The sequence below is a fragment of the Staurois parvus genome, unplaced genomic scaffold, assembly GCF_062004578.1.
Source record: "Staurois parvus isolate SC_StPar_1 unplaced genomic scaffold, SC_StPar_1.0 ptg000165l, whole genome shotgun sequence".
NCBI classification, from domain to species: Eukaryota; Metazoa; Chordata; class Amphibia; order Anura; family Ranidae; genus Staurois; species Staurois parvus.
The window spans coordinates 3,539,412-3,611,500 of record NW_028317961.1 but is presented as its reverse complement, the minus strand read 5'-3'; the positions used below and the strand labels follow the sequence as shown (position 1 = coordinate 3,611,500).

General features: G+C 43.5%; 1 pseudogene; it reads right to left on the bottom strand.

Moving 5' to 3' along the window:
• Window positions 1-26,144: 26,144 nt before the first annotated feature.
• Window positions 26,145-71,440, bottom strand: LOC149462839 (uncharacterized; annotated as a pseudogene).
• Window positions 71,441-72,089: the final 649 nt, after the last annotated feature.

Here is a 72,089-nt window from a genome sequence, read left to right as displayed (position 1 = left end):
CAAGATATTCTGGATTAAATTCTATAGCTTTATATACTCCACGACTCAGACCAACGTCAAAAAATCCCCCTGACAAGTCTTATTCAGCCTTCCCATAGAGGAGGTGCCGAAACATACCAACAAATTGATTTCCTTCATATTTTTAGCTGCTAGGATAGCAAACGCTAGATCATGGAGGTCTTCGTCTATCCCAGGGATGTCAAACTGGCGGCCCTCCAGCTGTTGCGCAACTACAAGTCCCATCATACCTCTGCCTTTGGGAGTCATGCTTGAAACTATCAATTTTGCAATGGGACTTGACTTGAGACTTGAAGTTTGTCAACAGCTTGAGGGCCGCCAGTTTGACACCTGTGATTCTGTTCACACTCAAAGCTATCAGGAATAATATTGAAGGAAAAATTATCAGCCACATTGAATGACAAAATGTTTTTTTTTTTAATCTGAGACCCTATATATGGTTATATAAAATATGGTTACACTATATATCAGGAGAACAGTGAATAGCATAGTAAGCTGGAATAGCACTAGCAGGGCAGATGAAGAGGTGGGACACCACTTCACAAACTTTCCTTACCTTCTTTTCTTTTACTTTCCTTCTTTTTCCCTTGTATCTCTTCTCTTAACCAATTGCCTCATTTGGGGAGGGTGTTGGAGGCAGATACCCAAGCTAGAACCAAAATCCCTCCCAGTTTCTATCATGATCCATAACTTACCCTTGGTGCATGTAGCAGCCTAGCCACTAGTAGATTAATATGCAGAAGCATCTGCTGAACGTCTAGATATGAAATATGACATACCTGCATGGGACAGTTAAGGAGATATAATTTTCTGCTCTCCTGTAGATTTCAGCTAGGGGGTGTAATATATCAGGCGACTTGTATTAAAGTGACCGATCTGAATATATGCCTGGTCTCCTTGTGAGTCTTTCATATTCCAAGATATGAAATCATAGGGGAAAGTGGATTTTGAATGTGATGTCTTTTTTTACGGCTGTCAGGGATCCCGGGTCCTCGGCGGCGCGCGCATGCGCAGACCGCCGATCCGTCCCAGCCGGCGAGCGCAGAATCCTCGGCGATCGCGGCGGCCGCGCATGCGCAGTAGCGATCGCGGCCGCACCAATGGGAGAGCAGGGCGCCCTATTTAAAGCTGCCTGTGCATCTCCAAATTGCCGCAAGGTCTCGTTCCTGTTCCTGTAAGTACGCTCCTTGTTGCCAAACTCTGCCTGTCCTGTTTATGCTGACCTTCTCCTGCTCTGACCCCGGCTCGTCCCTGACCATCCTTCTGCCTGACCTCCTGCACCGCGCTGCCCGCTACCTGCTGAACCTGGCTTGTGACCCCGACCATTCTCCGCTTACTCCCCCCGTACCACGCTGCCTGCACAATACCGACCCGGCTAGTCTGACCTCGCCTACTCCTGATAGCTGCCCATCCATCCCGCTCGGATCGGGATCTGTCATCCCATCCATCCCGCTCGGATCGGGATCTGTCATCCCCTTCACAGCAGGCTCTACCCGGGCACATACCCTCAGCGGGACCCCTCTGCCACCGCCGGGGGTGCCCAGGGACGTGACCTGGTTTCAGTCTTGCACCAAGTCCATCCCCACCATCAGGGGCCCTGGTGAAAAGGCAGACTGGGACTTAGACTCCGCGTCCTGGGAAACCCCGTGCCGTGGACCACTAGAGATCCCGTTGGGCGGAGCCTGACAGTACCTTGCGGCCATGACTGAGCCTGGAAGGGGAACTTCCCCTCTGGACGACATCTGTCGACAGATGGAGACCCTTACGCTGGGAATTAGGGGCCTACAGGAAGGTTATACGGTATTGGAAAGACGCACGCAGTCCTTAGCTACCCCTACCAGGGGGTCTGGGGAACCCATTAGGAAGACTCCGGGGTTGTTACCCGCACCAGAACCCCGTGTCCCCACACCGGAACGTTTTTCCGGAGACCGAAGTAGATTCAGGGCCTTTCGTAACTCCTGTCAGTTATACTTTGATCTCCAGCCTCAGACCTTTTCCTCCGAATCAGTGAGGGTAGGGTTCATTATTTCCCTACTACAGGGGGGACCCCAAGACTGGGCCCACCGTCTCCGAGAGAAGCGAGACCCACTATTGCAGTCAGTGACGGTATTTTTTGAGGCTATGGCCCTCTTGTATGACGACCCGCTGCGCACCGCAACGGCCGAGAAGGCCCTATATACACTCAGGCAGGGTCACCGGACAGTGGAGGACTATGCCGCCGAATTCAGGCGTTGGCATAGTGACTGCCAATGGAACGAGGCGGCTCTGCACCACCAGTTCCGCGTAGGGTTAGCTGAACCCCTGAAGGACGAATTGGCCCGAATAGACATACCTAGCACTTTGGAGGCCTTGATAGCTTTGACTATTCGAATTGACCGCCGGTTACGGGAGCACAGGCAGGGAAGATGCAACCAAGGACAAGGATCAACTGGAACACCCCCTCAGGCCTCTACCCAGTTACAGCCGGCAGGCCAGAATCAGGTTGCCATGGATTCACCCGAGACCGGGCCATCGGGAAGGATCCGACCGACACTTACGCCTGAGGAACGCCAGAGGCGTCTTGCCAACCATCTCTGCCTCTACTGTGGGGGAACAGGCCATGTGGTACGTACCTGTCCAGCCAAGAGGGGTAAGTGTTCCGCTGTTTTCTCTACAGTCACTTCTAACAGTGTGGGCAATACTAGTTATCTGGCGGTACCTGTGTCACTTCAGCTGCCGGGGAGAACAGTGGTGACCACGGCTATTGTGGATTCTGGGGCGTGTAGTTGCTTCATAGATTTAGACTTTGCAGTTCAGCAACAAATTCCCCTACAAACCAAGGAGGTGGGATTGAATATTTTTCTAGCAGATGGTTCACGTATTAAGTCAGGGGTGGTGGACCACGAGACCCCACCTATCCGTACTACCATATCGACCCATCATGAAGAACTCCTTCGGTTGGACGCCATAGCATCCCCACTATTTCCAATTATTTTGGGGCTCCCGTGGTTACGAGCCCATAATCCCCAGGTGGACTGGAAGGCGGGTTCTATGCAGTTCCTCTCCCCATACTGCCAGCAGCATTGCCTCCCTAAGATCTCCCCGATTCCACCGACTTTGTTGTGTCTAGAGACAGATGCAGAGCTGGCGCAAGTCATTCCGTCAGTTTACCATAATTTTCTGGACGTGTTTAGCAAGCGGGGGGCGGACATTCTCCCTCCGCACCGAGCTTATGACTGCCCAATTGATCTCCTCCCGGGGTCGGAAATCCCATTTGGGCGGATATTCCCCTTATCCGAGCGGGAGTTAGGGGTACTAAAGGAGTATATAGATGAAAACCTCCATAAGGGGTTTATTAGACCCTCCACGTCACCAGCCGGGGCGGGCATTTTCTTTGTGGAGAAAAAAGACAAGTCCCTCCGGCCCTGCGTAGATTACCGGGACTTGAATAAGGTCACAGTAAAAAACCGTTACCCGCTACCACTCGTCCCCGAGCTGTTTCAGAGGCTGAAATCAGCATCTGTCTTCACTAAACTAGACTTGAGAGGTGCCTATAATTTAGTTCGTATCAGAGAGGGGGACGAGTGGAAGACAGCATTCCGTACCAGATTCGGACACTTTGAATACTTGGTTATGCCCTTCGGCCTATGCAACGCCCCTGCCACCTTCCAACATTTCATAAACGATGTGTTCAGAGACTAACTAGATATCTTCGTCATTGTATACCTGGACGATATCCTTGTCTTTTCCCCAACCTTGGAGGACCATAGAGGTCACGTGAGGCGCGTGTTAGAACGGCTCCGCCAACACAGCTTATATGCCAAGGCAGACAAGTGCTGCTTTGAACAGAGTAGCATTTAGTTTCTGGGTCTAACCATCTCTCCCACGGGAATAGCCATGGATCCTCAAAAGGTTTCGGCCATTTTAGATTGGCCAGCCCCCGCCGCTAAGAAAGCGGTCCAACGCTTCATCGGCTTCGCGAATTTCTATAGAAAGTTCATTAAGAACTTTTCGGGCCTAGTGTCCCCAATCACCCAGCTGACCAGGCAGGGGGTTCGCTTCCAATGGACACCCGAGGCACAGAGGGCTTTCGAAGCCTTGAAGGAATTGTTTACGGTGGCTCCTATTCTGAGCCACCCTGATTCGTCCTTGCCATATATCTTGGAGGTGGACGCATCCGAGAATGCGGTCGGGGCGATCCTGTCCCAGAGGAAGGGCATCAAAGAACTCATGCACCCAGTGGCTTTCTTCTCCAGGAAACTGACTCCTGTGGAAAGGAATTATGATATCGGGGATCGGGAGCTCTTGGCGATTAAGGTGGCACTAGAGGAATGGAGATACTTGTTAGAAGGGGCGGTACACCCAATATTGATTTTTACGGATCATAAGAACCTAGAGTATCTGAGGACAGCTAAACGTCTGAGGCCACGTCAAGCCAGGTGGGCGCTGTTCTTTTCACGGTTCTTTTTCCATATAACCTATAGGCCAGGGTCTAAGAACACAAAACCAGACGCGCTCTCCCGCATGTTTGGGGATCCCGAAGAGAACCCCAAGCCAGACACTATCCTGTCCCCAGGAAATTTCTTAGTTCTCCAATCGGAGCTCCATTCTCAACTGCAGACCGCGTCCATAGGAATGCAAGGTCCACCTGGGGTTCCCTTACTAAATAGGGAAGGACTTTTTTGGAAGAAGGATCAGATTGTGGTCCCTGAGGAGGCCCGTACATTGGTATTAGGATACTGCCACGATCACCCGCTGGCCGGGCACTTCGGGGTACGTAAGACCTTGGAGCTGCTGCAGCGTACTTTCTGGTGGCCTAATATGGCCAGGGAGTGCGAAACCTACATTAAGACCTGTCCCGTGTGTCAGAGAAACAAACCCACTAGGAATAAAGCTTGGGGTCTCTTGCGCCCATTACCCATTCCCGACAGGCCATGGACCATGATTTCCATTGACTTTATCGTGGAACTTCCACCTTCTCAGGACCACACAGCAATCTTCGTGATTGTGGACCGCCTGTCCAAGATGGCCCATTTTGTACCCTTAAAGGACACACCTACGGCCCTTGAAACAGCACGTGTGTTTATTAAGGAAGTAGTAAGACTCCACGGAATTCCCAGGGACATTGTATCTGACAGAGGGGTTCAGTTTACGTCCAGGTTCTGGAAAGCTCTATGTGAAACCCTGGGGATTAAGTTATCGTTCTCTTCTGCTTATCACCCACAGACCAATGGCCAGACGGAGCGTACAAACCAGACCCTAGAGCAGTACCTCAGGTGCTATACCACCTTCCTCCAAGATGACTGGGTTACTCTCCTGCCGCTTGCGGAATTCGCATATAATAATGCAAGTCACTCTGCTACTAGACAGTCCCCGTTTTTCGCAAACTATGGGTTCCACCCTGTATTCCTGCCAGATCTAATCCCAGAGGTCGCAGTCCCAGCCACGCAGGATATGTTGACCTTTCTGTCAACCAATAGCAAGGTATTGCAGGAAGCAATGGCAAAGGCCCAGGATGACAACAAGAGGGCGTTTGATAGGAAGAGAAGAGGGGAATTGAGTTTGCGGCCAGAGGACCAGGTTTGGTTGTCCACCGCAAATTTAAAAATGTCCTGCCCTTCAAAGAAATTGGCTCCCAAGTTCTTGGGGCCTTTCCGGGTCAAACGTAAGGTCAACGAGGTGGCATACGAACTGGCACTGCCCGAATCTATGAAGGTTCATCCGGTCTTCCATGTGTCCCTGTTGAAACCGGCAACTCCAGACCCCTTCCCGGATCGAAGGTCTAAGCCACCGGAGGCAGTAGACGTGGATGGGGAGGAGGAATTTGAAGTTGAAGCTATCTTAGATTGCAGGAAGAGGGGAGGCCAAACTCAGTTTCTGGTTAAATGGAAAGGATATGGGGCGGAGGAAAATTCATGGGAGCCGGCCCAAAATGTGCACGCCCCAAGGCTTGTGCGGGAATTTTTTCGGAACCAGCCGTTGAGTAGGGGTCGGTTGGGCATCCGGAGGTTGCCCGTAGGGGGGGGGCAATGTCAGGGATCCCGGGTCCTCGGCGGCGCGCGCATGCGCAGACCGCCGATCCGTCCCAGCCGGCGAGCGCAGAATCCTCGGCGATCGCGGCGGCCGCGCATGCGCAGTAGCGATCGCGGCCGCACCAATGGGAGAGCAGGGCGCCCTATTTAAAGCTGCCTGTGCATCTCCAAATTGCCGCAAGGTCTCATTCCTGTTCCTGTAAGTACGCTCCTTGTTGCCAAACTCTGCCTGTCCTGTTTATGCTGACCTTCTTCTGCTCTGACCCCGGCTCGTCCCTGACCATCCTTCTGCCTGACCTCCTGCACCGCGCTGCCCGCTACCTGCTGAACCTGGCTTGTGACCCCGACCATTCTCCGCTTACTCCCCCCGTACCACGCTGCCTGCACAATACCGACCCGGCTAGTCTGACCTCGCCTACTCCTGATAGCTGCCCATCCATCCCGCTCGGATCGGGATCTGTCATCCCATCCATCCCGCTCGGATCGGGATCTGTCATCCCCTTCACAGCAGGCTCTACCCGGGCACATACCCTCAGCGGGACCCCTCTGCCACCGCCGGGGGTGCCCAGGGACGCGACCTGGTTTCAGTCTTGCACCAAGTCCATCCCCACCATCAGGGGCCCTGGTGAAAAGGCAGACTGGGACTTAGACTCCGCGTCCTGGGAAACCCCGTGCCGTGGACCACTAGAGATCCCGTTGGGCGGAGCCTGACAACGGCTTACCTGGAATGTCTTTGAAGCTCAGTGAAGGACTTGGTTTATGGCATTACTATATCTCAGATTGAGAAGCTAACAGACACCCCGGCACCGCTAGTGGGATTTATAACCATTAAGCTCTCCCACTCAGCCTGTGATCGCTGGCATGATCCAGACCACATTCCTGAGGGAGGGGGGAAATTGTAGGGAGGCTGGTTTGGGAGTAGAAATGATACAAGATGGAGGATCCTTAGCAAGATGGGTGACTGCGTCCATCTCTGTATGCACAATTGCTACAGGCTGGAGCAGTTTTTTTTAAATTTTTTTTTTTTGATCAACTTTATTGCCATCACAAGGGATGATCAACATGCCTTTTGATAACATGTGCAGTGACAGATACTCCTTATGGAGTGGTGGGAAAGGAGCCTGTAAAAGTGATAAGGTGGCTGTAGAACCGCTTTGATCACTGTTACAGGAAAGCCCATCTCTGGCTGCACATTTTGGTATGATGATCAATGGCTGCAACTGCAGTCATGATCTTGGTATCACCACTTCCTGATGAGGATGTATTTATACATATGGCAGTCAGGAAGTGGTTAAGCAGGCTTTCAGGAGGCATCGTTACTTATTAACTTTCTCTGTTAATGTCAATGGTAGTATGCCATAACTGCACCATGTCTACAGCATTTACCGTGCGTTAGTGAAGCAGTGGAGGTTCCTGTCTTCCAGAATGCACTGGGAAATAAAAGAGCTCTAGTACAGAGCATCTCCAGGCACTTTCTGTTTGTACAGAGCAGCCCTGTGGTCAAACCATTTGCCTCTGTGTGTGGGCAAAACACCAAGCCAGCCAGCACTGTCAGGCAGCAGAAGCATTGAGCATTATTTCCAGTGGCAAAGCTTTTTGTGTCTGCAAAGTGCCTGTACCAGCAAGAGTCAGTGCCAGCAAGCGACCTTGCTACCAAGTGTTGGTACATGGAAGACACAGTGCCAGCAAGTGTCATAATGGCTCGCATTAATGTATCAGTAGCCATAGAAGAGGTGGGCAGTGCACAGATTCAATACCTGATATTGAGACAAATACTGTATCAACTATGAAATCCACTGACTGCAAATCACATGACAGGGGGCCTTCATGGGGTAGTTGTCTTCAGAAATGGCAATAAAGAGAATACTTAGACATGAATTACCACAAAGTCAAAAAAAGATGTTCTTCTGGTAACACAGGACACCTCATATCAGTTGTGGCTCACATCAGTTGAGGTCTAAAACTCTCAAGAAGGTCATCAAACAAGGGCACTTTCATGTGGGTATAATCAGAGAACTTCTGAGGGTACTCCTGCATTTTGTGGTAAAGAGTATGGCAATGCCCCTTTGAAATTCTCTGGGAGACTATGGAATGCACCCAACACTGGCACGACACCCTGCTCTTTTTCTGCTGGGCCATTCTCTCCATGATCATTTTGAGGTGGACCAAGCAAAGTGTAAAAGAGATCAACGTATATGAATTCATCTTGCAGCAGATTCACAAAAATGTCTGCTATCACTAACCACATCTCAAAGATGATCATTTAGTCTATATCACTTCCCCTTTAATCACTTCCCCCAGGAAAAACAGCACATTCATGGGCAGATCATTTTGTCTATATTACTTCCCCCAGGTAAAAACAGCACATTCATGGGCAGATCATTTTGTCTATATTACTTCCCCCAGGTAAAAACAGCACATTCATGGGCAGATCATTTCGTCTATATTACTTCCCCCAGGTAAAAACAACACATTCATGGGCAGATCATTTCCTCTATATTACTTCCCCCAGGTAAAAACAACACATTCATGGGCAGATCATTTCGTCTATATCACTTCCCCTTTAATCACTTCCCCCAGGAAACAAAAACACATTCATGGGCAGATCATTTCCTCTATATCACTTCCCCTTTAATCACTTCCCCCAGGAAACAAAAACACATTCATGGGCAGATCATTTCCTCTATATCACTTCCCCTTTAATCACTTCCCCCAGGAAACAAAAACACATTCATGGGCAGATCATTTCCTCTATATCACTTCCCCTTTAATCACTTCCCCCAGGAAACAAAAACACATTCATGGGCAGATAATTTCCTCTGTATCACTTCCGCCAGGTAAAAACAACACATTCATGGGCAGATCATTTCGTCTATATCACTTCCCCAATGTAAAAACAACACATTCATGGGCAGATCATTTTGTCTATATCACTTCCCCTGGGAAACACAACACATTCATGGGCAGATCATTTCCTCCATATCACTTCCCCTTTAATCACTTTCCCCAGGAAAAACAACATATTCATGGGCAGATCATTTCCTCTGTATCACTTCCCCTTTAATCACTTCCCCCAGGAAAAATAACACATTCATGGTCAGATCATTTCCTGTATATCACTTCCCCTTTGAGCACTTCCCCCAGGAAAAATAACACATTCATGGGCAGATCATTTCCTGTACATCACTTCCCCTTTAATCACTTCCCCCAGGAAAAATAACACATTCATGGGCAGATCATTTCCTGTACATCACTTCCCCTTTAATCACTTCCCCCAGGAAAAATAACACATTCATGGTCAGATCATTTCCTCTATATCACTTCCCCTTTGAGCACTTCCCCCAGGAAAAATAACACATTCATGGGCAGATCATTTCCTGTACATCACTTCCCCTTTAATCACTTCCCCCAGGAAAAACAACACATTCATGGGCAGATCATTTCCTCTATATCACTTCCCCTTTAAGCACTTACTCCTAGAAAAACAACACATTCAGGGACGCTTAACAAACTTTCTTAATGCTTTTTCTATGCTTCAAAAACATAAAAAAGCATAAAAAAACACATCATAAATGCTATAGGTGTGTTAATGAGCATTGCTTCATTCTTTAAAATCAACACGTGTGAATGAGCCCCAAAAGTGACTCTATGGGATAGATTTACTAAGTCCCTGTTCACACTGATGCGATTTGTCATGAGATATGACGGTTCAAATCACATGACAAATCGTATGCAATGATCAGGAATGGGATTGTTCTAATTGGTGCAACTCCAACTTTGTTGAAGTGGCACCAATTAGAAAAGTTTTCCTACTTTTCCTGATTTGGGGTGCGACTTGCATAGACATCTATGCCTAAAGTCACACAGATGTCTATGAAATCGGACCCCCGGTCACACTGCTATGTGACTTTCAGATTGTGCAACTTCAAGTGAAGTTGCTCAATTTCAAAGTCCAGTGTGAACCAGGGCTAAAACTGGTTCACTCAGAATTTGGTGCACCTGTGCATAGTAGCCAATTAGCTTCTAACCTCAGCTTGTTCAGTTAAGCTTTGGCGATAAAACCTGAAAGCTATTTGGATTCTATGCTGAAGTGCACCAAATTTTGCACTCTCCAGTTTTAGTAAATAAAACCCCTGTATTCACCTTTAAACGTTCAAACATTAACATCCTACCGTACGCAGACTCCAACAAGAAGCATGCTATTAAAACACCTAAAAAAACAATAATAAAAGTCAGCAGCTACAAAAACTGTAATACAGACACTTACCTGTCCCTTGGTCCAGCGCTGTCCTCACCACCGCTGGCTTCATCGGCCATCTTCTCTCCCTGGCACTGGCATCTTCAGTGTGGGCACCCAGCTGTGACAGTGTGAGAAGCGCTGCTCTTTGTGAATTGCCCCATAGTCTTCTGGGACCTGTCACAGGTCCCAGAAGACTACTGGGGATGGAGGCGAGGAGGACAACTTCCACTTTCAGTTGCAGCAGAAGTGGGATCGGGTATCTGTCAAATTCGGGTACCCGCTCCCCAAAGGTGCCAATCCTTAAGGTCTGATGACAGACATTGTCCTTGTTGGACACTTTGGACAAGAGTATTTATCATTTGCCAGGGACGAAGTCATGAAAATCCAGCCACTAGTAAAAAAATGAGAGACTATATCAGAATATTTCTGGCTAATAAAGGTAACAATATGTATCCTGTGATGCCTGCTCTTAGTAAGGACTAAAAATTTCAAAACAGATTACAGCTTAATTCCAAAGCAATCCAGTCTCATAAGATAGTGTATCTGAGCAGACATAATTTGTTGTGTATTTTAGTCTTACTTTAAAATTCCGCTTTCTATTGCCAACTAATCAGCAGTGGAAAATTAGCAGTTTTATGCTTTTACTTAAGTCATTAATAGTGCTGGAGAAAGCTGCATAGATTCTGGAAGAGAGTTGGAGCTCTTGACACAGCCTGGACACCGCAGATAATTATTCAGCTTGGCTGCATCCAGAGCGAATTTTGTGTATCGTTAATCCAGACACTGGCTAACTCAATGAAAACATGTCACTTTGTTTAATTCATGAAGTGCTGTTTGAGCAAGCCCTGTTTTCTTACTGATATATTCCATATAATGATAAATAAAATACGTGTTATTGCTTAGGTTTTTCTTCATAGGTCACAATACCATTTCAGTGATTTCTCTGCTTTTGTGTTTATGGATGATGTTAGGTTTGTCTTACTATTACTACCTTACAGCAGGTTAATAAAGCCTTCTTACATTTGTGTATGTGGCTTATATAAGAAGACATGTTTATTTTACACGACTGTTCCATATTATTTTGTTTTTAAAAAAATATATATAATGAAACAAAAGCAGTACACTTTGTCCAGACTGCAAAGTCTCAGCGTGCCAGGCATGACAATATGCCATTAATGATACAAAAAATATAAAGTTGTAGCAAAACCAATGGCAAGAAAAATCTGCATTCATTTATATCACCAAAGCGTAACGTAAAGGCCATGGGTGGGTTTAAACAAACATTCACTTTGCCTATCCCAGTGCAAAGCAACAAACATTCTTAAATCCCCTCTCCTCCCTAGTATAGACTTACCTTTCCTTCATTTCCCCACTGTCCCATTCAGCAACCAAAGAAAATATTTGGCACCCCTGTGCAGGGTTTTTTTTCCCAGAAAATAGGTGCAGGGGTCAACCATGACCTCTCTAAACCCCCCTCTCACCCACCCGCCCCCTTTCAAACTGCATCAAATAGTGGGTATTAGACATTTTTGTGCATTTTGTTTTGTTACAAATCAAAATTCGGACAAATTTTCCGGTATGTATCCAAATTCCAAATTCCAATAGTAACAAATGTAAACAAATGTGATATAACAAAACGAAATTCAGCCGAAATTTGAATCAATTCAAATTCGAAAACAAATTTGAAAACAAAATTTGAAAACCTATTCAAATTTAAAAACAAAAATAGAATAAAATAGAACAGAATATAAAGAAATAGAAAATAAAAAAATAGAATAGAAAACAATAGAGGAAAATTAGAACAGAATAGAAAATAAAAGAATAGAACAGAATACAGTAGAAAATAATAGAGTAAAACAGAAGAAACTAGAATATAAAGGAATAAAAAAGAATAGAATCCATTAGAATAGAATAGAAAAGATTAGAATAGAACATCAAAGAATATAATAGAAAAGAATAGAAAAGATTAGAATAGAAAATTAAAAAATAGAATAGAAAATAACAGAATCAATTAAAATAGAATAGAAAAGCTTAGAATAGAAAATCAAAGAATAGAATAGAAAATTATAAAGTAAAGCACAGCAAAATAGAACAGAAAATAAAGGAACAGAATAGAATCAATTAGAATAGAATATTATAGAATAGAATAGAAAAGATTAGAATAGAATAGAAAATCAAATATCGAATAGAATAGAAAAGAATAGAAAAAATTAGAATAGAGAATCAAAGACAAGAATAGTATAGAAAAACAGAATATAATAAAATAGAAATACTAAAACTGCCTTCTGAATTAAAAATTTTTGAATAGAATGAATTTGAATTCGAACAGAATACATTAGAATAGAATATAAAATGATAGAAAAGAATAGAATAGATTAGAAAAGACTAAAATACTTTACAAAAAATTGTGAGCCACGCTATGGTGACATGAGTAGTGATCAACAGAGGCACTATGAAAATTCTGTTGACATTTCCAATATGGTCACACAACACTTTATAACGCCTATATATCATCAAAAACACACATGAATTGTGGATTATGGATTGTAACATTAGAATTATTATCAAATCTGTTAGAATAGTTTTCGAATACGTTGAAAGTATTTTTGAAGCCATTAGAATTGATTTAGAGTCCATTAAAAAAAAAAATTCGAATTTCAAATTCACTCGAATTCGAATAAACAAAACAAATTCCGAAAAAACAAGTTAAACTAATTTAACTAATCGAACAAAACAAAATTAGTTAAATAACTAATTGAAACGTAACGAAACAAAACTAATTTTGTGGTCAAATTTCACTAATAGTGGGAGAGTCTTAAAGGGGCATTAAATACCAGGAGTACATTATGTACACAGTACAGAGTTCAGAGGGGTTACACCTAGAGTTCAGGGGTTTGCTGCATACAGAGTGCAGAGTTCAGGGGTGCGCTGCATACAGAGTGCAGAGTTCAGGGGTGCGCTGCATACAGAGTGCAGAGTTTAGCCTTCTTCCAAAGCTGCTTACCTCTCCATCCCCCATCCACATCTCACTTTCACGCCTCTTCAGCTCCCCTCCACTGCCCCAATCTCCACCCTCCCCACCTCCCCCTTAAAAGCTCCACCATCTTCCACATACCTTACTTTTGTTGGTGTAGTAAGCTGAAGCACGCAGCCTGCTCTAGTACCTCCCCGCACACTGTTGGTGGGTCTGCCTCTCTTACTTGCAGGGAGATAATCTAATGGGGGTGTTGGTATCTGCACTGCATCCCAGACACCTGCATCTCTCTGGACAGAGTGCATAGTTCAGGGGTGCACTACACACAGAGTGCAGAGTTCAGGGGTGCACTACACACAGAGTGCAGAGTTCAGGGGTGCACTGCAAACAGAGCAGGGGCGGACTGACCATTTGGAAACTCGGGCACTGCCCGAGGGCCCGGGGTCAATAGGGGGCCCCATGAGATGCCCTTGGTATCTTTTTCATAGGCTTTTTTGAGTTTGGGCAAGGACACAGGGGCCCCATGATCCCCTATTGCCCAGGGGCTCTATGAGTTGTCAGTCCGCCCCTGATACAGAGTGCAGAGTTCAGGGGTGCGCTGCATAATAAATATATATATTTATTGAAATATATTGAATATGGCCAAAATTTTAGCATTTCAAATATATGTCGATATTTGGGAAGAATATTTTTAATTATATATTTAAATATATATTTTTCTTCCATATGGGAAATCAGCTTTGTGGATAGGAGGCAGGATGAGTGAGCTGTTTCCAGAAGCAGCTTTCAGTTTGGTGAGCAGGCTGAGTCTGCTGTGAGAATGAGCTACGCCTGGGCTATCACTGTGTTCTCCCTGGATGGACATCACTTCCAGGTGGAATATGCCCAGCAGGTCATAAAGAACGGCTTCATGGCAGTGAGGATGACTCAGTGTTCCCAGTGGAGGAAAACCAGCGGCCTAGGTGGCAGAGCACCCTAGGTGGCTGCCTAGTTCACCTAGCGGTAGCGCTGGCCCTACATATGATCCTCTCTGGGTGACAGCCCTGGGCCAACCACCTCTGTCAAACAGATAGTTCATACCCTTGATTAACCTAAGACGCTAGTGGATGTAGCTTACACTAAGACTGAACAGAGCAGCAGGGGAGAGAAAGATAAGTATGATCATACTGCTGTGTTAAAGTGGACCTGCAGACTCTTCACCCACTTTCCATTAAACTACTCTCCCCCTTCCTCTTTCACACAGTCACAGAATCTTTTTTCATACTATTTTAAATGCCCTGCTGACCTCCAATTCTGGATTCTTGCCTAGGTGAGAATGATAAATTCTCCACTGTCTACAGGGTTCTAGTATACTTATAGCACTCACCTCAGGAGGCTTCATGGCAATCCATTGCATAAGTGCAAGTGCCATTGCATGTCATAAGGATGCCAACGGTCTCTTTCTGTTTCTTGAAGCTGGCCTCCTGATGATGCACTGCGGTGCATGTATGTCATCAGGGAGTTGGCTGCAAGAACCAGGAAGAGACAGCTGGATTTGGATGATGTCAAACAAGAAGATGGCAGTGCAGGACCTGTTCTGCATCAGCATAGCAGCAAGTCATTCCAGAATGTAGTTGGATTTGCTAGGCGCATCACTGTTTTTTATGGATAATCCAGCAAAAAAGGTGGGGGGGGGGTTAAAAAAAGACATGTGAGGGATGAAATTTCTCTACAACTCCTTGGCACCAATGGTATTCCATTATGCAGCCTCTTGGCGGCTGGGTCTTAATGCCAAGAGGCCGCATATTTGTGTAACCAATGTAAACAAACGTGCAGAGAGTGTGCCCGCACCCTGGGGTTGAGTTCAAGTAAACTTTTTCATGGGTTCACTTTAAGTTAACCACCCCTGAAAGATTTCTAGATAAATGCCATTTTGGTTCTTGTTTGATATCTTGTAAACATTTCAAAGATGTTAACAAGATAATTAACATGAGGACATTACCTGATGTTTCTCCAACTTTACTTTGCATTTCACTTAACCAGAATACATAGTGCTTTTGTATATATTCTCTCAATAAGTCCAGTGCACAACTGGATGAATAGGAGGTGTCATTTATCCCCCTCACTTCCCCCTACCTTCCCTATTAGTGTTATGGGTGTACGAAGTATTAAATGTGTATTGAAAAGCATGTATGTATATATGCAGCAAAAAAACATAAAACATCCAAAAATGTATATGTTTAACAAACATAAAGAATTTAATAAGTGCAACCAAAGCTTGTAATCTAAACTAAACTAAAATATTCTCTTCTATTCTATGGATAAGCAAAATTGGGCGTTTTAACTTTGCCAAAATTTTAGTCCTTGGGCTAAAACAAAACTATATGTTATCAAGGTCTAACATGGGTTTGTTTATAAATGAAAGAATTCCAGATATGAATTATTTTGTATAGTTACATTGGTCCAGCTTTGACTAATGTAACTATGTATATACCATACCTGTGAGCAGGGCTGCTGTTAGAAACCATGGTGCCCCATACAGCGAACCTGACAGCCCCCCCCCCCCCTTCCTAAAAAAAACAAAAACCAGTTTACTATGCTTCCGTTATGAATGAACAAAGTGAGTGATAGGTACTGCTCGCTCACTGTGTTCATTCAGGAATGGAAGAGGCTGATAAATGTGACATATTTACTATTATTACTACAGGAACTTATATAGCGCTGTCAATTTATGCAGCGCTTTACAATTATATATTGTACATTCACATCAGTCCCTGCTCTCAAGGGGTGTACAATCTAAAGTTCCTAACCTACATTCATACATACACATACTAGGGCCAATTTAGACAGGATCCAATTAACCTACCAGCATGTCTTTGAAGAGTGGGAGGAAACTGGAGTACCCAGAGGATACCCACGCAGGCACAGGGAGAATATGCAAACTCCAGTCAGGTGGTGCTATGGTTGGGATTTGAACCAATGATCCTAGTACTGCCAGGCAGAAGTGTTAACCATTCAGCCACTGTACTTACATATATACGGTACCCTCCCCCACCCCACACCATCCTGAGGGATCCTATTGTGTGCTTGCAGCTGCCGAGGGGAAGGAGAAGAGGGGGACCGTTAGCAATGCAGGAGGGGCCTGGGCATCAGGGAAGAACGTATGGTATACGGGGAGGGTCATGGGTGTGTTGGGGAGGCGATTACTGGAACCGATCCCCTGTATGGCTTTCTCTGCAGCAGCTGAAAGCCAGTGGGAGGGGGAAGAGAAGAGCCAGCTTTCAGTTACTGCAGAGAGAACCGTACAGGGGATCGGATCCAGTAATTGCCCCCCCCAACACACTGAGCACCCTCCCTTCCCACGTCTGATTCACTCAGCTGCCTGGGCCCCCCTGCTGGCCTGGGCCCTGTACAGGAGGACTGGTGGTACCTCCTTATCCACGGCCCTAGGATAAAAAGGCAAAAAAGTGAGCTCTAAGGGTGAGCTGCTGTAACACCGAAAAGTACCAATAACCCTCTGAATTCAACTGATATAATGAGGTGCAGCGCTGCCTGTGAGATCCTTCTAGAAGCTGTAGTAGGCACAAGGGTGGACTGACCATTTGGAAACTCGGGCACTGCCTGAGGGCCTAGGGTCAGTAGGGGGCCCCATGAGATGCCCCTGGTACCTTTTTCATAGGCTTTTTTGAGTTTGGGCAAGGACACGGGGGCCCAATGATCCCCTATTGCCCGGGGGCCCCATGAGTTGTCAGTCCACCCCTGAGTAGGCACCTCTACTAAAGTGATCTCCACATCACACTCACCTCCTCATCCAATCATAGAATACTTTGCATTAACTGAGAAAATGCATAGTGGAGCCTGTGCATGAAGCCTGTGCTGAGCAGGAAACTTCCTGTGATTACAATAGTACAAGAAAGTGGCAACCACCCCAATCTATAACTGCCCTATACAGCAAGGTACATACGGAAGGGCAATGCACAGCAAAAACAAACAAACAAAAGATTGCCCTGCACACTTTCCAACCAGCCTGCAAAACAACAGAATTAGCCCTGTCCAACAGTTTGCTTTAAAAACAGAGGGTTTTGTTTGTACACATTTGCAAATATATGCATAAGCCACAGAGATCCCTGTGGCTTATGCATATATTTGCAAATGTGTCCTAACTAAATTTCCAGAGCCTCCATAGTAGGAGCACATATAAGAATGGATAGATTAGGGGAAGATGTGCCTGAAGGTTGCCCACTCCTCCTTAACCACTTTAAGTCTGAACACTTTTACTTTTACCCCCTTCCTGTCTACGCCAATTTTCTGCTTTCAGCGCTGTTACACTTTAAATGACAATTGCACAGTCATGCAACACTACCCACATGAAATTTCCATCATTTTTTTTGAGACAGGTAAAACTTTTTTTGGTAGTATTTATTCACCACTGGGATTTTTATTTTTTTGCTATATAAATGTAAAAAAAAACAAAAATGTTGAAAAAAAGTGTTTTGCTTATAAAAATTTGCAAATAAATAATCTTTTTTCATAAATCTAGGTCAAAATAACCCAAATCAGTATATAGAAAAAAAAATTACATTTTTTTCAAAAATGTTTTTAACAATAACATTTTGCAAATAAATAATCTTTCTTCATAAATCTTGGCCAAAATTTATTCATCCATCGTTTTGGTAAAAAAAAAAATAACCCAACTCAGTTTATAAAAAAATAATTATCATTTTTCAAATTCTTTTTTTACATTTTTATTTTATATTATTATTTATGTATTTATGTTTTGGATTTTTTTTACATACTGTCACCCTAGCAGTACAGTGTCACCATAGTGTACTACTTGTAGGGGGTGATGAAGATTTTATTTTTTTTTACACTGAAGGCTGTAAAAGCTATCATTCCTCCTTCTCTCTGGCTGCATTCCCGCAGCCATTGAGAAATACTGTGAGAGCTTTAATTGGTCACAGCTTGTCACATGGTACAAGGCTGTTGTGAATGGCCTTGTACCATGCAACCTCTGTGATCATTCACAGAATTCACATGTAGTAAACTATGATGTCTTGTTTACTACTCTTCATGTGATCACTGATTGGCCAATCACTGATCACATGAATTGGAACCTCACGCAGTGTACCCGTACATCGATTCACCGGAGACAGCGAGCAGAGATCGCAGGGCTGCACGCTCCCAGGGAGCATGCACAGGCAATGGATGTGGGGGGACGTTTAGAAATGTCCCCCTGCATTGGCAACTCTCCCATCCGGCTGTTTATTGGCATGAGCAGGACAGGAAGAGATTAAAGGCACAGGGACGCACAAGATGCCCAGCAAAAGCACAATGGCAGCAAAGGCATCCCGGCCCCCAAATCACTCAACTGAACCCTCCTGTGTTCACAATGCAGCAAGCCAATGGAGATCACTGTTGTAGATGGTGTCTACTACACTGATTTCCAGCTTCCAGAGGGATCCCACTGGTATTGTGTTAGCATAGTCACATTGCTCCAAGCTGGACCAATGTAACTATGTAAAAATATCCATACTTGGAATTCTTCTCTAAATATAGGTTTATAAATAAAGAAACAGACACTAACCTAACACTATCCCTAAATATAGGTTTCCAAAAAAGTTAGCAATCCTAATGCTAACCCTAACCCTATGTTTTATCAACAAAGTAATATGGTTGTCATGTCTGCGCTTTATCAACAAAGCCATGTCCCACAGTGACAAGACAATCATGGTGGTCACAAATCTTGTTCCTCTATCACAGTAAGAAACATTCCCTCTTCCTGTAGTATTATGCAGGCCATAGATGGGTCGAAAATCGGCCGAAAAAAAAATTGGCAGATTTTTGCACCGTTAATGGATTAATTGGTCGGACGTCTTTCTGGATGTTGGCACTTTTTTTTATTGGTAAAGTTGGAAAAAAATCGGCCGATTTTGCCGATCGGCTGATTTTCGCGGCAATGATGGCCAAATCGGCCGATCTTTTTACTGATAAAAAATCTGTGCATGAGCCATGGCCTGCAAGAAGAAGGAAAAGAAGAAAAGAAGAAAAAGAAGAGGAATAAGAATTCCAGTCCGCTATTATATTTGACATGAAAAAGTATTGTGGTTACAACAGTGTATCTATTTGTATCCGAATAAAAACATCTGTATCTGAAATGGATACAAATGGATACATTGTTGCAACCGCAATACTTTTTCATGTCAAATATAATAGCGGAGCTCTCTGCAGGGACAGAAGTAATTAAATGCCGGCCGTAGACGGGACGAAAATCAGCCGATTTTTTTTACCGTCGGTGGTAACGTCGGCCTATTGAACGACCGATTTTTCTTTATTTAAAAAAAAACAGACGGTTTTTAACCCATCTATGGCCTGCATTAACCTGCCTTAAAGTTTTTAACAGTATGTTGCAAAATCTTTACATGCAACAAAGTAACCTATGCATATACAGTATATGCTCATTACTGCTGCTTTATAGCCCCTGACTGGTAAAAGAGATACTTGAAGAGGAACTTCCCCCCTTCTTAGAAATTATAATAATGGCCCCTTTAGAAATGTTTAATAATGGCAATCTACAAACATATTCTTATACATAATTGCAGGCTTTTTATTCTTTGCATATCTTATTTTTCTTTTCCTCCCCAAAGTTCTCACAGAGGCCATTTTCACTAAAAAAATAATAATTAATTTTTACTTTCTGGAACTCTGGGTTTGCCTTGTGGAACATCTGACAGTGCACATCATCTGAGGGAGAAGGCATTGGTAATGAAGTCCTCGTAGGATACATCTGTGAGGCGCTAGCTACATACCAGCGCTTCACTCAACCAGAAACAGCAAAAAATGCTTTTGTAAGCAAAAGTTTGTTTAGCTAATGAATGTAAAATTAATTCAAATCAGCATGCAGAGTTGTATGCTGATGTGATTTTTAATGAAAGGATAAAAAGGTTCCCTTTAAAACCAATCTCTGAGGCAAAGCTCCATCCCACCCCTATGCCAATTTATGAGCTCTTTAACCACTTCCCTACAGGGCACTTTTACCCCCTTCCTGCCCAGGCCAATTTTCAGCTTTCAGTGCTGTCGCACTTTGAATGACAATTGCGCAGTCATGCAATATTGTACCCATGTGACATTTTTATAATTTTTTTCTACACAAATAGAGCTTTCTTTTGGTGGCATTTACTCACCTCTGGATGTTTTCTTTTCTGCGCTATAAATAAAAAAAAAGAGCAACAAATTTGAAAAAAAAAATTCTTTGTTTCTATTATTAAATTTTGCAATCAGGTAATTTTTCTCCTTCCCTGATGTGCATTGATGAGGCTGCACTGATAGGCAGCACTGATGGGCACTGATAGGTAGTACTGATGAGCACTGATAGGCAGCACTGATGGGCACTGATAAGGTGGCATGGATAAGAAGCACTGATGGGCACTGATGAGGTGGCACTGATAGCCAGCACTGATAGGCAGCAATAGGTAGCACTGATGAGCTGGCACTGATGAGGCGGCACACATATGCAGCAATGATGGACACTGATAGGTGGCACTGATGGGCACTAATGGGCAGTACTGCTGGTCACTGATGGGTGGCACTGACTGGCGACACTGCTGGGCACTGACTGGCAGCACTGCTGGGCACTGATGGGTGGCACTGGTGGGCAGCACTGATGGGTGGCACTGATGTTGGGCACTGCTGGGCACTGATAGGGGCACTGATAGGGGCATTGCTAGGCACAGGTGGGTGACACTGCTGGGCACCGATGTGTGGAACTGCTTGGCACTTGTAGGTGGCACTGCTGGGCATTGGTGGGTGGCACTGCTGGGCACTGGTGGGGGGCACTGCTGGGCACTGGTGGGGGGCACTGATCATCAGAGCACTGATCATCAGTGCCCTGATGATCAGTGTCAATCTGTTCTCTGACAATTGCTGGTTATCGGCAGTACTTTCCTCAGCTGTGAAGCGTGAAGTGCAGCCAATAACCGGCAACTGCATTTACCCGGTGATCTACTGTGTCATTGGACATAGCTGATCACGTGTTAAAAGGCCGCTGTGATTGGCCTTTTACAACATCACATGATCAGCTGTGTCCTTAGGATCCCTGGGTGCACGCCGTTCATATGATGCCCTCCCAGTACTGGGCAACCGCGCTGTAGCTGTTAACGGCTATATTACGGTTGCCAAGTAGTTAAATAAAAATTATCGTCTGAAGATTCTGTTTATTTACTTAACTCTACCATATACAGGTGAAACTCGAAAAATTAGAATATCGTGCAAAATTTCATTTATTTCAGTAATGCAACTTAAAAGGTGAAACTATTATATGAGATAGACTCATTACATGCAAAGCAAGATAGTTCAAGCCGTGATTTGTCATAATTGTGATGATTATGGCTTACAGCTCATGAAAACCCCAAATCCACAATCTCAGAAAATTAGAATATTGTGAAAAGGTGCAATATTCTAGGCTCAAAGTGTCCCACTCTAATCAACTAATTAAGCCATAACACCTGCAAAGGGTTCCTGAGCCTGGTTCAGTAGGAATCAAAATCATGGGAAAGACTGCTGACCTGACAGTTGTGCAGAAAACCATAATTGACACCCTCTATAAGGAGGGAAAGCCTCAAAAGGTAATTGAAAAAAAGTTGGATGTTCCCAAAGTGCTGTATCAAAGCAGATTAATAGAAAGTTATGTGCAAGGGAAAAGTGTGGAAGAAAAAGGTGCACAAGCAGCAGGGATGACCGCAGCCTGGAAAGGATTGTCAGAAAAAGGCCATTCAAAAGTGTTGGGGACTTTCACAAGGAGTAGACTGAGGCTGGAGTCAGTGCATCAAGAGCCACCACACACAGACGGATCCTGGATATGGGCTTCCAATGTCGTATTCCTCTTGTCAAACCTCTCCTGGACAACAAACAATGTCAGAAGCGTCTTACCTGGGCTAAAGAAAAACAGACCTGGTCTGTTGCTCGCTGGTCCAAAGTCCTCTTTTCTGATGAGAGCAACTTTTGCATCTCATTTGGAAACCAAGGACCCAGAGTATGGAGAAATAATGGAGAGGCACACACTGCAAGGTGCTTGAAGTCCAGTGTGAAATTTCCACAGTCTGTGTTGATTTGGGGAGCCATGTCATCTGCTGGTGTTGGTCCGCTGTGCTTCATTAAGTCCAGGGTCAACGCAGCCATCTACCAGGAGATTTTGGAGCACTTCATGCTTCCTTCCGCAGACAAGCTTTATGGGGATGCTGACTTCATTTTCCAGCAGGACTTGGCACCTGCCCACACTGCCAAAAGCACCAAAACCTGGTTCAATGACCGTGGGATTACTGTGCTTGATTGGCCAGCAAACTCGTCTGACCTGAACCCCATAGAGAATCTATGGGACATTGCCAAGAGAAAGATGAGAGACATGAGACCGAAGAGCTGAAGGCTGCTATTGAAGCATCCTGGTCTTCCATAACACCTCAGCAGTGCCACAGACTGATAGCTTCCATGCCACACTGCATTGAGGCAGTAATTGCTGCAAAAGGGGCCCAAACCAAGTACTGAGTACATATGCATGCTTATACTTTTCAGAGGTCTGATATTGTTCTATGTACAAGCCTTGTTTTATTGATTGCATGTAATATTCTAATTTTCTGAGATTGTGGATTTGGGGTTTTCATGAGCTGTAAGCCATAATCATCACAATTATGACAAATCACGGCTTGAACTATCTGACTTTGCATGTAATGAGTCCATCTCATATATTAGTTTCACCTTTTAAGTTGCATTACTGAAATAAATGAACTTTTGCACGATTTAAAATTTTTCGAGTTTCACCTGTAGGTCCATTGCTATTCCTGAAATGATGCTCAAGTGATATAGTTCTGCAGTCTGTCACATACTCATGACATCATCAAGCTGTGCAGTCTTCTGGGTACCTGAGGACTGTGTTTCTGTACAGTTGATAGGAAGCGTTCAGGTCATTCATGCTGTGATGTAGCCACCAAAGGTAGACCCTCTTGTTCTGAAGTGAAGAAGATAGAAGACTCAGTGCTCCACGTGTCTTGTAAGTAAAAGAGGCCTTTTTAGCATGAGTTTTTTATAAAGTAAAATGGCCATCAGTTAGAGGGGCAGAGTGTGTGCTTGTGTATGTGTGTGTGTGTGTGTGTGTGGGGGGGGGGGGGGGGGGGATACTGCCTGGAGCCAAGCTTCAAAGTATTTGTATGGGCAAAAAAAGATCCCCTGGGGTGTAGAAGCCATCTGTCCAGGAACCAGATCATTTTCACCAACATTAATACCTTAAGATAGCAATACCAGTGGAGTGTACCTGCGGGTCCAGCGCTTTCTTCAACTTTCCTCAACCCTTTAAAATCAATGACAGCATGCAGTCTTTTGTCATAGTTGTCAATGAGGCTCCAAATTCTTGCAGGTGGTATTGATGCCCATTCATCTTAGTAAAATGCCTGCAGATCATGCAAAGTCTTTGGTCGTCTTGCATGAACCAAACGTTTGAGATCTCCCCAGAGTGGCTCGATGATATTGAGGTCAGGAGACTGTGATGGCCACTCCAGAACATTCACCTTTTTTTGCTGTAACCACTGAAGGGTCAACTTGGTCTTGTGGTTAAGGTCATTGTCGTGCTGAAAAGTCCAAAACCGTCCCATACCAACTTTGTCTTGTACTTAAGGTCATTGCCATACTGGAAAATTCAAAAGCGTTCCCTGCACAGCTTTTGTGCAAAAGAATGCAAATTGTCTGCTAGTATTTTCTCATAACATGCTGCATCGATCTTGCCATCACTTTTCACAAGATTCCACATGCCATTAGAGCTCCCTCCCCCCACAACATGGTGGGCCACCACCCTGCTCCACAGTGGGGATGGTATTTATGTTGCTATAGACCTTGTTGACCCCTCTCCAAACATAACGCTTATGGTTGTGACCATAAAGCTCTATTTTGGTCTCATCGCTCCAGATTACAGTGTACCAGAAGCTGTGAGGCATGTGAAGGTGTTGTCGGGCATATTGTAACGGGGCATTGGCACAGTAAATTCCTCTTTCTAGCAACTCAGCCATGCAGCTCATTTTTGTTCCAGTATCGTCGTATTTTCCTGAGGTTACCTGTGGGGTTTTCTTTGTATCCCGAACAATTCTTCTGGCTGTTGTGGTTGCAATCTTTCTCCCTGAATTTTTAACTTCTTAACAAGTGTTTGAACAGTACTGACTGGCAGATTCAAGGCTTTAGAAAGCTTTTTATATAATTTTCCATTTTTATAAGGTTCCATTACCTTGTTACAGTTCTTTTCTGCTCCCCATGGCTCAGTATCTAGCCTGATCAGCGCATCCATGTGAGAGCTAACAAACTAATTGATTATTTATTCACAGGCACTAACTGCAATTTAAAAAACCACATATGTGGGAAATTAACCACTTTGACCTGTGTATATCACCTTTTGTGCCTGTACCAAAGCCAAACATTCCAGGGTATGGAAACATTTAATCAGGGCCAGTTGGGTGATTTCTGTTATCATTATGATTTAAAAAGGAACCAAACAACTATGTGCTAATAAACAGCTTCATATGATCACTATCCTTAAGTAAAATACAGTTTTTTGGTATGATCAGTCATATTTTCAATATCAATGCCAAAATTTCATGATTTCTGCCAGGGCATGCAAACTTTTGTACACAACTGTAGCTGGCCAGCCTCCTAGCCTCAGCCAGTAGGTATGATGTGCTGCAAGCCCCAGTTTAGTCAAATTGATTCTTTCAGCCTAATCAATAACTATTTTATAATGATAGCAGATGTGTGTTTCAGAAGCATATAATGTTCAAAAAGAGAACAGTAATTGTCCATTGGATATTATCTTACAACAAACTGCAGACAATAAAAATCAAAGCTATTCTCTGTCGCTTGGCTCTGAATACCTTAATACACTTTAAAAGATTTACTCACATTTGCCAGCTAGCGACAAATAAAAGCATTTTGGTTACAGATGTTTTTTGAATAGAAGGATGCATTCTATGCTATTGATAACATGTTGATTACCTTTGAAAGTGTAACAGCTCACAGTAGCTAATGACAATTCCCAGGTCATTTGGAAATCTAAGCCTTACAGAAAGCATGGCAAAAAAAGCATTTATCGATGACACACTTCATTTATGATCTGAAGCTTCACAAGTGCCAAAAACGAGCCACAATATTAGCTCATCATTGACTCAAGTAATACTTTATATTTTTATTTAAAAAAAAAAAAAAGATATAGAAGAAAAGTTGAAGTAATTCAAAGACTTCCTGTCTGATAACCTCATCCCTAATGCAGAGACAGTTCCAGATGTTTCCATGGTGATGTGTTTTAGCAGAGGACTCTGAGTAACTTCTGTTAATGGATGTTAACACCTTAGAGGCCAAATATATTACTCTGATAACATAAAGGGATTTAAGGATACGAAACAAAGCAACAAATAAACAGAAAGCGAGCAATATCCAAGGTAGACCTGTTGGATCTGGGAAACGCGAGATGAGTTTCATTTCAGGAACATATAGGGCACTATAGAGCATACTCTATATACTATAGAGCATTTAGAAGAAAGTATACAATGTTTTCGGTGGATACATATTTAAAGTGTAAGACCACTTTTGCTGAAAAAAAAAAATAATCCAATGGGAATGCAGGCCGCACATACTCCCTCCCCCAAATACTACTTTCTATAAATAAATAATGACACAAAACGCTTTGTTGGCATAAAATTTTGGCCGCGGTACTTTTATTGGTGTAAATAAATTAATATTCAAATAATATATAATATCTTTAAGTTTTTTTATTAATTTTATATACTACTGAACGTTAACATCCAAAACTGAATTGCTCAGTCATTAAGGACTCGAGCATAGCATGAATAAAATGCAACACAATCTCCACTAGCCGGACTTGTATTACAAGCCTAGCCTACCCCAAAAGCACGGGCAGCTCAACACAATTTTGTAATCCCACATTGAAAATATCCAGTCCTATGTCCAATAAGTGGATATAGTCTGACCGGTAAAGACCACTAAATCCGCCTTCAAGATCCACATGTCGATAAGAAAAACCATTAATAAATGGCATACATTTTTCCATTGACTTATTCAGTCTTCTCCTAATGTTCTCTAATGCTTTAAATTGTGGGTGCAACAACCATAACAGATGTGGAACTATTTCAGAAAAAACTAATGTAGTAAGCTGAAAAGGTGTATATCCTGCTTTATCATAAATAGCAATTCCAAAGTTTTAACTTCATCTATGGTGTTTCCCCCAAGATGAAAAATAACCATGTCAGGCAAAGGCCAAATTTCAAATAACTTAGAAAGATGAGGAAATAAATTGACCCACTTCAAACCCCTAACACCTTTCCAATAAATCTGAAAATGCTCCGGATCCAAGGACAAGTTTCTTGCCGAAAATACAAATGAATGTCCAACTATCCAAACGCATCTGTTACTATTAGAGATGAGCGAATCGAACATGACGAAGTGGAATTCGTTCCGAAGATTTGGAAAAATTCGATTTGCGACGAATCCGAAGATTAGCAAACTTCGGATGCACGAATCGAATTTTCCCAAAAATGGCGGCGACATGTGTGGCGACAGGAGAAAATGGACAGAGAAGATGGGGCGGGGATCTCTGGGAAGGCGCGCAGACAAGGCGCGCTGACCCATAATGCATTCATGAGTCATGAATCATGACATGTGATCGCATTAGCCAATCAGCAGCCAGCCAGCACTGTGTAATGGTGGAGCTATAAATCGCGGCCATCTTAGAATTCTCCATTAGCCTCCGGTCATTCAAGAGAGACAGACCTGTCTGTAATAAGGGACAGAGTTAGGGCCACAGAGACTTTAGGGCCACAGAATCGTTACTCAGGGACACAGAATCGTTACTCAGGGACACAGAATCGTTACTCAGGGACACAGAATCGTTACTCAGGGACACAGAATCATTACTCAGAGCCACAGCTATCAAAGAATCGAAAATTTAAAGTGACATACACCCTTTTTTTTTTTGGTGGCTGTCGTGCACAGTTGGTGCTGCAGTTTGCCGATTGTGCAAAATAAACTGACTTTCTGCTTCACAATCACTATTGTACGTTCAAAGAGTTAAATCCATTTACACGCCGGCTGGCGGTAATATTTTTTGGGTGATTAGTGCATTCCAGTGACACAAACGTACAGTTTCCAGCCAACGGCAAGCTGCAATTGACCGATTGTGTACAATAAACTGACTTTCTGCTTCACAACCACTATTGTACGTTCAAAGAGTTAGATCCATTTACACGCTGGGTGGCGGTAATATTTTTTGGGTGATTAGTGCATTCCAGTGACATAAACGTACAGTTTCCAGCCAACGGCAAGCTGCAATTGACCGATTGTGCTAAATAAACTGACTTTCTGCTTCACAACCACTATTGTACGTTCAAAGAGTTAAATCCATATACACGCCGGGTGGCGGTAATATTTTTTGGGTGATTAGTGCATTCCAGTGACATAAACGTACAGTTTCCAGCCAACGGCAAGCTGCAATTGACCGATTGTGCTAAATAAACTGACTTTCTGCTTCACAACCACTATTGTACGTTCAAAGAGTTAGATCCATTTACACGCCGGGTGGCGGTAATATTTTTTGGGTGATTAGTGCATTCCAGTGACATAAACGTACAGTTTCCAGCCAACGGCAAGCTGCAATTGACCGATTGTGCTAAATAAACTGACTTTCTGCTTCACAACCACTATTGTACGTTCAAAGAGTTAAATCCATTTACACGCCGGCTGGCGGTAATATTTTTTGGGTGATTAGTGCATTCCAGTGACAGAAACGTACAGTTTACAGCCAACGGCAAGCTGCAATTGACCGATTGTGTACAATAAACTGACTTTCTGCTTCACAACCACCATTGTAATTTCAAAGAGTTAGATCCATTTACACGCCGGGTGGCGGTAATATTTTTTGGGTGATTAGTGCATTCCAGTGACATAAACGTACAGTTTCCAGCCAACGGCAAGCTGCAATTGACCGATTGTGCTAAATAAACTGACTTTCTGCTTCACAACCACTATTGTACGTTCAAAGAGTTAAATCCATTTACACGCCGGCTGGCGGTAATATTTTTTGGGTGATTAGTGCATTCCAGTGACATAAACGTACAGTTTCCAGCCAACGGCAAGCTGCAATTGACCGATTGTGCTAAATAAACTGACTTTCTGCTTCACAACCACTATTGTACGTTCAAAGAGTTAGATCCATTTACACGCCTGGTGGCGGTAATATTTTTTGGGTGATTAGTGCATTCCAGTGACATAAACGTACAGTTTCCAGCCAGCGGCAAGCTGCAATTGACCGATTGTGCTAAATAAACTGACTTTCTGCTTCACAACCACTATTGTACGTTTAAAGAGTTAAATCCGGTTTTATTTTTGGGGTGCTTATTGAATTAAAGAGTATGTCAGACAACACGCAGAAGAGTGGCAGAGGAGGCAATGTTTCAGGAGCGAGCAGACGTGGCAGCAGAGGAAGGGGTCGAGGCAGCACTAGTCGCAGCCAGAGGCCAGTGCTCCCGGTGTCATACAGCGCTCGTGTCTCCACCGACAACCCTGCCGTCATCGATTGGTTGACTCGGTCGTCTTCCTCTTCCCAGGTCACCTCTGACACCTACAGCCAACGGTCGGTGGGTACGTCAGACACAACCGTTGGCATGGCCCGGGAGCAAGCCCACTGAAATCACATGTCCTCGACCTGCCCCTGTCCTTTGGTGTTCCCTCACCAAGCGAAGTATCGCATGCTGTGGGCTCAGCCCCACTGTACAGTGAGGAAGAGCTAACAGAGGGCGGTCAGGAACGGGGGGAGACATCCGCCTCTTCAGCAGCCAGGCGAAGAAGTACTGGCGAGGAGAGTGGCTCGGTAGCCGGTCTAGAGACAGGTCTGTCTCCTGATCCACACGCAGCCGAGGGGGCTAGTAGTGACGCGGAGACCCTAATTGATGATGATGAGGCTGATCGCACTTGGCAGCCTTGTCGTCATCAGGCTATTGCTTCCGCATCATCAGGAGAAGAGGGTGCCAGCTTGCCAGCGAGCAAAACAGTCGGTGGGTTGCCCAGGAGGCAGCAGGGTCGCAGCAGTGTCAGTGGAGCCAAACGGCCACGGAGTAGAGCACCATCTCCACTGCAGCCTACCACCACGGCCAGTAGTGGTGCCGGTGTGCACGGAGGAAGTAGCAGTCAGCCAGTGAGGAGTAGCGGGGGCAAAGTTTCCTACTCGGCGGTATGGCAATTTTTCGTCACCCCGCCCGAGGAAGTAAACGTAGCCGTATGTCGACTATGTGGCCAGAAAGTCAAGCGTGGCCAGGGGGCCAATGTTGGGACTACAGCGTTGCGTCAGCATATGCAGCGTCGCCATTCAGTGGCCTGGGAAAACCGTGATAAAGATACGGCGGTTCTGCCTGCCCCAGCCCCCGCTCCATCACCCGCTCCGTTACTTGCTCTGTCACCCGACGTCAATCGCCCTCTATCAGCCAGTCAAGGCTCCAACACCTCTGCTGAGGGGAGTTGTCGCTCGTTGGCATCTTCCGCTCGTTCAGATGCTCCTTCTCCTGCTACTCCTCTTCACGGATTCCGTCAGCAGTCTTTCTTGGAATCCGTTTCCAAGAGACAACAGTTTGCGAGCACGCACCCGACGGTGCAGAAGCTGAACGTCCTCCTGTCCAAGTTGCTGGTGCTGCAGTCCCTCCCTTTCCAAGTGGTGGACTCAGCACCTTTCCGAGAAATGATGGCTTGTGCCGAGCCGCGGTGGAGAGTGCCAAGCCGGCATTTCTTCGCCAAAAAGGCAGTGCCAGCCCTGCATTCACATGTAGAAGAGATGGTGGGCCAGTCTTTGAGCATGTCGGTCTCTGCCAAAGTGCACGGCAGCGCCGACGTGTGGAGCTGTAACTACGGTCAGGGACAGTACATGTCATTTACGGCCCACTGGGTGAACGGGGTGCCGTCACAGCCGCACCAGCAACTTGGACAGGTCACGCCGCTTTTGCCTCCACGTTTGCACGTCCTTGGTCCAGCAAAGATGTCCGCCTCTACCACCTCTTCTTCCGCCATGTCCTCAGCCGCCACCCCCGTGCCAAGTCCCATTACCCGACCGGCATATCACATGTGCAGGGCGCAACGGTGTCACGCTGTGCTGCACCTGGTATGCCTTGGCGAACGTAGTCACACAGGGGAGGAACTTCTGAGTGTAATGAACAAAGAAATCGACAGATGGCTGTCTCCGCGCAAACTGAAAATTGGAACCATGTTGACCGACAACGGAAAGAACATGGTGTCTGCTCTGCGTCAAGGAAGGTTGTGCCATGCGCCATGCATGGCTCACGTGTTCAATCTGGTTGTCAAGCGGTTCCTAAAATCCACCATCCCACTGCAAGACATCCTTAAAATGTCACGTAAACTTTGCATGCATTTCAGCCATTCCTACACCGCAAAGCACACCCTCCTTGAGCTGCAGCGGCAGAACGGAATTCCACAGCATCGCCTGATCTGCGACGTTGCAACAAGGTGGAATTCAACCCTACATATGTTAGACCGCCTTTACGAACAGCGAAAGGCCATCACCGATTTCCTGATGTTACAAGCGGATAAAGGTACTCCCCTGTGTAACTTAGATGTCAGCCATTGGCAGCTCATGCGTGACACCTGCCGCTTGCTCAGGCCCTTTGAGGAGGCCACGCTATTCGTGAGTCGGCAGGACTATGGGATGAACGACGTCATTCCTCTGTTGCACGTCCTGGAACAAATGCTGTTAACAATGGCTGGTCAGGGTGCGGTAGACGTGGCGCACAGATCTCAACGCCACATGACCCCTGTGGGGGCAGGACAGGAAGAAGAGGAGGAGGTAGAGGAGGACATTGGTGCTCAGGAATTATTGAGTGAAATGGGTGGTTTTTCCACTCAGCGGACAGGAGTGGAAGAGCAGGAGCATCTGGTAGAGGAGGAGGAGGAGACAGAGGACCCAGACGCACCGTGGCAGTATGCTGTGGAGATGGAGGCAGGGAGTCCCTCGCATTCCTTGGCATAAATGGCCCATAGCATGCTCGGTTGCTTGCGTAGCGACAGCCGAATAATAACCATCAGACAGAGGGATGACTTTTGGCTGTCCACCTTGTTGGACCCTCGCTACCGTTCAAAAATGGTGGCCTTTTTCACACCTGCTGAGTGGGAGGCCAAAATAAAGTACTATAAAAACCACCTATGTAGTCATGCAGTATATAGCCCTATCGGCCACTTTCTGGCATCCAGTTGCTGTAGCCCCCATCACCACACTGTGCCACGGGCCCCTGTACCGCCTTCTCATACTGCTGCCAGATCCATCCTCTGCCATGTGCGTCTTTGTCGTCTGCTCACACTGCTGGGTTCCAGTTTTAAACCTAGGCCTGTGTATGGCTTCCGAATACTGCTGCCTCCACCGCCACCCTGCGCCATGTGCCTCTGTCGTCTGCTCACGCTGCTGACGGCTTCCGCTTTTTAAACTAGTCCTGTGTATGTCTTCCGAATACTGCTGCCTCCACCGCCACCCTGCGCCATGTGCCACTTTCAGGTCTCCTTACACTGTTGGTGGGTTCCATTTTGTGATAGGGTGCTGTATGGCCTTCCATTGCTGCTGCCTCCACCACCACCCTGCGCCATGTGCCTCTGTCGTCTGCTCACGCTGCTGACGGCTTCCGCTTTTTAACCGAGGCCTGTGTTTGGCTTCCGAACACTGCTGCATCCACCGCCACCCTGCGCCATGTGCCTCTGTCGTCTGCTCACGCTGCTGACGGCTTCCGCTTTTTAACCGAGGCCTGTGTTTGGCTTCCGAACACTGCTGCATCCACCGCCACCCTGCGCCATGTGTCTCTGTCGTCTGCTCACGCTGCTGACGGCTTCCGCTTTTTAAACTAGTCCTGTGTATGTCTTCAGAATACTGCTGCCTCCACCGCCACCCTGCGCCATGTGCCACTTTCAGGTCTCCTTACACTGTTGGTGGGTTCCATTTTGTGATAGGGTGCTGTATGGCCTTCCATTGCTGCTGCCTCCACCGCCACCCTGCGCCATGTGCCTCTGTCGTCTGCTCACGCTGCTGACGGCTTCCGCTTTTTAACCGAGGCCTGTGTTTGGCTTCCGAATACTGCTGCATCCACCGCCACCCTGCGCCATGTGTCTCTGTCGTCTGCTCACGCTGCTGACGGCTTCCGCTTTTTAACCTAGGCCTGTGTATGGCCTTCAATTGAAGCTGCTTCTGCTCCGCCACTCTGCCATTGGACTCTTGATAGTCGTCTCCCCACGCTGCTGCTGGGGGGGACTTTTTAACATAGGCCTCTGTATGGCCTTGAATTTTAGCTGCTTACGCTCCGCCACTCTGCCATGGGCCCCTGTACCGCCTCCTCATGCTGCTGCCAGGCCCATAATCTGCCATGGGCCCCCGTACCGACTCCTCATGCTGCTGCCAGGCCCGTAATCTGTCATGGGCCCCTGTACCGCCTCCTCATGCTGCTGCCAGGTCCAGAGTGTGTCATGGGTCCCTGTACGGCCTCCCATTGCTGCTGTCTCCATCGCCACACTCTGCCATGTGCCACTTTCAGGTCTCCTCACACTGCTGGTGGGTTCCATTTTGTCATAGGGTGCTGTATGGCCTCCCATTGCTGCTGCCTCCACCGCCACACTGTGGCTCCACACTCTGGTTTTGGCCCCGTGACTGCCCAAATGAGTGAAGTGTGCGGTGATTCTAAGATCGACAGCACTCATCTGCATGTCATACTGACTGACAGTATTATTTCTCTTCCCCAGCAGACTCCAAGGGCATTGAAATTAAAGGTACAGTGTTCTGCACTAATATAAAGGCTCTCTGAAGCCTAGAAACACCCTTTTTATAAGTTAAATTCGCAGCGAATATATTCGGCACGAAGCGAATTTAATCTGCGAATTCGGCGAATCAGCCGAACCGAATTTTTGAATAATTCGCTCATCTCTAGTTACTATCTAAAATTGAAATAGAAAGGTCAGGTCTGATATATAAAAGAAAACATTTTGATTCCCAGCTATCAAGTTGTTTGACTATTGTTTCATTAAGGCCCATTCTAGCAGCTGCCGTGGCTGCACCTATTCTAAATGAATGAGAGGTTAATCTTAGATGCTGTAAACCTGCTAGTCTCAGGCATGTTGTACATACCAAACTAAACTGGTATTTTGTAAAGGGGGATAAAGCAGAATGAATTAAAAATAAATCTTTATTTTTCGGCCTCACCGACCAATAATTTTTAACTGACTCTAAAGGGCATATGCTGCAATCTTTACAAGATCTGCCTCTACTAAATTGGTCTGTTTTTGATTTAGGAATAAACAGATGCACTCCATTGTCAAAAAGGACCACATGGTCAACTGTCAGCCCTTGTCTGGAGACTTTATTCCATGGCAATAACTCAGATATTCATAGTGCTCTAAAGAATGCTAAAACAAAGGAAACTTTAAATAACAATGCTTCATATTTTGAAAAACATACGCTAGCAGTAGCTACACATATATTTTTTAAAATGGGGATCGACAGATGTCTCCTACTATATTTCAACATATGGGCTTTTTTATACCCGTTAAGGGCCTGCTGAAACATAAAATAACTGGTACATGGGGGTTGATTGTTAAACTTTAGAAAAATGATACTTCGGCTAATAATTTTGTTATATGGCTATACGAATATTCTAAATGCATTAAATAACACAAAAAAGACAGAATAGCATTTTCAGAAGGAGAATAAAATTGGAAACCAAATTCTCTAGCGAATTCTTTCCACTTAAACCTTGCAACCAAATATTCAGTCCATGTACTGTGCTTTCTTTGCATCTGGATGTTTCCAAACATACAGCAACCCGCAAGAAAACTCACACTTTGTTTCAAAAATGAATGGTAACACGCTTTGCGATTGTGATACCATTTGTTCACATCTGCGTGTTTCTAAACACACAGCAACCCACAAGAAAAAACATGCATTTTCATGCATTTTAAAAATGCTCAGCAATGTATGTTGCACTTACCATTCGCTCGCATCTGCGTGTTTACGAATGCACAGCACCCACAAGAAAACGCATGCTTTCTGTGCATTTTGAAAACACACAACACACGTAACGTTTGCGTTACTGTTTAGGCTGCATTTGCATCTGTGCACTTCTGAATGCTCAGCAACCTTCACAGGAAATGCGCTTTTTGCCACATGTTTTGGAAACGTGCATCATACTTGCCATTATGGAGACACAAGCACAATGCGCTTTTGTAGCGCATTTCTGAAACGTGCGGTAAAGCATGCATTTTCTGTGTGCATTGCCGCAGATTTACAAACATGCAGATGTAAATGCAGCCTAATTGTTAATGACACCCCAATCATGGTTAGCAGATGTGTGCTTTTTCTGCACGACAAAACGCATTGCAAACGAGCACTGAAAAAACATGACACTCCACAACTGAAAACATTCTAGAGCTACTTTTGGGCATTTGTCACATTTAGGGCAGCCCATTCAAGTGGATAAGCTGCCCTATGTGCAACTCATGTTTACGCTTTAAAAATGTGAAAAAAACGCAAGCGGGAACACGCGTTTCTGCTACACTCAGAAGGATTTTTTTAGGCAGCAAGGATGACCAGGGAGAAGAGGCGAGAGTTAAAAAAAAACATTAATCCATCAAAGTCATATATGAATGCTTTTTATCAATTATTTTAAAAAATCGCTTTTCAAATTTGTACCATGTCACTGGGAACCCATAGAGCGAAATCACCTGGAAGTCGCAGCAACTTTCATATCACGCTAATGTGAACCAGGGCAAGAGCTCCTTTCCTGTGCTGTAAAAAGTGAAGTGACAGAGTTCTGCTTTATTACTTAGCAACTGCAAAACTTAACCCTCTCTCCCATGGACTTTAATTAATTCCCTTTTATTTCATCTTAAAGTGACTGTCTCCCATCTGTTCACATGTCCCACTATGCCTAAGTAATCTGCCCCTGAGGTGAAATGTCAGACACTTCCTATGGGGAAACATGTGCAGGCTTGATCCTGAGCCACACTGCCTGTGTCAATAGACACAGACAGGGTAGCTTGGCCCCATCTCCCACTCCCTTGTCACAGGATTTGTTTGACATAAGTGAGAACCAATGGCTCCCACTGCTGCCTCTCTGTCCTGTGAGGAGAGAGAGCGGAGAGATCAGCTGATCGGGCACAGCACTGGATCAAGATGGTAAGGTAGTCATTTAGAGGGGGCTGGGGGGATCCTGGTCACAGAAGTTTTTAACCTTAATGCAGCACATACATTAAGGTAGAAAAAAAATGAAGCCTTTACCTTAGATTCACACGTAAGTGTTTTCTGCAGCATTTTGAGTTTTGCAGAAATGCAGTACAGTCCATTTAACATGATTTCCTATGGGACATGTTCACATCTGTGCATTTTCACCCAGTGCGTTTTTTAGAAAGGTTCATGCTAGGTTCACACCTATGCAGGTTGCGTTTGAGCCGTTTCTGTATTGCATTTTGCATCTGTGTTTTTGCAGCATTTTTGATGCAATTTGCATTTTTTCTTTCATTTTTTTTTAATTTTCTTGTTGCTAGGCAGACTTAAAATGCATCAAAAATGTGGCAAAACTGCAATACATGTTTTTCTGTAGCATTTCCACTGAAGTCTATAGTACCAAAAACGCAACTGTTTGCATTCAAAAAAGTCCTTGACCCTTTCCAAAAAACACACTGGTTGAAAACGTGGAGATGCGAACCTGTCCCATAGGACATCATGTGAAATGGACTGTACTGTGTTTCTGCAAAATGCAAAATGCTGCAGAAAATGCTTAGGTGTGAACCTAGGGTCAGGGACTCTTTTGAACGCAAACATTTGTGTTTTGGTTCTATAGACCTCAATGGAAATACAGCAGAAACACATTTATTGTGTTTTTGCTGTTTTTTGCGTTTTAAATCTGCCTAGCAACAAGAAAATTAAAAAAATAAAAAAACCAAAAATGCATCAAAAACACGGCAAAAAGACAATGCAAAACGCAGGTGCAGAAACGGCTCGAATGCAACCTGCATAGGTGTGAACCTAGCCTTAAAACGATTTTAAGATTCCTCTGTAAAAGTTCTGCCCCCATGTCACCTAACACTTATAGAAAACCTGTACTTAGGGAACATATAGACTGCAATTGCTGATCTTTCATTCTAAAATTGCTATTTGTCATGATGATTCAGTGGCATCCATACTTTTTGAATCACTGACCCAGAACTCAAATTAACTCAACACATAGCCATTAATGTCTAAACTGCTGGCAACAAAAGTGAGTACACCCCTTAGTGAAAATGTCCAAATTGGGCCCAAAGTGTCAATATTTTGTGTGGCCACCATTATTTTCCAGCACTGCCTTAACCCTCTTGGGTATGGAGTTCACCAGAGCTTCACAGGTTGCCACTGGAGTCCTCTTCCACTCCTCCATGATGACATCACGGAGCTGGTGGATGTTAGAGACCTTTCACTCTTCCACTCTCTGTTTGATGATGCCCCACAGATGCTCAATAGGGTTTAGGTCTGGAGACATGCTTGGCCAGTCCATCACCTTTACCTTCATGATGTGTTTGGGGTCATTATCATGTTGGAATATTGCCTTGAGGCCCAGTCTTTGAAGGGAGGGGATCATGCCCTGCTTCAGTATGTTTCAGTACATGTTTGCAATCATGGTTCTCTCAATGAACTGCAGCTCCGCAGTGCCAGCAGCACTCATGCAACCCAAGACCATGACACTCCCACCACCATGCTTGACTGTAGGCAAGACACACTTGTTTTTGTACTCCTCACCTGGTTGCCGCCACACATGCTTAACACCATCTGAACCAAATACGTTTATACGAATAGTGTCCCATCATTGGTGTAAGTGGGAGGAATAGTGCCCCATCATTGGTGTCAGTGAGAGGAATAGTGCCCCATCATTGGTGTCAGTGAGAGGAATAGTGCCCCATCATTGGTGTCAGTGGGAGGAATAGTACGATTTCAATTCCCAAATCGCACCTGAAATCACGCACCCTGGATGCGACTTGGCATGCGATTTGCATGCCCTGCGGCATACCAAATTGCACTCAATGTGACCGGGGGCTAACACCACAGTCACATCTAATCCGATTTGGAAATCGGGCAACTTACAGTGAAGTCACACGATTTCAAAATCAGATTGGATGTGAACGGAGCCTATAGTGGACAATAGGGTGCGACTTGGCCTATAATTTGCAAGTCGTCTGTCATGCAAATCGCATGCCAAATTGCACCTGATGTGACTGGGGGCCACCTGTCCTGTTAAACCGCTGTATGGTTTTGGCCGCCATGCTGCAGCTCAGTTTCAGGGTCTTGGCAATCTTCTTATAGCCTAGGCCATCTTTATGTAGAGCAACAATTCTTTTTTTCAGATCCTCAGAGAGTTCTTTGCCATGAGGTGCCATGTTGAACTTCCAGTGACCAGTATGAGAGAGTGAGAGCGATAACACCAAATTTAGCACACCTGCTCCCCGGTCACATTTGAGACCTTATAACACTAATGAGTCACATGACACTGGGGAGGGAATATGGCTAATTGGGCCTAATTTGGACATTTTCACTTTGGGGTGTACTCACGTTTGTTGCCAGCAGTTTAGACATTAATGGCTGTTTGCTGAGTTAATTTAAAGGGGAAAGCAAATTTACACTGTTATACAAGCTGTACATTCACTACTTTACATTGTAGCAAAGTGTAATTTCTTCAGTGCTGTCACATGAAAAGATAGAATAAAATATTTACAAAAATATCAGGGGTGTACTCACTTCTGTGAGATACTGTATGTAGACTGGAATATCTGACTTCACTATTGTTGCACTTGCTGCATAATTGTATCAGGTTAGTAATTCAAGTACTGAAGCCACAGAGACCATGCAACTAACATGTTGAGGAGATAAGCAATGGCAACTTACATGTGTCTCTTAGTACATACGTACTCTAAAAAAATGCTTAAAGATAAACTCCACTAGTTCATTATTCCACTCACATAAGTGGCCCTATATTACAGTACTTCTCTCAATGAATCTTGTGCTTTGATTAAAGTACGGATAACAAAGGTCTGTGACTAAAAAGCTGTTTGATTATTTTCATCTAATTTCCATGTATTTTGGTGTGCTGAAAACAAATAAAATATTGAAAAAACTCCTAGACGTCATGATTTGCCACAAAAATGCAAAGTTGTCTTCAAATTTATCAAATTTTTTACATTTTTGGTATTTTTTTTATATTATGGGTTTTTAACCAAATTTAAAGTCCAAATTACTATTAATTAATTCACATAAGTGCATTTAAGATATAAAATGCCAAAAAAATCTTACAGAGGTTGTCCGAGTTAAAAAAAAAATAGCACTGTAAATGTGATGGTCAGCAATATATACATAAGCTAAGCAAGTTTTAGGGAAAAACATTCTATTTCCTCATTTCCCTAGTTCTCTTCTGTCCCTTTGTTGTTATTTGCAGGTAAACAATCTCTGCCCCTCCCCCCTGCAAAGGGGGTGAATACAAGTACTGCTCTGAGTGACATGTCTGACTACTGGGATACTCAGCAGCATGCTGTATGTGTAAGCCTCAGCTCTGAGTCTGTGCTTCTAATGGTAGAAGGGGTTAATCTTTCCTGAAGAATCCAGTGGGTGGGATACCAAATACCCTTGTTTTCTGTGTCTATGGGACAGTCGAGCCTGACAAAATCACTGGACCAAGAAGAGTTGGCAGCCGAGGGTGCTAATAGTCGGTGAAAAAAATGTCCTCCGAGAAACTTTGGTACCTTCCCATAAAGTTCTTCTACCACCTCTCCACATAAAATTGTGATTGATGAAGCAATTCGTAAAATCACTTCCAAGAGATGGAGAATGCTTCAAATACTTGGTCACCAAGTTTCCAGGCCTGTCGGAGGCAAAACTGAAGGAAGGTGTGTTCATCGGACCAGACATTAGAAGGCTTACAGTTGATCAAGAGTTTGTCAATACCATGACGGATCCTCAAAAAGAAGGGTGGATTGCATTTAAAGAAGTCTGTCAGGGCTCCCGGGTATGACCAGAGGTGTGTGACTGACGCAGGGAAACGCAGACTTCAGATATGTTATAAACAATGTAATTTATTAACACTAACCATACAAACATAAACGCAGTGCAATACTAAAACATAACACAGTGCAAACAAACCAAACCAACCACCCACAGATAACAGTACATACAATGCAAGCGTCGTCAGGCAGGCCGGGTCAATATCAGTCGGGCAGGTAGGTACAGGGGGAGCAAGCGGAGAATGGTCGGGGTCACAGGCCAGGTTCAGCAGGTAGCGGGCAGCGTGGTACAGAGGGTCAGGCAGAGGAGAATGGTCAGACAAGCCAGAGATCAGAGCAGGGTCAGCAGAGAATCAGACAGGAACAGAGAGCAGGAACAGGATACAGGGCCCAAGAGAAACACAACACCAAGGCAGAGTCTGCAGGTCTGAATGTCCCTTAAATACACCAGTATAATTAGTTCCAGGTGTTTGACTGGCTGCAAGGTTGAGTCTCTGATTGCTGGGAGCACCCGCTGGCCAGCCCTGGTACTGCAGCTCATAAGGCAGATGAGTCCCACTATTGCTGGCCAGTCCATTCCTGACAGTCCCCCCCCTCAAGGAGCGGCCTCAGGACGCTCCAAACAGTCCTAGCTGGGCAAAAAGTTCCACCGCCCGGGTCTGGTAACTGGCGGGATATCAAAGACTGGCACACCGGGCAGGACTCCGAGCAGCGGCACACCGGGCAGGGGCACACGGGGCAGAGGCACACCGGGCAGAGGCACATCGGGCTGGACTCCGGGCAGAGGCACATCGGGCTGGACTCCGGGCAGAGGCACATCGGGCTGGACTCCGGGCAGAGGCACTCCGGGCAGCGGCACACCGGGCAGAGGCACATCGGGCAGAACTCCGGGCAGAGGCACATCGGGCTGGACTCCGGGCAGAGGCACATCGGGCTGGACTCCGGGCAGAGGCACATCGGATTACCAGGCGAAGCAGCAGGCAGCGGGCCACCAGGCAGAGCAGCAGGCACCGGGCCCCCAGGAGGAGCAGCAGGCACCGGGCCCCCAGGCGGAGCAGCAGGCAGCGGGCCACCAGGCGGAGCTGCAGGCAGCAGGCCCCCAGGCGGAGCAGCAGGCAGCGGGCCCCCGGGCAGAGCAGCAGGCACCGGGCCCCCGGGCGGGGCGACCGGCATCGGGTCCCCAGGCGGGGCGACCGGCATCGGGCCCCCAGGCGGAGCGGCGGGCGCCGGGCCCCCAGGAGGGGCGACAGGCGTCGGCCCCCAGGCGGGGCGACAGGCGTCGGGCCCCCAGGTGGGGCAACAGGCGTCGGGCCCCCAGGCGGGGCGGCGGGTGCCGGGCCCCCAGGCGGGGCGACAGGCGTCGGGCCCCCAGGCGGGGCGACAGGCATCGGGCCCCCAGGTGGAGCGGCGGGCGCCGGACCCCTAGATGGAGCGACAGGTCTCAGGCCTTCAGGCGGAGCGGCGGGCGCCGGACCCCCAGGTGGAGCGACAGGTCTCGGGCCCTCAGGCGGAGCGGCGGGCGCCGGACCACCAGGTGGAGCGACAGGTCTCGGGCCCTCAGGCGGAGCGGCGGGCGCCGGACCCCCAGACGGAGCGACAGGTCTCGGGCCCTCAGGCGGAGCGGCGGGCGCCGGACCCCCAGGCGGAGCGACAGGTCTTGGGCCCTCAGGCGGAGCGACAGGTCTCAGGCCCCCAGGCGGGGCGGCGGGCGCCGGACCCCCAGGCGGAGCGACAGGTCTCGGGCCCCCAGGCGAAGCGGCGGGCACCGAGTCACCAGGCACGACAGTGGGCTCCGAGTCAACTGGCATGACCGCTGGCACTGGGTCAGACATTGGATCGTCTGGCTGGACAGCGGGCATCGGGTCACCAGGCATCAGGTCATTTGGCTCGACAGCGGGCACTGCGTCATCTGGCAAGGCAGTGGGCTCTGAGTCAACTGGTATGACCGCGGGCACTGGGTCAGACATTGGATCGTCTGACTGGACAGCGGGCATCGGGTCACCAGGCATCAAGTCATTTGGCTCGACAGCGAGCACCGCGTCATCTGGCAAGGCAGTGGGCTCCGAGTCAACTGGCATGACCGCGGGCACTGGGGCAGACATTGAATCGTCTGGCTGGACAGCGGGCATCGGGTCATCAGGCATCAGGTCATTTGGCTCGACAGCGGGCACCGTGTCATCTGGCAAGGCAGTGGGCTCCGAGTCAACAGGCACGACAGTGGGCACCGGGTCATCAGGTACCGGATTGTCTGGCTCGACAGCGGGCATCGGGTCACCAGGTATGACAGCGGGCACTGGGTCACCAGGCATCAGGTCATTTGGCTCGACAGCGGGCACCACGTCATCTGGCAAGGCAGTGGGCTCCGAGTCAACTGGTATGACCGCGGGCACTGGGTCAGACATTGGATCGTCTGACTGGACAGCGGGCATCGGGTCACCAGGCATCAGGTCATTTGGCTCGCCAGCGGGCACCGCGTCATCTGGATCAACAGCGGGCATCGAGTCAACTGGCCTAATAGGATCGTCAGGCTGGATCAGTTCATCATGCTGGGTAGAGGCATCAGGCTGAATGCCGGCGTCCGGCTGAGTAGAGGCTTCAGGCTGAGTAGAGGCTTCAGGCTGAGTAGAGGCATCAGGCTGAGTAGAGGCTTCAGGCCGAGTAGAGGCTTCAGGCCGAGTAGAGGCTTCAGGCCGAGTAGAGGCTTCAGGCCGAGTAGAGGCATCAGGCCGAGTAGAGGCTTCAGGCCGAGTAGAGGCATCAGGCCGAGTAGAGGCATCAGGCCGAGTAGAGGCTTCAGGCCGAGTAGAGGCTTCAGGCTGAAGAGAGGCATCAGGCTGCGTACAGGCATCAGGCCGAGTAGAGGCATCAGGCTGAGTACAGGCATCAGGCCGAGTACAGGCATCAGGCTGCGTACAGGCATCAGGCCGAGTACAGGCATCAGGCTGCGTACAGGCATCAGGCTGAGTACAGGCATCAGGCTGAGTACAGGCATCAGGCCGAGTAGAGGATTCAGGCTGAGTAGAGGCTTCAGGCTGAACCACGGAAGGCAGGTTCACCGGTTTGGATACTGGCAGCATGGTATTGGTTGGAAAGAATTTTCGCTTTTTCTGGTTTTAACTACTGGAGCACTGCAAGTAAACGCAGGTCTGCAAACGAATGGAGCAGCTGGAGACAGAGAAGAGCTGGAGGATGGAACAGGAGAGGGAGCAGTTGCTACAGAGGGCTTTCTTACAGGGTTAAAGGCAGGATAGGTGCAGCGAGTGGGAACAGGGTACTGACATGCGGTAGATAGCAGGGCAGGAGGAGCTGTTGGGAATGCAGGAATAGAGTTTTGAGGAAATAGATTAGAAGCAGGACTGGGTCTTTGTAAGCTGACTGAGGCTGGGTGCAACAAATCTGTCCATGTCTGCAGTAGGGGTTGAACAAAGCTGAGCTTACACAAAGCCTGTCTGACCAAAGACTGCACTGCGTTTATACAATCTCTTAGTGTCTGTGGTGAACATGTGGAATAACGCTCCAGAAAGTAACCCACATCATCCTCTAATGACCATACCAGGGACTCTACCTGGTCTGCACTAAATGGTGGCAAAAATTCATCCCTGCATTCGGGGGTACCAGATGAAACCAACTCAGCACAAACCTCAATCAAAGGCTGCACCTCAGAGAACTCTGTGCCCTGATCTACTAGAACATGAGCGAGCCGTATACATTCTAGCAGTTCATCCCGGGTATACTCCTTCAGAGTTTGATAAGCATACTCCCTGTCATCAAACACTAGCAGATATAAATACGCAACCTCATCCAGATCCATCCTTCCCATCAACAAACCAAGATGGCTTCCCTGTGCAGCCACTTCTGGTCAGGATTGGCCTTGGTGTAATGTCAGGGCTCCCGGGTATGACCAGAGGTGTGTGACTGACGCAGGGAAACGCAGACTTCAGATATGTTATAAACAATGTAATTTATTAACACTAACCATACAAACATAAATGCAGTGCAATACTAAAACATAACACAGTGCAAACAAACCAAACCAACCACCCACAGATAACAGTACATACAATGCAAGTGCCGTCAGGCAGGCCGGGTCAATATCAGTCGGGCAGGTAGGTACAGGGGGAGCAAGCGGAGAATGGTCGGGGTCACAGGCCAGGTTCAGCAGGTAGCGGGCAGCGTGGTACAGAGGGTCAGGCAGAGGAGAATGGTCAGACAAGCCAGGGATCAGAGCAGGGTCAGCAGAGAATCAGACAGGAACAGAGAGCAGGAACAGGATACAGGGCCCAAGAGAAACACAACACCAAGGCAGAGTCTGCAGGTCTGAATGTCCCTTAAATACACCAGTATAATTAGTTCCAGGTGTTTGACTGGCTGCAAGGTTGAGTCTCTGATTGCTGGGAGCACCCGCTGGCCAGCCCTGGTACTGCAGCTCATAAGGCAGATGAGTCCCACTATTGCTGGCCAGTCCATTCCTGACAGTACCCCCCCTCAAGGAGCGGCCTCAGGACGCTCCAAACAGTCCTAGCTGGGCAAAAAGGGTCTGGTAACTCCGGGCAGCGGCACACCGGGCAGGGGCACACCGGGCAGAGGCACACCTGGCAGAGGCACATCGGGCTGGACTCCGGGCAGAGGCACATCGGGCTGGACTCCGGGCAGAGGCACATCGGGCTGGACTCCGGGCAGAGGCACTCCGGGCAGCGGCACACCGTACAGAAATTTTTAGGCAATAACAAAGATCCTTACTACTAAAACTTCGTTGGACGAATGCTGAAAGCATTTCAAGCTTTAGGTTGCCTGATGAGTTTGAAAGTGAATTTCCTCCAGTCCCACCTTGAGTACTTTCCTGAAAATTTGGAAGCTGTGAGTGAGGAACAAGGTGAACGATTCCACCAAGACATTAAAGAGATGGAAAGGAGATAGCAGGGAAAATGGAGCATTACAATGATGGCAGACTACTGTTGGATGCTTCAGGGAGACATTCCAGATGCTACTCACAAGCGTAAATGCACCAAGAGGAGCCTCACAGGGAAGAAGAATCGAGTTTAGTGTGTGTAGGTGAGCTCATTTCAGTTCAAAAAAGGATTTTCATGAAAAAATTGTAATAAAACTTTAATCTTATAAGTCTATTTCCATTTATCTTGAGGTATTGCGTTATTTAACATAGTTACCTAAATTGTCAGGAAACGTGATGTCCTATGACAAAATGGATTCAGCACACCAAAGAACATAAAGATTACGTGGAATAACCAAAACAGCTCTTGAAAAAAATTTCTTTGCAGACCTGTGATTATGTAACAGCCAAAGACTCAAAAACCTTTTTTAATGCTTGCAAAGAAGATTTAAAAACAAATAAGAGTGCCCGCAGTAACTGCTAAAATTTCTTTTTAGGCTTTATTAAACTTTATTTTTATCTTGCTCACTGCCTTCACTTCTTGGTTGTTTCTTTGTTGCTGAAGTTCACCAGAATTAAAGATGAAATAGAAACAGCATTGCAGTAAACATACTGAAGTTTTTCCAATTACTTTTTAGCTTTTTTTAGTTTTTTTCCAACACACAACTAAATTCAACAACTTACTTATATTGTAAAGGAATAGTTGTGGTTTTACTGCAAGTGAAACTTTTTCTCTCTAAACAATTTTAACTTTAACTTTTTATTGCATAGTTAATAGTATTTTGCTACTTTCTCCCAAGCTTCAGCGTCTCTCAGTTCCTCTGCTGGCATTCACCTCTGATTCTGCTGTGTGCTTTCTATCTTTTCCTTGCTATCTCTCCCATATGTATTCATTTATGCAAAAGCTCAAACACTTTTTACTTGCTTCTCAGCATTACTAATGGCATGCTCTTGCTTATCAGCAAATCTGTCAAATTTTCACTACTCTAGCACCCCTCTATGATCTTATAGCTTTATTTTACTAGCAATGACTGGTGATGGAAAAAATGTTACATTAACTACAATCCAATTCATGAAAATGATGTTAAAAATCTGTCTTTTATGGTACATTATAAACATTCTAAAATGTTTTATGGGTTTAAAGAGTTTTAGGGGAGAAAATGTCTCTAATGACTTGATCTTTCTATTATGCAGCCCTTTGTGGCATATCTGTATACGTGTATTTGGGTTCCTTTAGTTCTCTAGATGCCCAATTTGCAAAAGCAATGCAATGGGTAACATAGTTAGACAAAAAAATGGAAACACTACATGATAAACAGGTGTGAAAGTGAAGACATGTTTTGTGTTGAAAGCAGAAGTAATGTAACATTCTTTTGCTTCTGCTGTGTGATGAGACACCTCGCTGACAGGTGGGAAGCCTCACTTTCGTCATTCACTGCTAGCAATATGGAGTCATATCAGAGCTTACTGAGTTTCAAAGAGGGAAAATTGTTGGTGCCCGCTTATCTGGTGCTTCTGAGACTGAAGTTGCCATTTTTTTTGACCATGTCGCAAGATACAGTATCAAAGGTTATGACAACATATACAGTTTTCCAGGAAAATGTCTGATAAGCACAGTCGACATGGTCAACTGACCAAAAGGGACAAAAGGACATTGCGTAGGATTGTGATCCAGAATAAGAAAACAAGGACTGCAAAAGTGACTGCAGAGCTCAATCTCAGTCTTTACGGGACTGAGATTAAGTTCTGCAGTCACTAGTATGCTGTTATGTGGTGATACCTACATAACATTGCCTTCAAAGTCATATAAAAATGAGGATCCTCCTTGGAGAAAGGCATTTTTTTTATTTTTTGCATTGGTACATGTGCCTCATAGTAGTGCCAAACTCCCTATGTCCTTTAACTACATGCAGCCCAGCCACTGTTCATATACGGTGGCAGGGCGGCACTCGCAGGCAAAACCACATTTTAAAACGTGTGTTTTGTAAACAAATAGGGGGCGCGCGCGAGGCGCGCCGCCGCCCTATCTGTCCCGTGGATCACCGCCGCAGATGTCAGTCGCCGGGTCACAGCCACTCCTTAGTGGCTATGTCCCGGCGATCGGCGACAAACAGTGACAGAGAGCACAGCTGCAGTAGCTGTGCTGTCTGTCACTTCCCTGTCAGCTCGAGGATGAGCTGATCGAGAAAGAACAGTTTCTCTTTCTCGATCAGCCTTGTCCTGCCCAGTACACACCCCCGCCCCCTAGTAAAACACTCCCCTCACTCCTATAACCCTTCCCTGCAAAATAAAGTTAACCCCTTCCTCCCCATTGCCATTAGTACAGTGTCAGTGTTTTTTTTTTGCACTGATCACTGTATTAGTGTTTTTGGGGATGTCAGTGACCCCAAGTCAGTACCCCCCAATGTCAGAATGTCCGTCGCAGTCCCGCCATAAGTCGCTGGTCACTGCCATAAGTCCCTGATCGCCGCCATAATTCACTGATCGCCGCCATTATTAGTATAAAAAAAACCTAAAAATCCCAGTATCTTTCCTGCCATTTGTAAACGCTATAACTTTCACGTAAACCAATTAATTTACACGTATTGGGTTTTTTTTTTAGCAAAGACATGTCGCAGAATGCATTTTGGCAGAAATTTATGACTAAATTTGATTTTTGCATTTTTTTTTACTGGACATGTTTTATAGCAAAAAGTCCAAAATATTGTTTTTTTTTCCTCAAAATTGTCAGACTTTTTTTTTATAGCGCAAAAAATAAAAACCGCACAGGCGATCAAATACCACCGAAAGAAAGCTCAATTTGTGGGGAAAAAAAGGATGTAAATTTCATTTATATACCATATTGCATGACCGCGCAATTGTCCGTTAAACTAGCGCAGCGCTGTATAGCAGAAAAATGGCGTAAATTGCAGTATTTATACCATAGTTTGTAGATGCTATAACTTCCACAAAAAGCAATCAATATACACTTATTGGGATTTTTTTTACCAAAAACATGTAGCAGAATACATTTTGGCCTAAATTTATAACCAACTTTGAGTTTACTATATATTTTTTATAGCTGAAAATAAAAAATATTGTTTTTCTTCAAAATTTTTGGCCTTTTTTTGTTTATAGCGTGAAAAATAAAAAGTGCACAGGTGATCAAATTACACCGAAAGAAAGCTCTATTTGTGTGAAAAAAAAGGACGTAAATTTCGTTTGGGTGCAGCATTGCATGACTGTGCAATTATCAGTTGAATTAGTGCAGCGCCGAGTAGCAAAAAGAGGCCTGGTCATTAAGGGGGGTAAATCCTCTGGAGCTCAAGTGGTTAACAATTCAAAGCCTATTAGTCCTGAAGACAGCTGCAATTTTAAGGAGCCCCCTTCCCCATTGACGTCAATGGGATTTGGATTTAGGCTATGCTCACATTAATGCAGGTTGATGCTTTTTGCCTTTTTTCACACGTTTTTGATGCATTTGTGTTTTGCTTTTTTTTTGGCTTATAGGAAAGTATGACAGTTCTGTTGTAGTGCTACTTTGCTGCAAATTTGATGTGACTTTACACTCCCTGGCACTCAAGTAGCATCAAAGTCACATCAAAGTAGTGCAGGAACACCTATGTGTCCGAAGTCGCATGCTAGGGTTAGGGTTAAGGGCTAGACTTAGGGTTAACTGTTAAGGTTATGGTTAAGGTTTAGGATTAAATGTTAGGATTATTGTTAAGGGTTAGGGTTAAATGTTAAGGTTATGGTTAAGGGCTAGGGTTAAATGTTAAGGTTAGGGTTAAGGGTTAGGGTTAAATGTCAGGATTATTGTTAAGGGTTAGGGTTAAATGTTAAGGTTATGGGTAAGGGTTAGGGTTAAATATTAAGGTTAAGGGTTAGGGTTAAATGTTATTGTTATGGTTAAGGGCTAGGGTTAAATGTTAGGATTATTGTTAAGGGTTAGGGTTAAATGTTAAGGTTATGGTTAAGGGCTAGGGTTAAATGTTAAGGTTATGGTTAAGGGCTAGGGTTAAATGTTAGGATTATTGTTAAGGGTTAGGGTTAAATGTTAAGGTTATGGTTAAGGGCTAGGGTTAAATGTTAGGATTATTGTTAAGGGTTAGGGTTAAATGTTAAGGTTATGGTTAAGGGCTAGGGTTAAATGTTAAGATTATTGTTAAGGGCTAGGGTTAAATGTTAAGGTTATGGTTAAGGGCTAGGGTTAAATGTTAAGGTTATGGTTAAGGGTTAGGGTTAAATGTTATTGTTATGGTTAAGAGCTAGGGTTAAATGTTAGGGTGAGCGGTAATTCTTAGAGTTCTAATCCTAACAATTTCAGCTAATCCTAATCGTAACAATTACTGCTAACCCTAACTCTATCATTTAATCCTAAGCCTAGCCTTTAACCTTAACCCTAACATTCGACGTTGGGCACATAAAATTTCCTGCACTACTTTGATATGACTGTGATGTTACTTTAATGCTGCGTTAATGCTACTTGATTGCCAGATAATTTAAAGTTGCATCAAAGTTGCAATACATGAACAGAACTGTCATATTTTCCTATTAGAAAAAAACACAAACCGCATCAGAAATGCTTTTTTGATTTGAGTTTTTGTTGCAGGTCTATTGAAGTCTATTACATGCAAAACGCAATCTGCTACGGAAAAAAAGTCCCTGTCCCTTTCCAAAAAACGCATTTGCTCAAAACACACAGATGCAAACTAGATCCATAGGAAACCATGTTAAATGGACTATACTGCATTTCTGCAAAACGCAGTAGAAACGTATACATGTGAACCAAGAGTTAAGTTCACAATTTCTATAACTTACAATGATTTTGCTGAATGGCCCATAAATCAAACCCAAGCACATGTGCTTGTCAGAAAATAAACCTAAGATTAGCACTCAACAGCGATGAAATCTACAAATCTATGTCTGCCAAAGTTCTAATTATTGGCACAAAGTCTCTTTATTCAACATAATATAATTGAAAAAACATTCACTTCCTCGCAGCTCTCTCCAGACCGGGGGAATCCTCAGAAAAACTGTAATAGAAAGAGATAGCATGCTGGCATAGTATAAAATTCTCAAAAAATCTATAATAGCTTAACATAAATATACTGTACTTATAAAAGAGATATAAAGACACGCTTCTCACATCATTTCTATAATGAACATCTTATTAATCAATTAATGCACTCATCTGTCTATTAGTGCTTTATCCAAAGACCGACCTCTAATGTCCTGTGCTTATTACTAGAAGTGAGTCACCAACTTGGAACAATCATGTGCATATTACATTTCCTAACAGAGCACCCTGGCCTCATGAAGTATGTTAGATCTATTTGTTAGTCAAATCAAAGAATTTACAAACATTTGAAGAAAACCAGCATATAACACTGACAAAAAAAGTTGTGATTGGTCCACAGCTCCCACATGATACATAGGGCCAATCATAACACACTGTACCATGTGACTAGATGGAGCCAATCATGGATCACTGTATGTTGAGCTGTCATTAACTTAACCCATTCATGACAGTTCAAAGCAAACATTCCATTGAAGCTGCAATATTCTTTATTGCTCCTGCAATGCAAGTGTAAAAATAAACATAAAAAAGCCCTGATCACCCTACCCCAGAGTAATACAAAGATACTATGGTTTTTATAGTAACATTGTACTACTCTGATGAAAGTATTTTTTTTTAAAAAGTAAGGAAAGAAAGAAAAATAATGTTTAAAAAAAAATATTGAGAGAATTTTTTTTTAACTAATTGCCACTTGCTCGCCCACAATATGCTCTGGGCAAAGTGACGTACCCTTACCTCACTTTTCTATTTCCAGGTGTGTGTGCGCATGGTTGCGCCCCCCCCCCCTGCTGCCCCTCATGCGGGGAGAGAAGAGAGAACACGGCACTGAGTAAAAGCACAAAATTTTACACACATGATAGATTAGCACATTTAACCCTTTGATCACCCTTATAAAGTTTTTGATTATCCTGTCACCCAGCCGTTGCCATTAGTACAGTATCAGCATAAATAATTTTTCACTGATCACTGTATTATTGCCACTAGTGACAACAGATTACATGAGGGTCAGTTAACGACTCTCCCAGCCAGGATCAGCTAGCAATAGATTGCCCGCACATTATCACACTCACGCTATAGGTCGCTGATCACCGCTATCACTAGTATAGTGTTTGTACAGATCAATATACAGTATATGCCCAACAAAGATCAGCAATGTTTTGGTACGTTGCTGAACTTTGAGTGGTTATACCAGTATGATACCTGAAGCTACAGGCATCATCCTGGTATTGCTCTTTTTTTTAGCTGGCGATTGGGTTTCATGTAAAAACAATCCTAGCAGCTAATTAGCTGCTGGATTGTTTTTGCAAGTAGTGGGAAGGGGCACCCCCACCCGCTTGTTCTTTTTTCTTGGGCTCTCTTGTCCCACAAGGGTACCGGAGAATGCAGCCAATTTTGCTGGCTGACCATAGAGCTTATCAGAGACCGGAATGCTTCCAGTCATCTCTTAGATGGTCTTAGAGAACGGAGCTATGAGCATTTCATCATTTCCGTTTTGCCAGATATAAACAGCACCATTTTAAAATTGGGAAAGCATCTGATCACACTGATCTTGGTGTGATCAGATGCTTTAAGGGCATAGGAGAGATCTAGAGTCTAATAGACTCAAGGTTTCTCAGAAAATAGTACCTGTCGCCGCCTATTGCTATCACATTCTCTGTGATAACAATAAAAGTAATAAAAAAATCAAAGAGACAGTGTAAAAATAAAAAAAAGCAAAATAAATAATTAAAAAAATGTTTTCACCTCTACCCCCTTCCCCGTGCTCGCACACAAAGGCAAGCGCAAGCGGTGGTCCCATGACAGTATGTAAACAGAGATTGCACCATGTATGTGATGTATCACTGAGAACATCAGATCAAGGGCAGTAATTATAGCACTAGACCTCCTGTGTAAATATAAATTGGTGACCTGTAAAATCTTTTAAAGTGTATCAATATATATTACTAACTTACGTAGTTTGTCGCCATTGCATGGACGTGCACAATTTTAAAGCATGTTATGTTTGGTATCCATTTACTCAGCATAACATCATCTTCTATATTTTAGCAAACAATTGGACAATATATTGTTTTTTGTACACTGACGTTCTAAAAAGCGTCTTTTTTTTTAAATTACATTTGCTGCAGAAATACTGTGTGAAATAAAAAATTGCAACGCTCACCATTTTATTCTCTAGGACCTCTGCTTTAAAAAAATATATAACTTTTGAAGGTTCAAAGTAATATTCTAGCAAAAAAAACCCTGTTTTTTCATGTAAACAAAAGTGGCAGAAAACGCTTGGTCTTTGAGTGGTTAGAAGAGTGAGTGATGTGTGGCATAAGCTTCTAATGTTAGCCCTGGATAGTAGAAGCACCCCCCACCAAAAGACCTCATTTTGGAAAGTAGACATTCCAAGGTATTTGCTAAGGGGCATGGTGAGTATTTTTCAGATCTCATTTGTTGCCACAAGTGTTTGGAAAACGAAGAAAAAAACAAAAATTTATTTTTTCTTCTTTTCTTTTTCAAAACCCTGTGACAAAAATGATATCTGCAAAATGCTCACCATGCCTCTTATCAAATTCCTTGGGTTGTCTACTTTCCAAAAAGGAGTCAGTTGGAGGGGGGGTGTTTGTACTATCCTGGAATTTTAGAGTCTCTGAAACTGTGGTAGGTAGTGAGGAAGTGACATGAGGAAATATGCCCTTTGAAAGCCTGGAGGTGGTCATTGGATTTTCCGGGCCAATATGTAGCTGTCAAAAAGTCTCTCACATGTGGTATCTCCATTCTCGGGAGAAGTAGCATAATGTGTTTTGGGGTGTTATTTCATATATACCCAGGGTATGCAGGAGCAATATATCATTTAAAAAATGTTTTGTCATTTTCCAAAAATTTGTGGCAAAAATAAAATCTTCCATGGACTCAACATGCCTCTCAGCAAATTCCTTGGGGTACTTTCCAAAAAGGTTTAATTTGAGGAGGTTTTGTACTGCCCTGGCATGTTAGCACCTTAAGATATGTGATAGGCAGCCAAAAAGTAAAAAGTAAAAGTTGCATAATTTCCACTATGTAGATGCTATAACTTTCACACAAACAAATTGATAAAACAAATATTTAAATTTTTTTTTACCAAAGACATGCAGCAGAATACATTTTTGCATAAATGTATGACTAACTTTGAGTTTATTGCATTTTTTTATAAATGAAAATATATTTTTTTTCAAAATGTTTGCCATTTATTCATTTATAACACAAAAAATAAAAAATCCAGTGAGGATTAAATAGCACCAAAAAAAGTCTCTATGTGTTTGAAAAACGGACATAAAATTAATTTGGGTACAACGTTGCATTGCCGCGCAATTATCAGTTGAATTAGCGCAGTGCTGAATAGCAAAAAATGGCGTGGTCATTAAGGGGGGTAAATCTTCCAGAGGACAAGTGGTTAAGCTATGACTAGACAAAAGAAGACAATGCTGCTAGTTCTCTGGACACAACAGAGTATAGTATATGTGGGAAAAGGGAAACAAATGTGATCTAAAAATTGATTTACTGTATCTAAAAATCACAGATCTGTGCAGCTGTAATCTAAATGCAAAACACATCACTAATCTCAAACAATGATCTTTAATCATTATGCAGTAATTTGTGGTTGACTTTGAAGTACAGTAAGACTAAATACACTAAAGCAATGCAAAGGAACCCAAACTGATTTGATCTTCACGTAACTTCTGGATAATAAAAATATAAAGCAAAGGCTGTTAGCAAAAATACTGTAGCATTGCATGTTCTGCCCCAGGATACAGCCAAAAAGAACACAGAGTGCTGCAGGCTGAATTGTAATATATGCTCTGCTTATTACCATAAATGTACTTCTCAGACTTGTCACAACTGTAAACAAACAGATGAAGACAGAAGGCAGATACAAGAAATCGTTTAGTGGACTAAAGGAACTTTGAATAAAGCTGACAGTAAATTCAAGTATCTCTGTATTATTTATTTTAGGCATTTATATAGCATCATGACATATGTAGTGCTTTACATACTATACATCCACATTAGTCACAGCCCTCAAGGAACTTGCAATGTAAGTGCCCATTCACATATATGCGGATTGGATGTGGTTTGAACCGCATCCAATCCTCATGTGAAATACCATTGCTTCCTATGGTGCCTGTTCACATATGTCTGGTGCATGGCCAGTTTAGATTAAGCGCAGATTCAATGTGGTTTTAGCTGGTTCCCGCCTGGCCGCCATCTGGTCATAGAGCACCTCGTCCCTCCGGGTGGAAGCCATATGGCGTTCTTTCAGGCATGCGCAGTTTGCCTGCCCGCAGATCTGTCACTGGCTGTGTACCTCGGACACGGCCGATGACAGATCTGTGTACTGGCCCTATTGCCAGTACCATGTGACCTGCAATAGGTACCAGGGAGAGAGTTGCTCTACAGAGTATTGTAGCTCCATCCCTAGATCATGCACAGTGCAGCCGTTAGTGTTAATGAAGCAGGAGCCACTTCTGCAGCCTGTCAGTTCAGAGGGAGGGGGACTGCTTCTCCCCGGTTCCAGTCATACGACCCAGTTGAGGAAGAACTTCCCTTATGCTGGACTGCCCAGGTCTGCTAAGAGTGTTTTATGGATGTGGGAAAGCTGTACTGAGGGAGCAGAGCTGTACTGGGGAGGTGGGGGGGGGTAAGAGCTGTTCTAAACAGGGAGAGTTCTACTGGGGGGGAAGAGCAGTTCTGAAGTGACAGAACGGTACTGAGGAGGGAAAGTTGTACTGAAGAGGCAGAGCTGTACTGGAAGCGGAAGATGTACTGAGGAGGCAGACCTTTACAGGGGGGAGGGGGATCTTTACTGAGGGGGACAGCTGTATTGGGAGGCAGATCTGAACTGGGGGGAGCTGTATCGGGGAAAAATACTGTATTAAGGTGGAAGAGCTATACTGGGGAGGAAGGTGAGCTGCAGTGAGTGGGAAAACTGTATTGGGGGGCAGAGCTGTACTGGGGGAGGCACAGCTTTACTGGGGGGAACTGTACTGGGGGTGTATTGGGGTAATCTGTAATAGAGGGAGAAAGCTGTTCTGTGGAAGAAAATCTGTACTAGTTGGTGTGTGTGTGTGTGTGTGTGGGGGGGGGGGGGTTATATATGGGGGAGGATGTTGGCTTTGGGAGAAAGTTCATTTATTGTATTCTGTCTACCGACCTGTACACTAAGCTTTCCTGACCCATGTACATTATACACTCCTGACCCCTGCACTATGTACATTATACACTCCTGACCCTTGCTCTCTGTGTCTTACACACTACCAACCCCTGTGTTTTGTAAAATGTGCACTACTGACCCATATGCTCTGTGCATTACTTACTCCTGACCCCTGAACCCTGTGTGTTATGTACTCCTGACCCCTGTACTCTCTACATTGCACACTCCTGATGTCTGCTGTCTGTGATTTAATTACACTTGTCCCCTGTGCTCTGTATGATATGCACTCCTGACCTCTGCTCTCTGTGTCTCAAATTTTAAGCCCCTCTCACTGTTAATGCAGTTTTGTCACAAGTGTAATTTGCCATGGTGTGCTGTGGGTGCCGCCTAATTTTTTTCCTTTGGGTCCCCAAGGCTGAACCCCCGCCAAAAAAAATCTATGACCATGAGCTCATGGGCTGTATAGCATATTAGCTTCACAACAGGGAAGCTGAACATATTTATCCTCACACCAAGTAATATTATTGCCACAACTTCTATATCAAGCAGATAGAGGATGGCAAAATGCATCTGGGACTTCTCATAAAAGTATTTTACATCACAAATTCTTTGCAATATCTGACGCTGGACACAAGCTTAATTCTGAATTATCCACACAAAGCTGTCCAAGATCCTATATACCATGAAGCTTTACTGCAGAAGAATTTAAAGAGGTCATGTCACCAAAATAAATATTTTAGGTGATTGTAGCCATATTAGTGCAGTTGTGACAGAAACAATTGAGTAATGCCCATGATATGTTTTTTATTTGCACTAACAAACATTATGTATTGTACATTGTCCCGAAAAATTGTATGTTAGTGCAAATAAAAAAGTATCACTGACAGTACTCAATTGATTTACTAAAACTAGTTCACTTAGAATCGGGTGCAGCTTTGCATGGTAGCCAATCAGCTTCTAACTTCAGCTTGTTTAATTAAGCTTTGAAAATAAAACTTGGAAGCTGATTGGTTTATATACAGAGCTGCATCAGATTTAGCACTCTCCAGTTTTAGTAAATAATTTCCAATTGTTTCTAGCAAAATTAATATGTTTCATATGTTAATGTATTACTATTATTGCCCAAGTGGAAAATTTAGAAGACTACAACACTTCCGATTTGGTTGGATTCCAAATGCCTACTGCTGCCACCCCAGCTCTTTGTTATTGACAGCAGCTGCCAAACAAAGTAGTTTATTTGTATACATTCACCAGCCACTTTGTTAGGTACACCAGTTCAATTGCTTCGTTAACACAAATTGCTAATCAGCCAATCACATGGTAGCAACTCAATGCTTTTAGGCATGTAGACATGGTGAAGGCGACTTGCTGAAGTTCAAAATGGCATGGTTGTTGGTGCCAGATGGGCTGATCTGAGTATTTCAAAAACTGCTGATTTACTGATTTTCCCACACAAACATCTTTAGCATTTACAGAGAATGGTCCGAAAAAGAGAAAGTATTCAGTAAACGGCCGCTCTGTGGACAAAAATGCCTTGTTGATGTCAGAGGTCAGAGGAGAATGGGCTGACTGGTTCAAGATGATAGAAAGGCAACAGTAACTCATGTCAATATGGTCCAGAATCTTTGAGGAATGTTTCCAACACCTTGTTGAATCTATGCCATGAAGAATTAAGGCAGCTCTGAAGGCAAAAAGGGGTCAACCTAGTACTAGCAAGTATCTAATAAAGTGGCCGGTGAGTGTATTCTCAGTGTAATTTGTTTATATATGCTAAGGTTTTGTTTAGGAGCTGCAATAAGTAATGTAGCTGAGAAAGAGAAGAATATGATACACCTGAAAGTGTCAGAGTGTTCTAATTCCCCCTTCACCTTGCAGATGGGGCAATAGTAGTAACAGATAATGTACTGTGACATTAACAAATAACAACATGGCATTTATTCTGGTCTGTTTAAGTGCTACCTTAGTAATCAATTTAATGTGATGGGCCCGATTACTGCTAGGACAACTTATGATTTTGTGGGACTTCAATGGAAGGCCCAACAAATCTGGCAAAGACACTTTGACCTACAATGTGGTGTGTGCTTGTTCCATGCAAGTAAAAAGGATTAGTGACTTAACTGGTATAAGTGTTTGTTATGAGACCCATTACTACAGCTCATTGATGTGTCAAATCATACTGCAGGCAGGGGCGGACTGACCATTTGGAAACTCGGGTCAGTAGGGGCCCCATGAGATGCCCTGGTACCTTTTTCATAGGCTTTTTTGAGTTTGGGCAAGGAGACAGGGGCTCCATGATCCCCTATTGCCCGGGGCCCCATGAGTTGTCAGTCCACCCCTGACTGCAGGCATGAGGTTCCCCACAAATATTAAATAAAGAAAGTCTACACTGTGCCACTTTTTATCTTTGAACTACATTTAGAAATCCAGTTGCTATGGGTAGCTGCTCCAGTTTTGCAACATATCCCATGTGAGTTGGATACAGCTTTATATATTTAAACATTTGTTGCTAAAAAAAACTAATACATTCAAATTAGTATACATTCAAATTAGTAACTTAGCTTTAAAAAAACAGCATATACTATTAGCAAATCTAAATTTAAAATGCCTTTGTAATTTGCAACAGAGTATAACATTAATGTCACTTTCTTCATATTTACTCCCAAGACAGCAATTAAGAGAAATATATTTTTAAATTCTTGCATACCCGTCATTTTTCTTCTTCTCATCTATTGCAAGTATGCTTTGGAAATACGAAAGAAGGCACTGTCAAGGTCTGCTGAGTCCAATTTAGTGGCATTCTGAACTGGCATTCTTTTGCATTACAGTGCAATGTAGCACTCCAGCCAAGTGGGATGTTGTATAAAATCTGGAGAGTATCTCAGATTCAAACTATTAATTTTTGTGGTGTACTGATAGAATATACGTATAAGTAAGAGGTGTGAAACAAGAAGAGGCATAAACACTGCTGGTTGGTTAATAAGCTATGTTAATAAGCTTCCCACTAAATTGACTTTAAGACATTTGTATATTAAAGACATTCAAGCTCTTCTGGAGAGTGTACTGATGTGACTGGTAAAAGGTGCTTTGGTAAACCAATATATAATATATTGGTGCTTTGTGTTGACAGATGCAGAATAAACAGTACCGAGCCACTGAAAGCTCTAGTGTCAAAAATAAAAATCTATTTATTTATTACAGTAGGAAAAGCATGGCGTAAGCTCATAAAATGTAAAGGTTATATTCAAAATGAGTTCAAGGTAAACATTGCAATAACGTAAAGCAGTAAATGTAATATAAATAAGGTAAATATATGTGAGCGCACACAAAAAGTATAGCAGCTGTGCACCAGGTAACCATAAAAACCTCTAAAAGACAATGTAAATCAGAAGTGCAGCGCTAGAAGAAAAAGACAATATGAGTATTAAATGTATATACATCATTAGATAAACAGTTCATTAGGTGACTTGGAGTGACTTTCATGTAACTGTATCCTCCTATGAGTAAGGTGCTGTGATATAAAGTGCAGAAAAAATTCGCACTCACCAGAACGCGCAAATTAATGAGCGTTTATATATATTTTTCCTGATGTCATCTGCCAATCTGAGAAGACCATGAGCAAGGGTTCACGAACACCAGTACCAAACAACATCACAACCCCAGAGTAGCGTGGGAAGGGCATATTGCAACCACGGCTCCTATATTTTCAAAAATTTCCATTGGGAGTCATTACAAATACTCGGTCCCGCATCCCCTGAAGAGAGACAAACGGCGCTTCCATGCCTGAGCAATTGTTCTAGTGGCCGACAAAAACAAATAGGAAGCCAACTTCTTCTTGTGAGCCAAGAGGCGTGGTATGGGACAATGAAGCAAACAAAAAGAAAAGAGCCACCTAATGTGACACGTATATCCGTGTCAAAGTAATATCTTCGTCTCACTTATAGTATAAATGTGGATTTATAAACCCAAAGTACATAATAGAAAATATGGCAGTATGACAAGGGCAACACTGCCTACAAAAAGTGATTAATTGAAAATCCAAGCGGAGTAATATAACTGCATTCAATAGCTACAAAAATATTTTATTTGATCCCATGGATCATAAAGAGGTTGGACATGGACACGGTGAACAAATCATGATAAAATTACAAAATTAAAAGCATTCAGCGTCTTCAAATCTGGATAATTATCGGCAAGCAGGAATCCACATAAGGCAATGAAGTTTCCTAGCTACGTGATCATAGATTTCCATATGTTTCCACATTGTATCTGGATAGGGAGAACATTCTTCAAAGATATTCTTTGGTAAACATCACAATATTTTTTACCCTTTATCTATTCTATTCAGGTATTTTGTTTGATATTCACGATTTATGTTTATACATTCTCAGAATCACTTGCTATTGTGGATTCATTTCCACTTGGGGTGGTCACCCAGGAAGGCCTTGCATTCATCATTTTTTCATGATGGTCAAGCTAATGAGAAGGCAATGGAACTATTAGCTTACCATTTTGTTTGGCTGCCTTGTTCTAGTACATGACTTGTGCATACATTATTCTTTTTATGTTTCCACTACTATGATCCTTCTTTGGTTTCCATTATAGGAAGTCATTCCAGTTATTGTGGTGTTTACCAAATAATATCTTTGAAGAATGTTCTCCCTATCCAGATACAATGTGGAAACATATGGAAATCTATGATTACGTAGCTAGGAAACTTCATTGCCTTATGTGGATTCCTGCTTTTAATTTTGTAATTTTATCATGATTTGTTCACCGTGTCCATGTTCAACCTCTTTATGATCCATGGGATCAAATAAAATATTTTTGTAGCTATTGAATGCAGTTATATTACTCTGCTTGGATTTTCAATTAACCACTTTTGGTTAACACCACAGGTGTTGCCCTTATCATACTGCCATATTTTCTTTTTCGACAATGAAGCAAAGCATACCGAGCATCCAGGTGTATGGGGAGATGGAACAAGGTAAAAAGGAGGCCCAACAAACGAGACCAAAAACCAATCAGTCTTGGGAATGACCACCAGATATGCAATACATCACCACGATGGCCAAAACCCCAAAAGCATAGATCACTGCAGGCAGGGTTTGCCTGGGCCATACGAGCCGGAATCCAATACCAGCGAAACAATACCTTGTATGCCGCCGCCATGTGGTCGTATTAAAGGAACATTTAGCTATAGACAACCAGGTCCTATTCCAGTCCTTCAGATCCATGACTGCCACCAGGTCGCGTTCCCATTGAGTGACATATGAGAGAGAGGTATGCATCGAGCGTCTGTTCAAAGCTGCATAAAGAAGGGAAATAAGGCCCGGGGTGCCCGGACGCTGTTGGCAAAGCTGTTCAAAGGCAGATTTCCAATACAGAAAGGTGGAAGTGCCCCACAGTGAGGTCAGCCAATGCCACAGTTGAAGGTAGCGAAAAAATTCCGTGACTTCCAAAGAGAATTCCAGGTGGGGTAGGACCAAGAAGTCAAAAAGTGCAGCCAATGCTTTTTAAGCAGTTAATGCAACTGTCTTTTTGGGGATAATGGTTTCACAGACATTTAGCTAACTATTGTAAGTACCACTTTCAGTGTCAAATGCCACTTTTGCCAGGCAGCTTGGTCTGTGAAAGGAAGTTGAAAAATAACAGATTTACTGTCTAGATTAGCTGGTGATATAAAGAAATAAAGTCTACAGAATGAAACAAATGGAGCCACCACATCTTAGAATTGGTAAGCTGTGATATATTACAATTTTGCTTTTAAGCTTAGTATCTCTTTAAATGTATACACTGTAAAAAATACACTGTCTCCCTTTTAAATATAAACCAATTTGTATTTTCAATGAGAACACCAAGAAGCAAAAGCACCTGATAGCTGCTAATTCCTGCATGCAAACCAAGTCACATGTTAGTGGCTGTGAGTACAAAACTAGGACCTTTAGAGGTAAATGTCTATGATGGAGTCACTATGGTGGTATCAGTAGCTGGTTCAGAGCTTCTCCCCAGTGATACCTGAACCAATTTAGATATTTGTTAGTTATTCATACCAGAATGCTTTACTTCTTTTTAAATGCATTTAAATCCTGTGCTTCTAAAATAAATAAAATAATGTGCCCTATTCATAACAGATACAGTATGTTGCACTATAGCATTGTACAATAATTTACAGTATGCAGCCCTTTTTTTTGGTTTGATGCTGATGACTCACATTCCCTTACTCCCATCCAATTCAATTCACAATGCATGTAAATTATGAATGCATTAACACTATTAAGGACTATTTTTTAATCCTACTATTTGACAGAAGTGAATGTGATGATAAATATTTTGAAATCTTATTGATATATCTAAGGCCAGAGTATAAACAAGGAGTCAATAGAATTTAACAATCATTTGCAGTCAGCTAAAATACAGTATATGCTGAGGATATCCATGAATATGTAGGGCATGACATAAAAATATTCCCAAAGCAAGAATGGCTTTATATTGAACATGCACACTGATTGCATTGCAGATAATTACTCTATGAAACATGTGGGTAAAAAATAGACCACCCATACATTAAGACACAATCGCATAAATACATACAGTATAATAAACAACATAAAAAATAACAATGAGATATGCTGGAAATTCTAGGACAATGGCAAGAGGAACACAATTAATATGATGAATATAATGGGACTGTTGAATACATTTACATATTAATTTGAATACATACCTATAACAATACCATATGCAATAATGTACATGTCCACCCTCTCCCACAGTTTGCCATCATTCACCTCCCCCCATTACACATCTGGGAGGGGGGGTAAAATGGATCTAGACCCGCACCCACAGCCTTCAAACCTAGGCAAGAATGCCATCACCCCCTGTAAGGACCTGGATCTAAATCCAGGACCTCTGCTGCATCTGGCAACAGCTCTTCTTGCTGAGCCACCTGAGTTGCTGGATAGCTCCCTGCCTGATCCCTTGGACATACTTTCCTTTTATCTTGTCTCTGGTGAACCTTGAACTCCTTGCTCCTCCCGTGAACTTTCTAGTTAAGCCATGCCTTTGCAATTCCTATTTGTCAGATTATTCTGCTCTTCTTCAGCCAATAACTTGTTCCTTATGCTCCTGCTGCTGTTCACATCTTCATTACTATTTGGTACTGACATGTGGCTTGTTCCTGAACTACACTTCCACTTTATTCCAGCCTGCAACCTTTTGTTGCAGACGTTTGGCTTCTTCCTTGACTATGCTTCCACTTGATCCCAACCTGCAATCACTAGTTACTGACCTTCTGCTTGATCACCACCCACTACATCTGCTACCCCAGCTTGCTTACCTCCTGGTGTGGCGATCATGAGGACTGCGATCTGGCACTAGCATGCTGCGAAGCTTATCTCCACCCTTAGGAGCTCTGGTTAAGACCAGTTAGTGCTTAGACCCCGCACCTTGGGTGAGCCTGTGTCACTCGCCAGGGGAATCTACATGTGTATTTATCCTACTGGTTTCTGTGTGAGCCTTTCCGCTACTACAGCCAGTGTCCCCTGAACCTGACCCCTGATCGTGACACCCCCCCCACACTTGAAGCTTCCTGAGATACCGATGTTCACATCTCAGGAGGCTTCAGGCATCCTGGCCTCGCTGTACAAACACCAGAAAAATCTCTGTTGCACTGTGCATGCCACAAGAAATTGCCACAATGCGTTACCAGGGGGCCTGCTCAAAGAACCCAGAAAGGAAAAGCCAGCCCTATGATGACATCACAAGAGAAAATGGCAGTGTGAAACCCAAAGTGCTGTGACAGAGCAGCTGCTTACCTGACAAGCTGGATTCGCTAGACAGTAAGTATGTTTTATGTGGACAATCCAGTAATACAGTGTAATAAAAAGGTTGTAAAGGGGGGAGTGAAGCTCCTCTTTAGGTAAAAGCTTGCCAAAAAATCCCAGCATCATTTGTAGTTATGTACTGTATATTATCATATCTTCCACAGGAAATGTATTTTTATTTTGGATAGAGTAGGGGAGTATTGTGGTCCACTGTTATATTTTTTTTTGCCATGTATGTGTCACGGGGGAAATTATCATTCATTCCCTGTCTCATTGCCTGAAGGGGAAGTGAGAGGAAATCCCTCCAAAGTGGGAATCTCTTGCACTCGCCAGGGTCACCAGAACTAATGTCACCTATGGAAGATTTCCCATCTATGCCTGTTCTGGTGACAACCCGAAATGTGGAATTTTTTCCACCTTCACTATCAGTATTGGCATTAGACAGACCTAAGTTATACTTTAACTAACCTTTAATAGACTTAACATCTATTGCCTCCTAGGCAGAGGGGGAGCACCTGTAGGCAAAACCGACTTTTTCCAGCACACAGAGTACACTAGCAGCCTTAGTCTAAAAGGAATTATGAATATTTAAATTCAGCACTTTATTAGCAGTATTCAGGCACAGGGCTAGTTAGTGCTGTGCCTGTGTGCCTAATGTGGCGAACAAAACTTGCTAACCACCGTGCCTCGTTACTAATACTTGGTGTACCTGTCTCATCTTGCCATGCAATGTTGATATTCAAAAGGAATGATGCAAGTCCTTCTTCAGCACTAGTACTCAAAAGCTAGAGGCTTTCTAGTCTGATTGTGCACTTTTTTTTGTACTATTTTAATATGTAGGGTTGTACAGTAGGTGCTGTGTATTGCACAACTTAGTTAAAGCTGAACACCAACCACGTAACTGCATACTAGTGATGGACAGAACACCCCTCTGTTCAGTTCGCAGTCAAACATTCGAACATACTGAAAATTTGACCACAAATATCGAACGGAGACAATTTACTAAGCGTATCTTACCGCATCTACTAAAATACTGCATGAGTTATATTATTAAGTCATGCAATATTTTAGTAGTGAAACATTCTTTAATAATTCAACTGTTGATGGGAACAAGGACCTCTTCCCAGTAGTTGTGGGGGTATGCGGGTGGGGGGCTTATTGGAATCTGGAAGCCCCCCTCATGTGAATGAGTATGTGATACATGGTACTGCTACCCATTCACAAAAAAAGGGTAGTAAAAAATGACAGGAAACAAGTCCTTTATTAAAAACAAAAATTTTAAAAATGTCCCCCGAAGTAGATCCAACATCAATCACAATGCTCGCTGCCACCCAAAAAAAAGAAAAAAAAATACCTGCAGTCTGACAGCTGTGGCGGGATGACAGTTCTTAAATGCTGTGATAATGTCACAAGGGAGCGCCCCCTTGTGACGCCATCATGCAGTGTGATTGGCCAAAGCATTGCACCTGACCTGTGGTCAGTGTTTTGTGGGGCACGGCAGGCGAACAGCCTCTTATACCCTTACCGTTCGTGTGTTCAGCGAATACATGAACAGCATATGTTTGAGTCGAACCCAAGATCAACTTGATCATGAAGCCCATCTCTACTGCATACCCATACAAATAAGGCTGCTTTTACCCCTTCCAGACAGCACTAGGTTTTTGACTTTTGTTATTGCCTTACATGGTCAAAAAATGTCCCTGGCCTACTGATTGGACAATAAAGATGCAGAAGATGCCATCTACTTTGCTCTCTACTCCTTTCAATAGTATGTATGTTTCAGAGAAACCTAACTGGCTCATAGTGCAGGTGTTTCCAACCACTGTTAACATACTTTTGTTCACAAGATTACTGGGGGGTGATATCAATACAAATGCAAGAACTTACTGTAATGATGGAACTCTCAGCCTCACCCTCCAGCTTGCAGGTCAAAAATTCAAATGCTACCAGAATGAAAGAAATCATCAGTGGAACTGTAATCCTTTTACCCATACAAACAATAGCCATCACTCCATGTTTTAATGGAAAAACACTGATCATAGTATCTGCTGTAACAATTCTGACCTTTAGGAAATGTCCGTGATTGGAAGACAGGAAGGTAACAGAGTTTAAAATATAGTAGAGAGCTTCAAAGAAGCAATTATTCTTTTTTTTTTCTTGTTTAGAGCACTTCGAAAATTGGCTTAATGATTTTTAAATATAAGTTTAAAGAGTCCACCAGCACACAAGTGCCTCCCAGAGTCTCCCAAAAAGCTGAACAGACCACCAAGGCACCCTGACATAATGAGTTCAAAAATTCAAGAGAATGTCCAACGTTATCTTGCAGATGACATTCCAAGCCTTCTACCAGTTTTATAATCCACTTATGTCAAATGTGTTAAATAAACTGTCAAAATTACCAACTGTGTGTTTTCTACTTTATTCACCTTTGCTTCATAAATATCTTCAACTCATTACATGTGAAACCCAAAAGAAACTCATATGGTGTAGTATTTTATAAATAAATGGAAAAAAAACATATCTATATTGTGCTCACATGTGAATATAACATCAGTGCACTATCAGTTATAAAGTGATCCACCCGCCACTTGTGCAACCTCTTGCCAAATAATCAAATTAAAACCACATATCATTCCATTGCAGGTAGTGTTCCTCCTCTCGGTATAGCAATATGGATCTTTTAAGGCACAGTGTAAGGTAATCTTAGCCTCTCTCCTGGTCTTCTCAGTATTCAGCCTCCCCGTAGATCAATAGTTAAAGGACATGGAGAAAGCAAAAAGAGGTCATAGTGCAGAAAATCCCATAAAACAGATTTATTGACAACCAATATACGTATATGTAAGAATGTATACAGACATCCAATGATCAAAATGGTCACATGGGTGTTTCTGATTCAAGCATCTGATGGTACTAACTGACGCGTTTCATCTGTAGACTTTATCAAAGTAATAAAGCATCTCCCGTGAAGACTGAGATTGAGCTTTGTAGTCACTTTTGCAACAGTTGTTTTCTTATTATGGGTCACAATCTTGCTCAATGTCTTTTTGTCTCTTTCAGTCAGTTGACCATGTTGACAGCACTTATGCTTATCAGATGATGTTTTTCTGGAAACAGCAAACGCACTCATAATATTTGATACTGTACCTCATGAAATGTCAAATAGATTGGCAATCTCAGTCACAAAGGCACCAGCTAAGCAGTCACCAACAATTTGCCCTCTTTAAAGATCAATAGGCTCCGACATGACACCATAGTACTAGCAATGTACGCAATGAATGACGAAAGGAGGAGCCCTTGCACGCCTTGACGTCACATCGCCAGATCAGGAGGTCCGGCGGCCACCTTATGGTTCCCACTGGTCAGTGCATTCAGCAATTCATGCTACTACTACTACTCAGTCACCTTGTGTATTTATTTTATCCATTTATGCTTGTATTTGATACATTACTAATTCATGCTTAATAAATCCTTTGGAATACTACACTATGAGCACCTATATCTTTATTGCTTTGCACTGAGCTTCCATACCTCAGCCCAGTATTCCAGGTGACCTGTCCAGGCCTAGGAAGCAAGCCCTAAGACCAGACCAGTATTCCAGTTACCTGCCACCCAAACTGAGGGACCACCTGAGGATCACCCTAGCACCAGGCAGTACCTGAATAGGACCTCCGGCTAGTTGGGATCTCTATATGCGCATTCTGATTGCGCTTCCGGTGAGCGGGCAATCTTTCCATACTTTCACATCGGGATGCTGGAGCAGTGCTCATACTGATTAAAGTCACAATATATCATTTTGGACTGTTCACCTATTTAGTATACCACATTGGACTTTGTATCTTTTAATAATTCTTGCATAAGACTTTGATCTTATTGTTACCATTCATCTTAGCGCTGCACTTTCATTTTCCATTTGCTTATTATAGAAAGGTTTTTGTGGTTCCTTTTTGTGCATTTAGCTGCTTTGAAGCGCGCTCGCTAGGCCACGTATATAAATGAATGATGAAAGTGAGGCTTCCCACCTGTTAGCTAGGTGTCTCATCATACAGCGGAAGCAAAATAATATTACATCACTACCATTTTCAACGCAAAACATGTTGTCACTTTCACATCTGCAAATCATGTAGTTTTTTTTCCATTTTTTGTCTAACCCCTGCTAACAAAAGCCCATCTGTAATTTTTTATTATCCTTGCTAAACAGAAACTCTGGTCCTTGAATGCATAAAAAAACTATTTAAAAAATTTGTTTCCCATAAGCAAGCAAAAAAAAACAAACAAAAAAACCTAAAAAAAAAACCGCATGCACACACCTACATACAACAAATGCTAGATTTCTAGGTCACTGAATTGTGTGTACTTTGTACCTATACTTTATAACTTTTGATTTTATACAGTTCTGAGTCTTTTTAAAGACATTTCAAAGATTTAGCTTGTTCATAAGTTAGACCTTCAATTTGTTGCTGGCTGACACACAGATTATTGTGTGAGGAGGTCATTGTTTGTACAGAAAATAAATATACATATCACAGAATGCAGCTGCTACCATCCAAAAATGTTTGTGCCCATCACTCCCTAACAAGCTGTTGTTTCAATTTTAAAATGTTTGTCTCAGAAGCATGTAACTGTAACAAATGTTTGTTTCTTCATGTTCAAGCAACGCAAAAGGCATCTAGGGGAACATAAAAAATATAACATCTTAACATATGCTAGCCTCTGTTTTGACAATGCATGGCATTTGAGAACACATCACACTTCAAGACCTGTTTCAGTTTAATGAGCACCCTTGGATATTCACCCTTTAGTTTGTGTTTGCTTACTAGAATGTTGCCTTTATTTAAAAAGAACATAGCTATTGACCTGTACAATGAGACACATTTGAAAAGAGTTTAAGGTCAACTTGAAATACACAAACTGGACTATCTAATTATTCATAGATAGAGACTAACAATAGGAATAATAACAGAATTACTATTATATTCCTTCCTTCAGTTTATTGATATCAGTAACATTTACATGGGGAATTTTTAAAAAAAATATTACACATTTTCCAACTAGAATGATTGACACATTTTCAACATGATCTCTCATAATCGATCCTGGTGGAAACATTACTCATTTTAAAATTAAAAAAATTTAAAATGGTCAAATCTATAACAAATAGATTATTTCTTTTTACATGTATGGCCAACATTAAAGTTAAACTCCAGGCATAAAAAACTTTCTTTGTAATATATCATAATATGTCTTTGCAAACCAAGAAATTACCTTAGAAATATAGTAGTAACCTCATCACTGGGCTGTACATAGCCTGTAGAGCAGGTGTCCTCAAACTTTTTAAATAGGGGCCCGGTTCACAGACCATCACACTGTTGGGGGGCCGGACTATAGTTTGAAAAGAATATAAACAAATTCCTATGCACACCGCACTTATCTTATCCGTAGTGCAAAGAAAAAAGGAAAACACAATAAAATATTTAAAATGCACTGTACACTGTAATGCACTTGACACCGCAAATCACTGTACTTTGTAACGCACTGGACACCACAATGCAATGGACACCACAATGCACTGTACTCTGTAATGCAGTGGACACCGCAATGCACTGTACTCTGTAATGCACCGGACACCACAATGCACTATACTCTGTAATGCACTGGACACCGCAATGCACTGTACTCTGTAATGCACTGGACACCAATATGCACAGTACACTGTAACGCACTGGACACCGCAATGCACTGTACACTAATGCACTGGACACTGCAATGCACTGTACTTTGTAATGCACTGGACACCAATATGCACTGTACACTGTAACACACTGCACACAGCAATGCACTGTACACTAACACACTGAACACTGCAATGCACTGTACTCTGTAACACACTGGACATTGTAATGCACTGTACTCTGTAACTCACTGGACACCACAATGCACTGTACTCTGTAATGCACTGGACACTGCAATGCATTGTACTCTGTAACTCACTGGACACCAATATGCACTGCAAACTGTAACCCACTGGACACCGCAATGCACTGTACACTAACACACTGGACACCACAATGCACTGTACTCTGTAACGCACTGGACACCAGTATGCACTGCACACTGTAACACAATGGACACCACAATGCACTGGACACTGCAATGCACTGTACTCTGTAACGCACTGGACACCAATATGCACTGTACACTGTAATGCACTGGACACTGCAATGCACTGTACACTGTAACGCACTGGACACCAGTATGCACTGCACACTGTAACACAATGGACACTGCAATGCACTGGACACTGCAATGCACTCTACTCTGTAACGTACTGGACACCAATATGCACTGTATACTGTAATGCACTGGACACCAAAATGCACTGTACACTGTAACGCACTGGACACCGCAATGCATTGTACACTGTAGCACACTTGACACTGCAATGCACTGTACACTGTAACGCACTTGACACTGCAATGCACTGTACTCTGTAACACACTTGGCACCACCATGCACTGTACACTGTAACGCACTGAACACTGCAATGCACTCTACACTGTAATGCACTGGACACTGCAAAGCACTGTACACTGTAACGCACTGTACTCTGATACACTAGACACCACAATGCACTGCACACTGTAACACACTGGACAACAAAATACACTATACACTGTAATGCAGTGGACACCCCAATGTACTGTACTCTAACACACTGTACACTGATACACTGACACCACAATGCACTGTACCTAGTGCCTGGTGTGCACTCCTCCTCTCCTGTTGCTTTTCTGGCTGCAGCAGGTGAAATCCTGGGCTTCCAGGCTGCCGCATGGCCGAGGACCCAGTGAGCAGCCTAGCTATTTGCCGGCCAGCGCTGGGGTTTTTTTCCCCCCAATTTTTTTTTCCCAGCTGGCCCGGAGGGCTTGATAAATGTCTTTGGCAGGCAGTATCTGGCCCACGGGCCGTAGTTTGAGGTCCCCTGCTGTAGAGAGAACAGAGCTATTGGATTGACCCAGCAGATCCTCCTACCACTGACTTTCAACAGAAAACTATGGAGGGGAGGATACAAGACCAGTCACCCTGCACAAGGAGAGAGAGCAACAGGGACAGGTTTTATTACAGGAAGATCCTGTACAAAGGCAAAGTATCACACTGGTTTACTGCACGGATCTTTATTAAATACACAAAGCACACCAAAAGTCAATAAAGAATACACATTCCTCTTGTATTAAGACAAAATAACTAAAGTCAAAACATAAAAATCTAAAGTGAATTGGTGCAGCGCTGACCTAATACTATACTGCTCCCTTACTGGCTTATCCCAAAACACAGATAATTAAACCAATATATGATATACGATAAATATGTAAAATAGAATAGAATGCACATAAAACAGTTTAGGACATACAAAATATTCATAAAAACTTATAAGTAACTAAAAATGCCACCGATGCAATGCAGTGACAACAAATCAATCTCATTAAGTGAGCTGATCTACTAACATGAAAAAATAAATATATAATGTGTAGAAATAGAAACACCAGTGAAAAGAAAAAGTCCTGATGGAACTTCAAAATATATGAACTATAATAAACAAAAAAGGTGAATCCCTGAATGTTGGATCAATAATCACCCTGATAGGAATGGTGACCACAAAGGCTAGAAATTAGCAAAATAGAGTGAAAAAGTTTTCGTGAATCCCTTAATGTGGGATTAAATATATCACACAATAGTGACTAGTGTAGTGAGGAAGTCACGTGATTATGGGACGTAACGTGTAGAAAAGTGGTGACGTATTTCCGGCTTGGACGGCATCTTGTACTTATACGTATATACTTATACTTATCTGTGTTTTGGGATAAGCCAGTAAGGGAGTAATATTGTATTGGGGTAGTGCTGCACCAATTCACTTTAAGTTTTTGCACATTATCCATTTGGTATATGGTTGGGTGTTAGCAGCCCCCTCCCCATAATTATTAGTCCAATTTTGAGTAGCACAGGAGGTTTCTATTGTTTTAAAGTGAAAACATATTTAAAATTTTCGATATACACCCTATAAAAAGAGTATACATAGGTATTTGCATTGGCCTGCTCCCAAAATTCAAACATTTACTGACCATCCACAAATGGTCTAAATATCAGACTTCAATTACCAGGGCTATTTGTCTCTTATGAAAGATTACTGTATAAACATCCTTTAAACTGTTTTCATATCAACACCTCTATGAGAATAATAATTAAAAGGTGTGTTCAGAATGTAAAGAGAAAAATATTTTAAAAAAATGTTATTGAAAAATTTTACAGTTGAACATTGTCTCCTTCAAAGTATGTACCGTGTGAGTGTACACGACGATCCCAGCGATTTTTCCATTTTTCATAGCATCCCTATCTATGTAGTGGCTCTTTGAACGTTATCCACACTACCATAATGGTGTCCTTTCAAACTCTTCTTCATCTTTCGGAATATGAAACAGTCACAAGGAGCAAAGTCTGGGCTGTAGTGCAGATGGTCAAGTACCATGATGTGTTTTTCAGCCAAAAACTCTCTGATGGCCAGAGCACTGTGACTGTGATGGTGCATTGTTATGGTGAGCCGAACTCAGGACGCACACAAAAAATTCTTTATCCCAAGTGACCAAGAACTTCCAGGTACAATCTTTGATTCGCAGTTTGACCAGTATATACAAGTTCCTTATGGACAATTCCACATGAATAAAAAAAACAATGACCATTTAATTGAAGTTTGATTTGCTCATTCAAGCTTTCTTGCTGTAAGGTAACATGGGTGTGTGCCATTCTGAACTTTGTTTCCTCATTTCAGGATCATTCTCAAACACCAAGGATTTATCTCCGTTATCACTCGACTCAAAAAATCAGGCTCTCTTTCCAAATGCGCCAACAGGCCGTGTCAAACAAGTTGACAGTGTTCATTCTCATCAGCTGAAAAATTCTTTGGAACAAATTTTACATACGCTTTTCTCATGTTCAAATATTGAGTCACGATTTCATGAACAATTGACTTGGTAATTCCCGTTTCCTCTGCAATCATTCTGATAGTGAGCCGTTGGTCAAGGTTGAGAACAGACCTCACAGCATCCATGTTCCATTTTCGACAAAGAGGGGTGTCTTGATCGTTGTTCATCGTCAACACCTTCATGTCCCTCCTTGAAGGCCTTTGTGCCATCGGTACACTTGTGCAGATGATAGCGCAGCTTCTCTATAAGCTTTTCCATCACCACTCGGATGCACTTTTACCAATTCCACAGAACATTTTAACACGTACTGCTGTTCCAAACTTGCTTGCATTTTTCTTATTATGAGGCACTTGAACAGGGTGTCACAAAAAAGAATGTCTCGAATCTGACAGGGTTGAAATGCAACTGATCAGTGTTCTAACGAATACCTGGCACCCCACCCCAAGTCATCTTGGCCAGCCTGTCTCTTCACAGAGCCCTTCTTGAGCAACTTCATTCTCATTAAATCAGCAACATGGGTTAAAACCCTCTCTTACTATGCAAAATGGAAAAAGTATTGACTTTTGTGCCTGAATAGCTAGCCTAACAAAAATGGTGCCTAAAACCTTTCAGAAATGTTGATATTACCCAAGGAAATAGGAGATTGTGTTGAAAAGTAAAATAGCATGTCCAGACAGGAATTGGCTAGATTAATGCATTCTGCCTGAGACTACTAAGGTCACATAGATGATTACTTTAGTGAGAATGTGTTATCTATTTACCTTTCACTTTTGCAGTTGAGAGTATATTACTTTTTCCACTCCAACCAGCAAAATAGCAGCATAAGCTGTACTATAAGAGCAGTTTTATTTGAAATTT